This window comes from Crinia signifera, chromosome 6 (genome assembly GCF_055691185.1).
Source record: "Crinia signifera chromosome 6, ASM5569118v1, whole genome shotgun sequence".
Taxonomy (NCBI): Eukaryota; Metazoa; Chordata; class Amphibia; order Anura; family Myobatrachidae; genus Crinia; species Crinia signifera.
Window position 1 is genome coordinate 89432424 of NC_139222.1, and position 72089 is coordinate 89504512.

At 44.7% G+C, this 72089-nt stretch overlaps 2 protein-coding genes across 5 annotated transcripts in view; both read right to left on the reverse strand.

Moving 5' to 3' along the window:
• Positions 1 to 2121: 2121 nt before the first annotated feature.
• Positions 2122 to 41752, reverse strand: STAU1 (staufen double-stranded RNA binding protein 1). Of its 3 annotated transcripts, XM_083146415.1 has the most exons (17): positions 41579 to 41752; positions 33771 to 33941; positions 30952 to 31210; positions 30664 to 30788; positions 27251 to 27319; positions 26381 to 26537; positions 24067 to 24205; positions 20676 to 20841; positions 18940 to 19035; positions 17610 to 17822; positions 17366 to 17509; positions 17140 to 17283; positions 16310 to 16385; positions 15411 to 15724; positions 13686 to 13808; positions 13492 to 13580; positions 2122 to 3010 (listed from the first exon to the last, which is right to left on the reverse strand). In XM_083146415.1, the coding sequence occupies exons 3-17, from the start codon at positions 31151 to 31153 to the stop codon at positions 2923 to 2925; spliced, it is 2145 nt and encodes a 714-aa protein (XP_083002541.1). In that variant the 5' UTR covers positions 31154 to 31210; positions 33771 to 33941; positions 41579 to 41752; the 3' UTR covers positions 2122 to 2922. The 3 variants fall into 3 exon arrangements, with proteins under 3 accessions (XP_083002541.1, XP_083002542.1, XP_083002539.1); XM_083146416.1 differs by lacking the exon at positions 33771 to 33941 and having other exon boundaries at positions 26399 to 26537; XM_083146413.1 differs by lacking the exon at positions 33771 to 33941.
• Positions 41753 to 55749: 13997 nt separating this feature from the next.
• The window catches only part of CSE1L (chromosome segregation 1 like), a 32086-nt gene continuing 15746 nt past the window's right edge, over positions 55750 to 72089 (reverse strand). For both annotated transcript variants that reach the window (XM_083146418.1, XM_083146417.1), the window contains exons 13-26: positions 70272 to 70474; positions 69895 to 69979; positions 69127 to 69188; positions 68676 to 68815; positions 66617 to 66720; positions 66141 to 66238; positions 65917 to 66067; positions 65119 to 65327; positions 64188 to 64285; positions 63072 to 63157; positions 59351 to 59432; positions 58146 to 58292; positions 56655 to 56886; positions 55750 to 56366 (exon numbers count right to left, since the gene is read on the reverse strand). In XM_083146418.1, coding sequence (XP_083002544.1) covers positions 56277 to 56366; positions 56655 to 56886; positions 58146 to 58292; positions 59351 to 59432; positions 63072 to 63157; positions 64188 to 64285; positions 65119 to 65327; positions 65917 to 66067; positions 66141 to 66238; positions 66617 to 66720; positions 68676 to 68815; positions 69127 to 69188; positions 69895 to 69979; positions 70272 to 70474 — 1787 coding nt within the window. In that variant the 3' untranslated portion in view covers positions 55750 to 56276. The remainder of the gene's footprint in view (positions 56367 to 56654; positions 56887 to 58145; positions 58293 to 59350; positions 59433 to 63071; positions 63158 to 64187; positions 64286 to 65118; positions 65328 to 65916; positions 66068 to 66140; positions 66239 to 66616; positions 66721 to 68675; positions 68816 to 69126; positions 69189 to 69894; positions 69980 to 70271; positions 70475 to 72089) is intronic.

Sequence of the window (72089 nt, forward strand, 5' to 3'; positions counted from 1 at the left end):
ATACATAATCAGTATTGGGAGTATATATCAAGGGCCTAATGCAAATATTTTTCTTTGTTTTTACTTAAGAATTACATTGTTGCCTAATTTGATAATTTTTTCAATTAAATGTTTTATATCCCTTTAATCTTCATACATTCTGATAATTAGCGCAGTTTTCCTTTGTTATTTGTATTTATAGGATTAAGGGGGTATTCAATCTGTGGAAATTTCGGCACCCGCCTATTCAATGCGGTCGTTTCTTGCCAGGGGGCCATCAGCAGCGGTCGCTTTATCAGCACCGATACTGTAGCTGTTGCTGCAGAGTGCTGCCAGCCGCTGGAGGGAGCAGCGGGAGAGCCGACAGCCGCAGCAGGGCTCCCATCACGGACTGCTGCAGTAGCCGGACAAACTACCTGTGGGACCGCCTTTCTCTCTCTTTGGGTGTCAGCACTCTGCAGCAGCGGCCACAGCTACAGTATCAGCACAAGATGCCCATGGCCCCCCATAGCCGACATTTTTCTAGTCACAGAATTGTAGCAAATGGCTGCCAAATTGTCTAATTAGCTGTTTGTGACAAAAACACAAGGATTTGTGAGTAATTCACGATCCCTGTGTTTTTCAAACGGTCAAAAAAAATTCCGACAGTCGGACGATCGGCCCTGATATTAAATGTGCAAATGCAAATTCGACCTATTAATGTCGAAAACGGACTTTATTTCCGCCCATTGAAATATCGACCAACATTGAATACCCCATCTATTCCTTAAAGCCAACAATCTACTTCTTTGAATCAAACTTGAGTTTTGTCTAGTTTCAGAATGGAAATGAATGAAAAGAAAATGAACATCGCATGAGTATCATGCTGTAGCAGTTACTTTAAATCAAAATGATTAGATTTTGAAAAAGTTATATAAACCTATAAACAAATACTAGCTCTGGCCTGTTAAAAAATATTAAAAGGTAGAAGAAATAAAACAAAAAGTCCCTCCGCAGTGACTGTGGACTAAGTGACTAAGTACTAAATACATCAATTGTTTTGAACATTTTATTAACATGAAAAAGAACGCATGCTGCAGGGTCTCCGGTGGCTCTTTTATTCTCAGTATCCGGATAAGGTTGACACATGAAAATGTCAACATGAGTTTTCCAATTTTCAGGGGCTGGCAATTCTATCGCGGGCAGGGACCTGCAGCGCCACAGTCAAGAGACTGGGACGTGCGTGCAAGACGCACACAGTTCAGTGTAGCCTCCGCCGGCGTTTGCCAGAGGGGAGGGTATGGCGAGCCCCGGCCAAGGATGGCAGGGGCATCTGTAGTCATGCATTATGATCCACATAGACTGGGATTGGGAGTGTTAAAGTGTACCAACGACAGTGTTCGGTACACTAATTGGGGGCCATGTCAACAGGGACACAAAAAAAAAACCTCCTGTCCACCTTTTGTAAATATCGACCTAATGCATGTCAATCTTTTGGTATCAACAGAGAAACTATAGACCTTTCCATCCACACCTGTTGTTCTCCTATGGTATTGTCCCTTTCTTGCCTCCCACAGCTGTAGAGGACATCAGCAGCCAGAAACACTCTGGCTGCTGCAGAGGGTCTTTTTAAAATCGCCTGTATTTCACATCTGAGCCATACTGAATTGCAATCATAATTATTAAGTCTAAATCTATGGGATGGCTTGTATCTTTTTTGCACCTAGTTACACAATTTAAATTAGGGTGTCCGGGAAGGTGAAAACCTTTTAAAAAACTACTTGGCACATTCGATCTGTCTATCCTTAAATAACTATATTGTTTCTGACCCCACTATTGGGATCAACAAGAGTTATAAATAATAAAATAAAATGGTATCTTAATGAAGCATAAAGATTTTGAAAAGTAGGGAACCCAAAGCATCTAATGGGGGCACCACTGAATTGACTGAAACCTGGATGCAGAACATCTGGGTATTAGAACCTCCCCCACTTCTGGGCTTCTTAAAGCTTTATATACTGAACGGTATGGTCGTCAGATGAGACACACCCATTACACAGTAGGATGACATTGGAACTGCTGATATCACTTGGGAATTCCACACTTAAGTAGGTCAAGAATCTAAAGTAAATGTGCTCAACAAACACAAGACAAAAACACATATTTAACACGCCGGTAAATTTTATTATTTTTTTAATTTTTCTTTTACATTCCATGGGGTGAAAAAATTCCCGCGTAAACAATGAACTGAAGCGATACTAAACTGGCGACGCGTCGTGCTTTAAATAGACAATATGCGAAAATGTACCGCGTGTGCCAGGGCACGCAATTAAAGACATCTAAAGCAACACAGCTTATATAGAAACAGAGGCATTTTTTCAGCCCTACATGGAGATGTAATTAATTGGATTAAAGCACACAAAGAAAATCAAATCAAGCAATTGTTAAATATAGTAATTAGATCATATCCTGTAATGCAGTGATATAGTCTGTGCACCTTACAAATACTTCATGTAAACTAGTTTACACATAATAAGAAAAAACACTCAAATGATTGAACACTGTCTTATAACTAAAAAAAATAAAAATAATATTATATATAGATTTATTACTACAATGGTTAATTTTCTAATTGTCAGACAGAATTCAAATGTATTTATTTTAACAGGAGGGCACATTACAAAATTGAAAACAAACGTTAAAACAAATGTAAAAAAAAAATACATTATTTTTTATATGACCACACATAAGGATATGATCAATTAATGAAATATATTAAAGTTTCTAAGTAATGATTAAGAAACTAAAAAAAAAAAAGAATCTTCATTTGAAATTAGAGGAAAACTAAGATCCAGTCCCAAGCTGGGGACTGGGTTCTGCAGGAGAGCAGGACAGGTTGCAAGTTCATAAAAAGAGGACATTTGATTTTCCCTGGTGCTTTATAGGTCCAGTCAGAAACGGAGGTCAGGCCGTGCTGTTCAGTGTTTGTCCCAGCGTGTTTGAGTTAGCAGGTTTAATGAGAGGGTCACTTTCCATCTCTGGTTTAACACACCTGGAGATAAGGAAACAAAATATTATGTCAAATATAGCTTCTGTGTTTTCAATTTAGGTTTCCTGTATGTTCTCTGTAGCAGGCCAGGCTCGCTGTCCCTTACTCAGGGGTACCGCTCAATCCTGCCTGTGACATCATGTTTCAAGTCTGTGCTTTGATTTGTGAGAGGATACTGGTTAATTTGCCATTTATTGTGTGCGGCCTTACATTACACTTCACAGACTGTGTCAGACAGAGTGGTTAGTAATGAAGACGTTATACTCTTAATGAGCTACCAGCCCCTCCTTCTTTATTAGGTGGGATTCAATTTTCTGTAATGTGCATTCACATATCCATGATATCAAATCCCACCTTTTCCTGCACACCTCTATGTGGTGTGAGGAAAAGCAAGCACAAATGCCAGAGTGCCCTTACAGAAGCTGGCATATTTAGCACATTTTTTTCATCTCTCACAAGATGTTGGCACTCAAAGGGTTAAAATTGATAATATACACAGGCAGGGGTGTATTGGCCCACCGGGAAGCCGGGCCATTTTCCAGGGGGGCGGTCCAGATTTCCACGGGCTGCCGATCGTGCTACCAGGGCTGGTGCTATGAGCCCTGTGGTGCGGTGGCCATATTTGTTTTGGGCTATCCTGCCCTTCTTTATGACAGACTGCGGCCGCTGGTCACTGACGTCACCTGCTAGCCGACTTCAGCCTGGCGGCGCGGAGGGTGACTGGTAAGTAGTATCGTCCCCCCGGGCATTAGCAAGCGCACCCCCTGCCCCCGGGCAGTAGTGTGCGCGCACCCCCCCCTGCCCCCGGGCAGTAGTGTGCGCGCACCCCCTCCACCCCACCCGGGAAGTATAGTGCGCACCCCCCCTCGCAATTGTTCCCGGACCGGATTTCGCTGCCAATCCGCCCCTGTACAAAGGTCCTTTCCCAGCTACAAAGTCAGTAGTACAGCTGTGCGCAGCATATACAGAACAGCAGTGGTTACAATATGACAATCCCAGCAGCTGTCAATGCACAAGTGGTAAATGCTGCCAAATCAGTGCATGAGAGCCAAGGAGGGAAACCTCCCCCAGAAACCAGCCTCTTCCATCATTGTGCAATTTTAGAAACATTGTAATGGACCCTCACCACTGTAATCACTTTCTCAATCGCAGTGAATCTGACAGGGCTGTGCTGTAATTACCAGTGACCCCCAGTGTGCCATGGCATGCACTCTGGGGTGCTCAGTCCCTACTATATCAGGACCTAGAGCTCACAGAGACACAGTGGATGGGATGCAGAGAGCTTTCCCCCCCCCCCCCCCCCTTCTTAGATGGACATAACCATGTGCACTGCAGGTAAGGCAGATGTAAAATGTGCAGAGAGTGTTAGATTTGGGTGAGTTATTTTGTTTCTGTGCAGGGAAATTACTGGCTGCTTTATTTTTACACTGCAATATAGATCTCACTTTGAATTAAAACCCCACCCAAATCTAACTCTCTCTGCACAAATTATATATAAATTTCCTGGTTCCAAAACTTTGTAAAAGGAAACCAATTGTAACACTGTGATAAGGAGTACATCAAATCAACATAATATTCAGTGTATTAACCCCTTCCCGACATTTGACGTACATTTACGTCATGGTCGGGAAGTACTTCCCGACACATGGCGTAAATGTACGTCATGGCATTTAACTGTCACCGCGTCTATAGACGCGGTGACAGTTTCAACATGTCTGCTGTCCCTGACAGCAGACATGTCCGTGCATGCCCCGGGGGGGCTGCGATGCCGCCCCCCCGTCGGCGATCGCTGTGATTGGCTGTTCAGTGTGAACAGCCAATTACAGCGTTTTCCTGTGTCACCGGCGAATAACGTTCGCCGGTGACACGGGATCAGAGGTGATTGGTGCTGTAAAGTACAGCACCAATCACCGCGGGGTGTAAGGGTGACACTGGTGTCACCCCACCGCACTCCGCCCGCCCCCAAAGGCCGTGATTGGTTCGTCGGACCGACGGACCAATCACAGCCAAGGAGGGGGATTTAAACTAACGGTGACTGCACTGCAGACGCCATTCCGGTCTGGAATAGCGTGCAGTGCGGTCACCGTACCTCCCTGCCGCCATACTGACCAGAACCTTGCTCCATAGCTTGCTCCATACTTACCTGATCGCTGCTTCATCACTGCTTCCTGGATCCTGTTACTACTTGTGCCTTCCTGTGAAATTGTGCTGCTGCAGTGTACTAGCTAGATAGAGAGAGATAGATAGAGAGATAGAGAGAGATAGAGAGAGATAGAGAGAGATAGAGAGAGATAGAGAGAGATAGAGAGAGAGATAGTGTCAGAGAGTGCTATATTTTGTGCTGCTGCAGTGTGATCTAGTTATAGATAGAGAGAGAGAGATAGAGAGAGGGAGATAGATAGAGAGGCCTAGTGACAGAGTGCTATATTTTGTGCTGCTGCAGTGTGATAGTTATAGAGAGATAGAGAGAGATAGAGAGAGATAGAGAGAGAGATAGTGTCAGAGAGTGCTATATTTTGTGCTGCTGCAGTGTGATATAGTTATAGATAGAGAGAGAGAGATAGAGAGAGAGAGATAGATAGAGAGGCCTAGTGACAGAGTGCTATATTTTGTGCTGCTGCAGTGTGATAGTTATAGAGAGATAGAGAGAGATAGAGAGAGAGATAGAGAGAGATAGTGACAGATTGTGCTATATATTTTTGATATAACTGACTGCTGCCCCCTCCTTTTGTGCTGATCAGTATAAATTAACTGATCAGCAACTTTTTGGGGGCGCAGGTTTTTTTTTATATATAGATATACCTGTCAGTGCTGCTGCTGCAGTGTCATAGAGTGATAGATAGTGAGAGATAGAGAGATAGAGAGAGATAGTGACAGAGAGTGATAGAGAGTGCTAAATTTTTTGGCTGCTGCCCCCGCCTTTTGTGCTGATCACTATATCTGAGGTGATCAGCAACTTTTTTGGGGGTACAGAGGTTTTTTTTTTTTTATATATACCTGTCAGTTGCACCAAAGGTTGTGCACCTGCTGCACCTCACTGGTAATCAGTGTCGCATCACTGATCACCTTTTTTTTTTGTGTGTGTGCTGTGGGGTCTTTTTTTAATTTTTTTTTTACACACACTGTGATTTTGTGGGTGTCCTGTGGCCGCTGTGCGCTGATCAGTGACGTACATCACTGATCATCTTTTTCGGCACAGGGTTGATCTATATATTTTTTTTTTTGATCAAATTCCTGTTGCCTTTGAGCGCTGTTCAGTGACAGACGTTACTGACCAACATCTGTGCTCAATTTTTGGCGCAGGACTTTTTTTTTTTTTTTTTTTAACCCCTTCAATTTTTTTTTTTTAACCCCTTCAATTTTTTTTTTTTTTTAACCCCTCCATTTTTTTTTTTTGTATAAAGTATTTTTTTTTCCTGCACACTACATACACACTACAACCTACATACCCCCCGGGTTGAAATAAAGTTTGTACCCCCCCCTACACTATACACGTGTTGAAACATTTCACTACCTGTAACACAAAAATAAAAATGGCATCCCAAATGTCCTCCCAAATGTCCTCCCAAATGTCCTCCCAGTCATCCAGGAGAATGTATTCAGCGGAGGAGGCATATGCCCTGCTTGCTTCTGACTCTGACACAGCCAGTGATGCAAGCGGGGAATTTGAAGGATTCGCCTTAAGCTCCTCTTCCTCCTCTGGTGATGAGGGACCCCCTCAAAGACGCCCCCGTAGATCAGCTGAGACCCCCCCCCCAATAATTGATCTCGTATGGACCCCACCACCAGACAATTTTGAGCCCCAGGTTCCTGAGTTTTTGGCCATGCCAGGAATCCAATTTGATTCCACAGGTCTCAGAGAAATTGACTTTTTCAAATTATTTTTCTCTGATGATTTTATAAATTTAATGGTGGACCAAACTAATTTATATGCCCAGCAGTTTATTGCTCAAAACCCCACGTCATCATTTGCTAGGTGGACCCCTGTAGATGCAGTAGAGATGATGACGTTTTGGGGTCTGGTGTTTCATATGGGCATAGTAAAAAAGCCAGAAATTAGGCAATATTGGAGTACAGATGTTCTGTACAGTACTCCATTTTACCGTATGGCCATGCCCCGGACTCGATTTGAGACAATTCTTAAATTTATACATTACACCGATAATGCACAGTGCCCACCCAGAGATGATCCCACCTTTGACCGGCTATTCAAAGTCAGGCCGGTCATTGATCATTTCAGTGCCAAATTTGAAGAGGTGTACATCCCAGAAAAATTTATTTGTATCGACGAGTCCCTTATACATTTTAAAGGAAGGGTTAAATTCCGCCAGTACCTTCCCAGTAAGAGGGCAAGGTATGGCATAAAAATGTATAAACTGTGTGAAAGCACCTCAGGGTACACCCACAGGTTTAGGGTTTATGAAGGGAAGGATTCAAGAATTCAACCGCCAGAATGCCCCCCCTCCCTCGTAGGTGTTAGTGGGAAAATTGTCTGGGATTTAGTGCACCCCTTCCTGGATAAAGGTTATCACCTCTATGTGGATAACTTTTACACCAGCATCCCCCTGTTTAAGGCCCTTGGTTCAAGAGGTACAGCAGCTTGCGGTACTGTGCGCAAGAACCAAAGAGGCCTCCCAAAAACGCACATTGCCCAAGTAATGAGAAGGGGTGAAAGCAGGGGAATATGCACCGAAAATATGTTGTTGGTCAAATATAAGGACAAGAGGGATGTCCTTATACTGACAACAATTCACGGAGACAGTACCACCTCCGTCCCTGTACGAGGTACCAGTACCCACACCTCAAAACCTAATTGTATCCTGGATTACAATAGGTACATGGGCGGAGTGGATCTTTCAGATCAGGTACTGAAGCCGTACAGTGCCCTGCGGAAAACAAAAATCTGGTACAAGAAGGTGGCCGTGTATATCATCCAGATGGCACTGTATAACGCTTACGTGCTATTCCGTTCTACCGGCCAGAGGGGGACATTTATGCACTTTCAAGAGGAAGTCATAAAGGGCCTAATATTTGGGAACCAGCAGGCAGAGGGCCCCAGTACTTCTAGTACTGGCCCCCGTATTGTACCAGGGCAGCATTTTCCTGATGAAATCCCCTCCACTGGAAAAAAGGGCAGGACACAAAAAAGGTGCAAAGTTTGCTATAAAAAGGGAATAAGAAAGCAAACTATTTTCCAGTGTGACACTTGCCCCGACAAACCCGGCCTATGTATAAAGGAGTGTTTTAAAATATACCACACATCTATGGAATATTAGGTTCATAATTTCACCGTGCTTCGGGGGTCTTGCTAATGCCACATAGCACCCACCATTCATTCCACCAGAATCTGAGCCGCAAAATCCAAAAATCACTCCTTCCCTTCTGAGTCCTGCCATGCACCCAACTGGTATTTTTTGGTCACATGTGAGGCATTGCCGTACTCGGGAGAAATTGGGGCACAGATTTTGGGGTGCTCTGTCTCCTTCATTCCTTGTGAAAATGAAAAATTTTGAGCCAGAACTGCATTTTTGTGTAAAAAAATGTAATTTTTCATGTTCACTGCCCACTTGTATCAAAATTGGTGAAACCCCTGGGGGTTTGAAATGTACACTATACCCCTAGATGAATTCCCTGAGGGGTGTACTTTGCAAAATGGGGTCACTTGTGGGGGGGTTCCACTGTATTGGTGCTTTGGGGGTCTTGCTAATGCGACATAGCACCCACCATCATTCCACCAGAATTTGTGCTGCAAAATCCAAATATCACTCCTTCCCTTCTGAGTCCTGCCACTTTTTGGTCACACATGAGGCATTGCCGTACTCGGGAGAAATTGGGGCACAGATTTTGGGGTGCTTTGTCTCCTTCATTCCTTCTGAAAATGAAAAATTTTGAGCCAGAACTGCATTTTTGTGTAAAAAAATGTAATTTTTCATTTTCACTGCCCACTTGTATCAAAATTGGTGAAACCCCTGGGGGTTTGAAATGTACACTATACCCCTAGATGAATTCCCTGAGGGGTGTACTTTGCAAAATGGGGTGACTTGTGGGGGGGTTCCACTGTATTGGTGCAACATAGCACCCACCATTCATTCCACCAGAATCTGTGCTGCAAAATCCAAAAATCACTCCTTCCCTTCTGAGTCCTGCCATGCACCCAACTGGTATTTTTTGGTCACATGTGAGGCATTGCCGTACTCGGGAGAAATTGGGGCACAGATTTTGGGGTGCTTTTTCTCCTTCATACCTTCTGAAAATGAAAAATTTTGAGCCAGAACTGCATTTTTGTGTAAAAAATGTAATTTTTCTTTTTCACTGCCCACTTGTATCAAAATTGGTGAAACCCCTGGGGGTTTTAAATGTACACTATACCCCTAGATGAATTCCCTGAGGGGTGTAGTTTGCAAAATGGGGTGACTTGTGGGGGGGTTCCACTGTATTGGTGCAACATAGCACCCACCATTCATTCCACCAGAATCTGTGCTGCAAAATCCAAAAATCACTCCTTCCCTTCTGAGTCCTGCCATGCACCCAACTGGTATTTTTTGGTCACATGTGAGGCATTGCCGTACTCGGGAGAAATTGGGGCACAGATTTTGGGGTGCTTTTTCTCCTTCATACCTTCTGAAAATGAAAAATTTTGAGCCAGAACTGCATTTTTGTGTAAAAAATGTAATTTTTCTTTTTCACTGCCCACTTGTATCAAAATTGGTGAAACCCCTGGGGGTTTTAAATGTACACTATACCCCTAGATGAATTCCCTGAGGGGTGTAGTTTGCAAAATGGGGTCACTTGTGGGGGGGTTCCACTGTATTGGTGCTTGGGGGGTCTTGCTAATGCGACATAGCACCCACCAAAATTCCACCAGAATCTGAGCTGCAAAATCCAAAAATCACTCCTTCCCTTTTGAGTCCTGCCATGCACCCAACTGGTATTTTTTGGTCACATGTGAGGCATTGCCGTACTCGGGAGAAATTGGGGCACAGATTTTGGGGTGCTTTTTCTCCTTCATACCTTCTGAAAATGAAAAATTTTGAGCCAGAACTGCATTTTTGTGTAAAAAATGTAATTTTTCATGTTCACTGCCCACTTGTATCAAAATTGGTGAAACCCCTGGGGGTTTGAAATGTACACTATACCCCTAGATGAATTCCCTGAGGGGTGTAGTTTGCAAAATGGGGTCACTTGTGGGGGGGTTCCACTGTATTGGTGCTTGGGGGGTCTTGCTAATGCAACATAGCACCCACCAAAATTCCACCAGAATCTGAGCTGCAAAATCCAAAAATCACTCCTTCCCTTCTGAGTCCTGCCATGCACCCAACTGGTATTTTTTGGTCACATGTGAGGCATTGCCGTACTCGGGAGAAATTGGGGCACAGATTTTGGGGTGCTTTTTCTCCTTCATACCTTCTGAAAATGAAAAATTTTGAGCCAGAACTGCATTTTTGTGTAAAAAAATGTAATTTTTCATTTTCACTGCCCACTTGTATCAAAATTGGTGAAACCCCTGGGGGTTTGAAATGTACACTATACCCCTAGATGAATTCCCTGAGGGGTGTACTTTGCAAAATGGGGTGACTTGTGGGGGGGTTCCACTGTATTGGTGCAACATAGCACCCACCATTCATTCCACCAAAATCTGTGCTGCAAAATCCAAAAATCACTCCTTCCGTTCTGAGTCCTGCCATGCACCCAACTGGTATTTTTTGGTCACATGTGAGGCATTGCCGTACTCGGGAGAAATTGGGGCACAGATTTTGGGGTGCTTTTTCTCCTTCATACCTTCTGAAAATGAAAAATTTTGAGCCAGAACTGCATTTTTGTGTAAAAAAATGTAATTTTTCATTTTCACTGCCCACTTGTATCAAAATTGGTGAAACCCCTGGGGGTTTGAAATGTACACTACACCCCTAGATGAATTCCCTGAGGGGTGTAGTTTTCAAAATGGGGTGACTTGTGGGGGGGTTCCACTGTATTGGTGCTTGGGGGGTCTTGCTAATGCGACATAGCACCCACCAAAATTCCACCAGAATCTGAGCTGCAAAATCCAAAAATCACTCCTTCCGTTCTGAGTCCTGCCATGCACCCAACTGGTATTTTTTGGTCACATGTGAGGCATTGCCGTACTCGGGAGAAATTGGGGCACAGATTTTGGGGTGCTTTTTCTCCTTCATACCTTCTGAAAATGAAAAATTTCGAGCCAGAACTGCATTTTTGTGTAAAAAATGTAATTTTTCATTTTCACTGCCCACTTGTATCAAAATTGGTGAAACCCCTGGGGGTTTGAAATGTACACTATACCCCTAGATGAATTCCCTGAGGGGTGTAGTTTTCAAAATGGGGTGACTTGTGGGGGGGTTCCACTGTATTGGTGCTTGGGGGGTCTTGCTAATGCGACATAGCACCCACCAAAATTCCACCAGAATCTGAGCCGCAAAATCCAAAAATCACTCCTTCCGTTCTGAGTCCTGCCATGCACCCAACTGGTATTTTTTGGTCACACGTGAGGCATTTCCGTACTCGGGAGAAATTGGGGCACATATTTTGGGGTGCTTTTTCTCCTTCATACCTTCTGAAAATGAAAAATTTTGAGCCAGAACTGCATTTTTGTGTAAAAAAATGTAATTTTTCATTTTCACTGCCCACTTCTATCAAAATTGGTGAAACCCCTGGGGGTTTGAAATGTACACTATACCCCTAGATGAATTCCCTGAGGGGTGTAGTTTGCAAAATGGGGTCACTTGTGGGGGGGTTCCACTGTATTGGTGCTTGGGGGGTCTTGCTAATGCGACATAGCACCCACCAAAATTCCACCAGAATCTGAGCTGCAAAATCCAAAAATCACTCCTTCCCTTCTGAGTCCTGCCATGCACCCAACTGGTATTTTTTGGTCACATGTGAGGCATTGCCGTACTCGGGAGAAATTGGGGCACAGATTTTGGGGTGCTTTGTCTCCTTCATACCTTCTGAAAATGACAAATTTGGAGCCAGAACTGCATTTTTGTGTAAAAAAAATAATTTTTCATTTTCACTGCCCAGTTGTACCACAATTGGTGAAACCCCTGGGGGTTTGAAATGTACACTATACCCCTAGATGAATTCCCTGAGGGGTGTAGTTTGCAAAATGGGGTCACTTGTGGGGGGGTTCCTAACTTTTAGCATCTTATGGTGCCTTGAAACCTACATGGTGCCTAAAAAATAATCTCATAAAAAGGAGGCTCCAAAATCAAGTAGGTGCTCCCTCTATTATGAAGCCTGTGGTTTGGTCACCGTGCACACTAGGGCCACATATAGGATATTTATGAAAACAAAAGAATTGGGGGAATCAATTTTTAGTCACATTTCTCTAGTAAAATGTACTGTGTTCCTTATAAAAATGTATTAAAATTGCAAATCTGCAAAAAAAAAGAAATTTTGAAATTTCACCTACACTTTGTTTTAATTCCTGTGAAACACCTAAAGGGTTAACAAACTTCCAAAATGCTGTTTTGAATACTGTGAGGGGTGCAGTTTTTGAAATGGCATCATTTATGGGGGTGTCTCACATACAAGTCCCTCAAAGTCACATCAGAACTGAACTGGTCCCTAAAAAAATCAGTGTTTGAAATTTTCTTGAAAATTTGAGAATTTGCTATTCATATTGTAAGCCTCCTAGTGTCCCAAAAAATTAAAAGGAAGTTGAAATAATGATGTCAACATAAAGTAGACATATGGTCTATGTTAGTTATTCACTATTTTGAGTGGTAAGATTATTTGTCTCACAAGCAGAAAATTTAACATTTTGCAAATCGCTAAATTTTCCATTTTTTCACGATATTTTGGTATTTTTCACAAAAAAACACAGACTGTATCGACCCAAATTTACCACTAATTTGAAGTACAATGTGTCACGAAAAAACAATCTCAAAACCACTGGGATAAGTAAAAGCAAAAAAAAGTTATCCCCACTTAAGTGAGACATGTCAGATTTGAAAAAAAGGGCTCTGTCAGGAACGCAAAAACTGGCTCTGTCAGGAAGGGGTTAAGCTTCTTTTGTGTTAATAAATATACACACATTCAGGACCAAACCAACAGTGTCGTCAAGGCTGAGGGCAAAGTAACAGCAAAGGAATGAAGACAAAAGTGACTGGGCTGTGGACAAAGAGCGGAATCCAACACACGGAACAAAACATGGCTCAAATTGGGCTAAGAGAAATGCGAGGTGACAGAACCAGCCAGGCTATTGCCAAAGAGACAAGGAGTGGGGATAAAACAATTAAGGCCTTAGGAAAAGAGTGTGTGTAAGGTATGGGGTGGAAGCGACTGGGCTGAGAGCAAAGTGAGGCAAGGGGCATGGACCAACAAGTAGGGCCCAGGCTAATGCAAGATACAAGGGTCGACTGGGCTAAGAGCACTGTGATACAAGATGCAGGAACTGGGATGATGGCGATTGTGAGGAGAGATATTTGACATGGAGAAAATGCAAGTGATGCAAGCAAAGAACTTACATAGGCGACATTGGTCCATTCCCTGTTCTTGCCACCTCTGCACTCTGTTGGTCTATCTCGGACAGCAACTTCAAGATATTCAATGCAGCCTTAACAGGAAAAGAACACAACGTTATATTCACTGAATGGGGATAGGAGAACATTTATAGACCCCACAATTCTCCTTGATACCAAAGGTGGATCTACAGTCTTACCATGTCGTGACAGGATTCCACATCTTTTCCAACGCCGTGACTGATTAGTGGTGGCTGGAAGGAGCAATTAATTAGAGAGACAAACTCGTTTTTATTGTTCTTCGGGAAATCTTTGTACTCAACCTGAAAAATAAAAAACACAAATAATAATAATAATAATAATAATAATAATAATAATAATAATAATAATAATGTATACAGTTTTACGAACAGTTTATGTATGCTACAGTTTCTTTATATAACACAGCTCAAGGTATCTCGTGTGTATAATAATAGAGAGCAAGATATTTCTGAAAGCACTTATTCCTAGTGTCATAAGGGGATACTGTTGGTTGGTTGACCATAAGATGGTCAACAGCAGTGGTGTAACTATAGCCCCGCAGACCGCGCTGTGGTGGGGAGGCGCTAAGTAAGTGTGGGCACCTGTCTGCGGGGCTATGGTTACGCGTCTGTGTGTGCAGTCCCGGCTCTCTATCTCCTGCTCCGTCTGCTGACCAGCAGTGCTAATGAAAACTGCCCCACACAAAATGGCTGCCCCCATAAAGCAGACAGTTTTTCCAGGGATGCTAGAGGAGGCGGCGGCCTCCTCTAGCATCCTTAAAAACTGTCTGCTAGTAGGGGGCAGCCATTTTGTGATGGTCATTTCTCAATACCACTGCAGGAGGAGACGGAGCTAGGAGGAAATCTGCGCTTTGGGTCCCTGAATGCGGCGGGATGCGGAGGGGGTAAGGGTAAGTGTGTACCATTACTTGGGTGGGCGGCGCTGCCAAAATCGGCAGGGAGGCACATTTTTCCTAGTTATGCCACTGATCAACAGTCATTAGGTTGACACCGTGGGGTCGACATACAGGAAGGTTGACAGGGGTCTAGGTCGACATGGGAAAAGGTCGACACATGCGTTAGGTCGACATGAGGTTTTTCACTCTGTTTTTTGAGCCGACAGGTGGTATTTCATGCCCTACCATCCACTAGGGCATGGTGGGAGAATAAAATAGTGTGCCTAGCATAGCGAGGCACCGTGCCCGAAGCATGGATAGTGCAGTGAGCCATGCGAGGGGACGCGGTACACTTAAAACTGTGTCAATGTCGACATTTGGGTAAAAAAACTGAAAACCCACATGTCGACCTTTTGACTGTCGACCTAACCCATGTTGACCTTCCTGTATGTCGACCCAACAGTGCCGACCTAATGACTGTCGACCATCTTATGGTCAACCCAATGATCCCAACCCATCATAAGTGCCATGAAGCACTGGATGTATTGCCATTTGATTATGGTTGGATAACTGCCACGACCAACCAATCTGCATATTTAGTCAGCTAATGTGTTATATATATATATATATATATATATATATATATATATATATATATATATATATATATATATATATATATATATATGCGGTGCAATAATTGCATGCGTTTTTGGTCACATTGCATGTGATTTGCACATCCTTTTTGATCTGTGCGATGGGATGTGCACAAAAGCGCGCATTGCATCGCACCCACAAATCGCACCTTTAGATCGACCTATCAGCAGTGGTCCAAGCCCAAGGGATGACAGACAGTACTACTCTGGCTAAAGAGGACCCATTGAATACTAGACAGTACCACACCTAAACCATGTTTCTTGTACATGGAGAGATGGGACCGATGACTATGGGTTACATACAGATAGGTGTGCGATGAACAGTTCAGAGAATGCGGATCATCAGACATTACCTGTATTCCTTGCACGCTGGACAGATACTGTAATTGTTCGGAAGGCCTGGTGAGTGGAGGGTGCAGTGCATGAGTAGACGTATTGTTGTTGTTCTTTAGGATGGCATCTGCAGTGGGGGAGGTGCCTGCATACAGCAACTCTCTTGCAATCATGGCCGTTACTGTTGCTATTGCTGGGTTAGGGGCCACCCTGTTAAATTCTTTGGTGTGATTCGCCCCCACAGCCTGAGCCACTTCAGGTACCATGGGGAGGATTCCAGCTGGCAGCTGCTGATGGCTGTGATAAGGCATCCTGAACTCATCCTCTTTATTATCTGCAACAAACACCAGATATGATGCCAATACCTGCATCAACATTCAACCTCACTGAACATGAGCAAATTCCTTCTCAAAACTGTGTGCACTGCAGGGGGGGGCAGATGTAACATGCAGAGAGATTAAGATTTGGGTGAGTTGTTTTGTTTCTGTACAGGGAAAATACTGAATGCTTTATTTTTACACTGCAATATAGATCTCACTTTGAAGAAAAACCCCACCCAAATCTAATTCTCTCTGCGCATGTTACATCTGCCCTACCTGCAGTGCACATGGTTTTGTCCATTTGAGAAGGAATTTGCCTTTGCAAGTAAACCAGAATAAGGGCCATAGTAACATCTGAACAAAACAGTCACACTATGCGATATAACCATTACATAGATAAAATAAAACTTAATTTAGCAGCAAACACATTGTTGTATTATTTAGTATTTCTTATTCATAAGGCTGATTACGCCCCTTATACACAGGACTACCCTAAAAAAAAAAAAAAACCTAAAAAAACAACAACAACTGGGAGGGTGAGAGCAGAACGGAACACCTATATACACTCAATTGGGAGACCTCTGTATAAAGACACTTACTATTAACAGTATCCTCTGCAGATCCAGGCTCATAAAACGTCACTTTTCTTCCATCTCCTGGTTTCTTCACAGGGGCCTAAAATATATATAGATCTTTTCTTTATAAAAGCAATGGAAAATGTAACCTTCTCTATCCAAAATCCCTTTTTAGATGGTGGTGGTCGGGTCTTGTCCATATGTGCACACTAGGCGGAGCAGTATAGAAGGGACCTCATGCTTATGGTGGTGTTAAAAACTATATGAATGGACATCTCCCCACACAGTATTAACACAGCCGTCCTATATTACTTGCACATCGTTTCCCAGCCTGCCACTACCCTCATATAGCCATCCTGCAATACTGGCACATTGCTTCCCAGCTTGCCATTTCCCTCACACAGCTGTCCTGCATTACTTGCACATCGTTTCCCAGCATGCCATTTTTCTCACGCAGCCGTCCTGCATTACTTGCACATTGCTTCCCCACCTGCCACTGCCCGCACACAGCTGTCCTGCATTGCTGGCCCATCGCTTCCCAGCATGCCATTTCCCTCACACAGCTGCCCTGCATTGTTGATACATCACTTCCCAGCTTGCCATTTCCCTCACGCAGCCGTCCTGCAATACTGGCACATCGCTTCCCAGCATGCCATTTCCCTCACGCAGCCGTCCTGCATTACTTGCACATTTCCCAGCATGCCTCTGTCCTCACACAACAGTCCTCAGTGTTATGTTACCATCAGAAACTGAATTTTAACTAAACATATTAGTTTAGGGAAACAATGTGGATGTTAATGTGACTGTTAGAAAGTGGTGAGCTACAGACATGGCAATCAGAGGATATTACTTACTTTTTCATCAGTTTTCAAGGCTGGCTTTGGGGGAGGTAGAGGGATTTTAAAACCTAAAATTTCCAACATATTTTCGGCAGCATTTCTTTTGGCTACTTTCTTATTGGTGCCCATTCCCTCCGCAGTCAGGTTTCCAATCTTCACCTGTGGGGAGGAGACGAGATAGAACTCCATACACTACAAGTCAGGAATCAGAGCTCTAGAACGAGATCAGCCAGGGACCTACCTGCATGACAAACTCCCTGCGTCGGGGAAGACCTCTCTCTGTGATCAGAATGTACTCTGGCTCCTTATCCTTTTTAGCTTGTTGTATCTGAGCTAGTCTGCTGATGGGATTCATTCCCTGCCCATACTCCGGGCTGGTTGGAAGCTAGGAAACATGACCCTTGTTTATTCAATATGCCCACAAGAGAAACATCCTGAAGGCAATGGAAAGGACATTACACAACAATGGGAAGGTGCCATCTAACCTTAACGATTGATTTTGTTTTCTTTTTGATTCGTGGTTTCATTTTCTCAACCGTTGGCAGAGGCGGAAGTTTCTTCAGCTCCTCAAGTACGGCGGTCGCAGCATTTTTCTTTGCTACCTTTTTACTCTTCCCTTCTCCTTCTCCCAAAAACTCGCCAACAGACACTTTCGTTACAAAGCTCTTCATGTGCGGAGGCCCAGTTTCCTTGGTTACCTGGAGGAAATGTGCAAAGAACAAGGAAAGGTACTGTAACCAGTAGCAACTAGATTAGCTTTAAGGCATAAGAAAGCAACCTCTCAATTAGCTCTTCCAGTACGCCAACATTTTGGGTTCTGTGAGTACTTGAGTACTCAATTATGCGATCTACTCAAAATCTTTGCTTGTGCTCTATGGACGGAGCTAATTTCTTTGAGTAAATTTGTGGGACAGTGCTGACCAATGAGGTGTATTGAGGGTTAACATCCTTAAGCTACGTCTACACATTTCTATTTTGACAGGTCCCTTTTAAAAGAGGGGAAAGCAGGATGAAAATAAAGTAAAGCAAAAGTCTCACAAGTGAATGGTCAGCAGCATGTAATAATTAATAGACACAGTAATGAGCAATAAACTCCCAATTATCCAAGGAAGAAGAGTGACTTATTACAAGTGAGCAATTGATTATCACCTTCAAATCCTTTTTGAGCAATCATTTGCATTTGTTTTTTTATTGAGGCCTTAAAATTCATAAGACAGACTGCACTCAAAATATCACTATGGTATTTTGCAGAGGTCATTCCTCACCCTCTATGAGGAGAATTCAAGTGTTTTGCACGCTGGTGCCACGAGAAGGGCGCCAGATGGAGTGTTGCTCGACTCGGGCGTTCAAAGCCACCGTTGTGGACATTACAGTTACGCAGTACGGTCATTCTGACAGGCTGGTGACTAGTAACATTCTAAACACAAAGGGGCAGATGTATTAAGCCTTAACAAGAGAAAAATCCAAGGGTGATAAGGAGAGATAAATGCCCAACCAATCACCTGCTAACTGCCATGTTACAGGCTGTGTTTGAAAAAAGTCAGCAAGGAGCTGATTGGCTGGACGTTTATCTCTCCTTATCACCCTTGCATTTATCTCTTGTTAAGGCTTAATACATCTGCCCCTAAACCCCAAATGTACCTGATGAGAAGGGACTGGCACAACCACACAGAAATAAAAAAATCTTTAAATGAACAACAATTCACAAGCCAAAGGAACATTTGCATCTGGGAACCAGGGGTACATTTCCCTTCCCTTCAGCTACATGCGGGTGAGGGGTATGTATATTTATGTTACAGTGATGGAGCATCTTACCTCAAAGTTCACAGACATGTTCCTTTTAAGTGCAATTTCAAACACTTGGCTTATTTCAGATTTATTCAGGTTTTCTTCATCTGAATTTCCATTAACCTAAAAACAGAAAGATTGCTTCCTCACAAAACATATATTGCTACCAAATGTAAGCATGGAGACTAATGTGGGGTACACAACAGGCCGACCTGCTCATGATGCAAGATGTGAGCGTGTCGTCAGTGTTTCTTCCGACCCGCTCACGATGACGCGGGGGGCACGACCCGCTCACGATGTGCAGCGGGTTGATGGGATCGGACCCTTGTCGTCCTGGTGTGTACCCAGCATAAGGCAATTGTACGGGTATGGGCCATGGGGCCGACACTAATAAATCAATAGGTCAACCACTATTGGTCGACAGGCCATAGGTCGACACAACTATAGACATACCTGGTCAGAAGGTCGACACGAGCAAATAGTTTGACATGAAAAAGTTACACATCAATAAAGGTCAGCATGAAAAAGGTAAAAATGAGGTTTCTCAACACTCAGCACACTTTTATAATCTACGTCCACTTGGATGTAGGAAATTACAGCTTTTTCTGGGGGAAAAAAATAAATAAATGAAAAACTCATGTTGACCTTTTCCGTGTATCAACTTATAGCCTGTCGACCGCATACCCATTGCACCACATATACATACTGTCAGAATAGGATTACTTCATACAATACCTGTAATGTCTTTGCATTTAAATACATTTAGTAATAGCATGTAGCCAATATTCAATTCCTTTCGATAGGGGCTATTTAATTAGCCCCCAACCTGAATCTGTGTGTTTTCAGGAAAAAAAACTATTTATTTTTCAGGTGATCAAATTGATCAAATTGTATGGCCGAAAAAAGAAAAAAAAATTGGAGAAACATCAGAAAAAATCTACTGTGCCTTAATGTAATTGAATACCATCCTGTGCCAGCATTATACTTCCCTCATGAAAGAGAAGTCTTATTAGCTGGCAGCATAGTTGTTAGAATGTGGGAAACCTTATAGGAGAGAAGTCAGTCTATATAATGGGTCGCAGGGAGCAGTGCAGCCAGTACCTAGCGTTACTAAGGGTTGTCTGGTTGTAGTTTCTCGATGAAGAAAGTCCACTTTTTTGGCTGCTCTACCTCCCCTCAGCCCTTCTTCACCTGCCTCCTGGGTCCTCCCTGCATGTGTTTAGCTCCAACCCCTACAGTATAAGACTAGATACTGTGGACTGGCCACTTCACTGGGACCAACCTTGCATCCTGCTCACTTCATATGTTCCTTCCCCCCTCCCCCATTTTCAGGGGTATATTTCCTGGATTCCGATCCACCAATCTGTTGCAATCCAGAAATTCCTCATGACCTACAGTATGATGGCAGCCTTGTATCTCTCTGGGTGTGCAGCATAAAGTAAACGGATCACTTTACTTTATAATGTACATGTGAGAGAACGGCTCCTGTCGAGCAACTGTAGATGTGATTTTATAAATATCTGGGCAGAAATTAATGATTTCTTTATACATAGGGGCAACAAAATTAAATTATATATTGGCCCGCCCAATCTAAAAACATTCTAACATTCTAGACTAAATAAGCTTAAAAATCATTTTAAGCTTATTTATGCTACGGTTAAAGATAAACTACCTACCCACCTACCCACACACACCCACCTACACCATTTACAAATCTCACTGTACTCTTTATGGTGCAGGGGAATGGAACTGATTAACCATACCTCTTGTTTATTGGGGAGTGGCTCATGCTGTAAACTCTTCAAGGCTTTGGAAGCAGCATCATGTTTGGCTGCTTGCCGTGTCCGGCCTTTCCCATGAAATTGTTGGCCACCTATAGACAACTCAACTTGGTATAGGATGGGTGTGACAGGAAATGGATAAAAGTACCTAGAAGAATCAGAAAGATACATTAAAATACAAAAGTATCATACACTATAAGCAACCAATACCAGATTTTCACACACACAGGCAAATTCAATTAGCCACATGTTCTATAGCTATTAGGAAATCTGCAATACCGGGAGTTAACATGGGTTTAGTCTATAGCCAGCCCCCCCCGCCCCAGGAGTAAAACTGTCCAGGCTATAGAACCTATGGCACAGCTCTCCCAATGAATAACAAAGCGTTTGGTGGCGTTTAAATAGTATCATTTGGCCAATAATGAGGTTATTTTCTGTAAAAAGCTTTATTTAAAAAAAAAAAAAAAAAGGGAGTCAGAAGAGTTCCCCCCCCCCCCCCCCTCCAATAATTTTTTTAACTTGCGTGAAGATAATCACAATTTCCTATACCCCAAAATATTCTGTTCTATAGACTTTAGGTGAAAGAAACTGTTTTAGTACCATTTTCCACTGTTAATATCCCCCATTCACATCAACATCAAATGACCAGGTTAAAGCTTTTCAACCAGTGTTTTTCTTCGGTGTGAAAGGGTCAACCCGAGTCTTATTTTCTGGGTCGCCGACCCTGCTCTTTGCCAGGGTCAGGGACCTGGGATTTAAGACCCGTGTTGACCCTTTCACAGGATAACCAAGGTTATTAAGCAAATTATCGGGTTGAAAAGCTTTAAGCTGGTCATTTCCTGCTCGGTTTGAAGAGGGGCCAGAGTGCACCCTGCAAAATAACACGGCACTCAAAAATGAGGGTAATTGCCAGGACGCAGGTGTGAAAGGGGTATTACCGTTGAACCCATTTCTCTAAAGCAGGCTGTGAGACACTGGACCATGGGGTTGAAAGTTGTAACTGATGGAGATGGCACCAACAAGGAGTAGCAGTAACCGAATATTTACGGTCATCACACGCAATCCTGCGAGACTCGGTCACAATAACCCAATTCGGAGTGACCAAGAATCGGCCCTGGAGAGGTTGCATACCAGCCATAAAGAGAGAGACTGACTAGTATTGTTGGACAGAACCAGTCCTACAAGTACTAAAAAGAACTTGGTGTACTTAATAGTCTTGAAGGGGAGACCATTAAACCCAACAACTTCAGATTGACAGATGAGGCACAAAGTTACGTTGATCGGTAGGATCTGTGCTTTGGACTCCAGCTGGACAAATGTGTCAAAAACCACCATCAGAAACAGAAGGTGCTGAAAAGGTATTTGACTGAGAAAGGAGTGCAATATGGGGGGGGGGGGGGGGTAACCACCATAAGTGTACCCACTGTTATCCCCTTCCCAAGTGTCACTAGCGAGAGAGTTGGAGGTAATACAATACCTGCACACAGTTGTGTGCCCTCAGAGCTCCAAGCCCTAACCTTCTGAAACCTTCAACATAATACAGTGGAGAAACACGTAAAGGTGTCCCCACTACAGCGGTTCTGCCTCCCAACTGATGTGTTAACTTGAAGATTATTATTAAAACCAGACGCCCACGCCCTCCCCAGTGTTCAGTTTGACCAAACAAGCCAGCCTCATTTCATCTGCTGCATTCCGGTGTAGTTAAGCTTCAGGCTCGATCAGCTTTTCTATCTACAGTCAGCATTTGTACTGCCAATACCCTAAGGATACAACAAAGAGAACATGCGCACTAAAAGTACCTCTGTTGTTCACTCCGTTTTGTTGTGCTAAACTTCGGATGTCCTGATGCACAGCCATCATTTTTAAGGGCCACGCAGAGAGGCTATCTATATACCATTATTCTCATTGTTACTGCTGGCTGCCAGAATATAAATTTGACATTGGAGGTTGAGCATAGTACCTGGAGGGGTTAAACTCCCCTTAAAGATACCCTATTGGCTACACTGTTACTATTAAATCAGTATCTGGATTAAAGCTATTCTTTAATAACTGCATAATCATTCTCTAGGCAGGATTCGTATTATTGAGGTGTTCTTTTGGACTATACTGCGGCTTTTCATATTACTTATTAATTATTTTTTAAGGGGACATTCTACGCGATGCGCGGGTACGCCGGTTGAATGTCAGGTCTCAAGATCTTATGTGCTGCACATAATATCTATCGAATCGCAGGAGCGATCGCATGTGGTTTTTAACCACATGCGATCCGCAGGTGGGGGGCGGAGGGAACGCTTTTTCATCGACGTGGGGATGGGGAGAGGGGGCCAGAGGGACCGCTGGTGGCGTGGGAGACGGCGGGCAGAGGGCGGTGTTATGTAGCGCAAGAAGCGCTAGCGGGTGACGGGGGTCTGTCAGCGGTGGCGGCAGAAGTGTTTAAAACACTGGGCCGCCCTCTGCCAGCACCCGATGTGCCATCTCAAGATGGCATGCGACATCTGGTGCTGCAAAGGGGACACTTTAGCACCACAAGATGCAATTGGGTCAGATGGACATCGCGCTGCCCCATGCTAGAGTACAGGACTTTGCCCGTGCTGCACCCCTTCAGTGGAACGCACTCCCTCGCTCCATTAGACTCTCCCCGACCTTGCAAAGCTTCAAACGGGCACTGAAAACTCACCTATTCATCAAAGCGTACCCTTCCACTGCATAAACCAGCTGGTTCTCCGACCCCTTGCCTGTTTACATCCTGCTATCTAACCACCACCCACTTGCTTGCACCTCTTGTAATCTGTCTGTCTCCCCTTCCTACTAGATTGTAAGCTCCTCCGAGCAGGGCTCTCTTCCCTCCTGTTGTCAAAGCCCTCTTCTCTTCACATTTCACTCACAGCTCTCCTATACTCCAACACTCAGTGACCATCTTTGTCTGCATACTCCTCTCCATCATTGGCCTCAAGCCTCTAGTTGTATGTTGATTGAGTCCTCACTACTTACATTTAAGCTGTAATGTGTATTGAACTGTGGTGCTCTTTATTTGTACTGTATTTTTGTTATTTATTCAATGTTATGCCAAGTTTTGTCTCCCTGTATTGTTCCTTTGTACGGCGCTGCGAAACACTTGTGGCACCTTATAAATAAAATTATAATAATAATAATAATAATAATAATAATGTCGCATCGAATCCGATTGCACATATGTATGGGCAGCATTAAGCAGAGATTCAGTGTTTTATATTGGCAGAAACCCCATAGTCCAGTGTCCCACCAGTCTTGCTGAAAGAGAAACAGTCAGTGATGTGTGCATTAACTTTGTAGCGCAGTAAAATATCAGGTTACTGCACCTAATTGTATTGGCCCCACAGTCTGTAAAACGTACCTTGGAGGATAACCGCCTCCTCGCATGTTGTAATTGTAAGAAGAACGTATGCCTGTGTATGGGTCCAGGGGTTTATAGATAGGTTTTCTGCCCAGCTTCATACATAATGCATTAAGTTCTACTGTTGGTGTTATGCTCTCTGAAATACAGAAGCACAATTTGTAATTATAATGTGACAGCAAAAACCATTGTTAAAATTCAGCAATTCCCTAATAATAACAACCATGCAACTTCTCTCCCCTCCCACTCACCTCCAAATAAATAAAAATAAAAGATTGCAAAGCACATTAATAGGTTATTTGATTGACTGCTCAATGAGAGAAAAGTTTTCTAGAAAATGATAATTATATGCAAAATTAACTTAAAATTGGTGGACATTTTCCTGAAGCCATCAAAAAAGGATGGTTTTCCTCAGATTATTTCACAGAAGTCATCCATTAGCTAATAAATGATCTAGCATGTTTTCCTGACTTCAAAAAGGCAACCGTTAACGGTTATTGTGCCCACACTTGGATGGATGCATTTTGAACTTCAAAAAAGGGATCGCTTGTACAGTAGTTTAAATCGCACTGTATTTCTTTTGGCTTGCAATGCACACTCGTACACACGTAGTTCATATCGCAAGCCAAAAAGTAGGTGCAGGCAGTACTTCTTGTACTAGATTGCATTGCATTTAGTTCAAATTGCACACTGTTGTAGTGCATCGCATGTGATTTTAACTAGATGCAATAGAGTACAAAATGTATCTAGCACAATAGCGCACTGTGTGGGCACCTTTACTTCAGTAAGAGATTTCTCTGGTGTATATATAAAACGATGACAAGTTTGCAGGCAACTCAGTTACACCCAGCGGTCAGTTCAGGGTGACCCATGAAGAGACTCTGGGTGCCTGAAACAGTCAATCAAAGCATCTAGGCCCTTATTCTGGTTGGTGCGGCCAGAGCCGCACACGGGGCTCCGGCCGCACAAACCAATCCCCGCCCACCCTACGGATCGCCACGGCCGTCCGTACACGGACGGCTGGCGATCCGCATAAAAATGGTGGAGGCGTACGCCTCCACCATGGTGGGAGCTGCCCCCTGCATTCGATGGTCGTCGACCATCGAAGGCAGGTCCGCACGCCCCGGCAGCTCCCGCAAGCTGAGACCACACGGACAATCGTCCGTGTGGTAGCTTGTATGGGGGCTGAAAGCTGACATCCGGCGACGTCAGCTTTCCGCCCCCATGAGTTGCGTCATGCCCTCATTACCATGCGTACGCCCCGCGTTTGCATGGGAACGCCCATGAAACGCGGGGCGTATACATAGGGAAATGAGGGCATGAAGCCCCTCACTCCCCTATACGCCCCCTTTGCGGCGTACTAACGTTATGTGCGGCGAATTCGCCTGCACATGCGCAGATTGACCTCTGCGCATGTGCAGACGGAAAACATCGGCGGTACGGCCGCACGCGGGCCGTACCGCACGAATCTGAATAAGGGCCCTTGTGCTTGCAGAAATAGTAGAAGGACTAGGACAGAGCAGGAAGCCCCTTGGTCATGGATAGAGTTGTACATGTTTAGAGATTTGAAGTTCAATAGCCAAAACATGGATGATGGATAAACAATACATGCACCAAGAGAGCAAGCCCAACGGAGATGAGAAATGTTCATACACAATAAGTCAGATGATTCTGAGTCAGGGGTGAAGATGCTGTAGCTGTGGACAGTGACAAAAGCCAGACTTCCTACTTATATTAATGCGATATTCTGCTCAGCTAATGCGTCGCTCCCAGTGGCCTAAAAATAGCCCCGCAGCCCCCGCAGTAGCGGGGAGGCGCTGTGTAAGTGCGGGCGCCGGGGGGCTATTGTAACGCCGCCGCCACAGACCTGCAGATTTAATTGCATTCATCCCGGCTCCCCTCCGCTGCGTCCCGGCTTGGCCTGATGCTATGAAGACGGACCATCATAAAATGTCCGCCCCCATATAGCAGACTGTTCTCTGAAACGGTCTGCTGAATGGGGGAGGACATTTTGTGATGGTCCATTTTTCATTGCAGAAGCCAGGAGGGGAGCCGGGACTGAGAAGATGAAAAGTTCTGCTGGTCAATGCTGCGCGGAGAGGTAAGGCACTGACATGTGCAACAATGCATATATTGGCATCTAGCCATTTGTGTCCATGCACAGAGAACCGTCTGACTCAGAATCAGCTTTATCATACTGAAAAATAGCGACAGATGGACAAGCGCTCGCCAAGAGACGTTGCAAGACAAACTAGCAAGGCTGACAGAATGGATGGTACACGTTTACATGCCGTGAAAGGTTGTAAACCTGTACCTGGATTTTTTCCCTCACCACGAGAAGGGCGGGCTGTGGGTTTAGGGAATTTTGTCCCCTCCAAGGCTTTAGCGGCGGCTGCGTGCTGAGCTTTTTTAATACTTGTCCCTTCGGCCTCCCAGTACTGGTCCCCGAGAGTGAGCTGCACGGTGAACATCTGCAGAAAGAGAGCAGCAAAAGTCACCACAGGAGTAGGCAAGAGTGCAAGCATATCACGGACCCTTTACATATGGAAATATGGAGTCATGTGACTTTCCCGGTTACAGTTTAGAAGACTATGTCTATGTACACTCTGCTTATGTTACATTAGCAGGACACACCAGAAGAATTAAAATATGGTTACCAATGGCCAGATAAACCTGAAGGGCATGAATAACATAAACCTCACAGTTCAACATATCAAGTGTACCCACCCACAAACCTCTCACTAGTTTGTGTATGCATCTTGCCATGATATACGTGAGGCTATAATACTGAATCTACATGAATGCTGTTAAAGGAGTCTCAGCAGTCACAGAGACTTTGATAAAATGGGTTTCATTCAAAAGTATCTTTAAATAAAGAGTAAATATTTGATGCCAATAGTAATCATGCCTTAAATATAGACTTGAAAACATAGGTAACAGTCAAAATCATAGCAAAGCAAATATAAACATGTTCCAAGAGGGTGCTGCGTGGGTGAATGTTAGAATACAAGTCATGAGTTTGTTTTCTATCTTATTTAATTCCCAAATTCATCCCAAATGCACATCAGGGGAGCTTGGAACGAAGAGTAACATTCATTTGCAGATTCTTGAAAAGATGGGAGGGGACTTAAAGCCCAAAAGACCTTAAAATCACTTAAAACCAGTAGAACAAATAAATACCCACTTGTTTTGGGCGATCTTCTCCCACTCTCTCAAGAAGGCTGTAATCCTGCCAGCGTCCTAGTGGTATCACCTGGGAAGTGGGAGACAAAAGTTCTCCTTAAATATAAACCTTTGTGTATTTAGATTATACCTGTAGAAGAAAATCAAAGAACTTGTGTAGTTTCACGGCGGCAGTTACGCAGTCAGCATAGTGTCCCTGTCAGCATCGCAGTCAGCGTCCCTGTCAGCATTGTGTTCCTGCAACCAGCGTAGTCAGCTTGTGTTTGCAACTGTGTGTATGTTCGTGCCTAACCGGAGCTCAAGCAGTTAGCATAGTCAGTCAGCGTTCATACCCCCACTATCCACGTCACGGTGGAGTTGATCTTATAAAGTGTAGCGAGCGCCACCGAGCCCGAAGTGAGGCAAGCGCAGCGTGCTCTGCGAGGGGACGCGTAAAACTAGCCTGAAGCGTGGCGAGCGCAGCGAGCCCCGCAAGGGTACGCAGATTACTTGACGTGTATTCTACGTCCCCTCACAATGCTTTGGGCTTGTTTTACGCGTGCGCTCACCACACTTCGGGCTCGGTGGCTCGCCACACTTTATAAAATCAACTCCACGCCGTCATGGATAGTGGGGGTATGAACAGGTCAGGAGGACGCGTACCACATCCCCTCGTGAGGCTCGCCATTCTTCGGGCTGACGTGGATAGTGGGGGTTTGAAATGGCGGCATTTGCCAGTATGTAATATGGAGCACTGGCAAATGCGTCCTTTATTGTGCATGAGACGCACTTGCGCACCGCACCCCCCCCTTTGTGCACTAGACGCACGCGCTGCTGACCGTCTCCCTGAGGTGGACACGGGCAGGGTAACCGTACTCTGCCGTACGAATTACTGAGACTCACAAGTGTATGAGACATTCGTGCGTCTCAGGCAGATGGAGCGCCTCTCCGCTGGTGCCCGCATGATCGCCTCTCTGCTGGCGTCCGCCAGCGCAGGGGATCTGCCGGTTACCGGCACTGTGCGAGAGGCGCTCACTAGGCTTGCCAGGGACAGAGCTGCAGCTCGATGGGTCACTACGCTGACTATGCTGGGCTTCTGTAGGGACACTACGCTAACTATGCTAGGCTGCCGTTGGGCTACTTTGACAGCGTAGCGTGGTGTGCCACCGTGAAACTACACAAGTACCAAAATCAAGTCACTCCTCACCGTTACAATTTTATTCTCACTCACAGTATGACAGAGAGAAACAGATTAAATGTACAATTAGGAAATACTGTCATTTATAGTTGAAAAATAATTACAGGTATCTGAAACTTTACAACTCTGGAAATTCTACTACATATAATACTGAAACATGGGGGGGAGAAACTCATACCACTAATTGAGGAAGTTTGGAAAAGACACATCACCACCGATGTAGGCAATGGCTCTCGGGTGGCTGCACTGGCTTGTCCTAGCAGTTACCGTTTTTACCGATTGGGAGATCAGCCACGGTCTCCCTTCAAGAGCTTATAACATCAGAGTGTCTTTCCTGGCTCTGTTCTCTTAAATGTCTAGTCTCTCAGCTTACTTCAAATACAGAAAACACCACCAACTAATTATACTACCACTCGTGTTACTATACAAGTCATGTGCAGCAGTCAGCCTCACCTGGTGATATATCCTGTTCTGTAACTCAAACAACTATCAATATACAGATAAAAGGTAATGCACCAAATGTACAGTCATATGTTCATCTACATAAAAGAAGGGGCGACTCTAAACAGGACATATAGCTTTCTAGGTTATCCAAGATATAAGCTGAACATCTGTATGTCTATGGGGTTTACCGATGATCATGCTTAATGGGGAAAAGCTATTCAACTAGTCGCACTGCAATCACTGGGCAAATATGCGATAACCCTTTGATTTAGCATCTCTAATCAATGGTTAAAAAGGGGATATTAAATGATCACTGACCCTCCGGCGCTAATAAAAGTATAAGTAGCTTGACATGGACACCACATCAGTGCACCGCGTCCCCTGGCACAGCTCGCCATGTTTAGGGCACAGCACCTTGCTACACTAGGCACACTATTCTATTCTCCCTCCATGCCCAAGTGGATGGTAGGGCATGAAATACGGCCTGTCGGCACAGGATAAAACAGGGAAAAACCCATATCAACCTTTTGACCTAGCCATTTTCGACCTAATGCTTGTGTCAACCTACTTCAAGCGTCGTCCTTCAGTGGTCTACCCAACAGCCCTATATCCCAAACACAGAAACCACAAAAGCACAAGATTTGGTTGCTTTGCACAGTTATTTCCAGAAAGTACCATTGTCTGGGTGACCCTAGCAGCCAAGTGAGCAGGATTCAGCTTCCTCAACCCTGAATATGCTATTTTCATTGCCAACTAAATCAATTGGGCAAAAGCATTTTCTAAGTCTAAGAAAGACGTGAGGACTGCGCTCATTTTAGTTCCGAAAAGTGGAATCAAATATAAAATTAAATAATAATAAAGTTGAACAAAAAATAGACCTTAATGTATTGAATTGATACACACAGTCCTGCTGTAGCCCAACTTTAAACCGATCGTTAACAGTTTAAAACGGAATGGTGGGAAAAGCGGATATGAAACCATTCATCCTACAAACAAAGTCCAGACTAGATTCTTTAGACACTGGTAGGGAAAGAAATGGTGTTAAAAGGCAGGAGGGAGGAAGGGGGAGGGGAGAGAACAGTATAGGGTCCCGTGATTCAAAAAAGTTTACATGGCAAAATATCTGCCTAAAGGTTGTTAGCAGAGCAGTGTATAAGGGGTGTGGATTTTTAGATAAACAGTGTCTAGATAGAAAGTCAATAGGTTCAGCCCAAAAGGACAACATGAGGTTTTTATTTCTTCATTTTTTGGGTGTTCCTGTTTACATGGACCTCCAATTAGTGAACTGCGTATCCTTGCATGGCTCACCATGCTTCGGGCTGGGTGCCTCGCTACGCTTGGCACACTATTATATTCTAAATCTATGCAGCCATGGATTTAAAACTGTTATAAAAAAAAAAAAAACATGAAAAGCTCATGTCGACCTTTGACCCTGTTGACCTTTCAGGTTAGACCTATTGATGGTCTATCTTGACCAGGGTGGCCACACCTGTCCTCAAGATCTACCAACAGTTCATGTGTTTCAGGCAACCTGTGGATCTAGATTAGGAATAAATGCAGCATGTTTGAAAATGTGACAGTTAGTAATGACTACAGCTGTGCACCAACTAGGTGATATGGAAAACATGGACTGTAGATCTCGAGGATCGGTTTGGCCACCCCTGATCTAGACACTGTAGATCCATCAACCGGAACCAGGATAAAAGGATTGTGTTTGGGACTCATCGAGAAAGCATTTGGTTTTAATGGCTGAAGTACATCTATTCATGTAAGAGCCAAGAAACAAGTCAAACCTTTGAATGAGCAGGACCTTGTTCACTGAGCAGCTTGTACTCTGGCTGGACTTTATTGAAACGGGCTAACTCATTCACTAGACACATCGGGGTTTTCTCTTTGGGGTTTGCCATGTTAGAAGACACTGCAAAAAAAGAAAAACAGAAGTAGGCAATGTAACTGGAACCTATGGAAGCCAGACTACGTAACATCAGAGATGCAGAACGAAGGCCTCAGGTTTACAGTGTACATAAAGAGATATTTTCTATGTCTGCAGCATATATATATATATATAAATAAGGTAGTACCTGCGGCTGCACTGCCGGACGTCACAGATGGGGGCGGTAACGCAGAGTTCTGGTGCGGTCTTCCTGCATGTTCTGAGGGCAGCGAGTTGGCAGTGGGAGGTATACTCAGAGTCTGTGGGAGGGCAGAGTGCATCTTGTTCAGGAGTGGACTCTCTGAGAGAGCGGCAGGTGTATTCTGAAGTTGAGCCATATTAGTTTCCATCAGAGCTATATGCTTTGCAGGTAACAGTTTTCAGTGCAGACTGGGGTTAGTAAAGATCTGCAGAGACAAAAACAAAAATATTTCATTAAATTACAAATCTCCAGTGACCCAAGTAGCACAAGCATATATTCCCAGTCCAGCTGGCCTGGCCAAACTGCAGCTGTAGCAGCATATGTTGCGGTATCAGAACAGATTAATACTGTATTTACAATTCACACTCGGTTATATGCTACTCAGGTTATGTAGCTCTCCAACAAGAAGACCTGTTTTCAGCTACTATCAGGGCTAGCTACAACTAATTGTGTTAATGCACAGGATTATTTATTGGAATGGTGGAACGTTAAGTACTAATATTACTGCAATCAGGCAATCTAATTGGCCATATTCAGGCCACATGACCAGGCTGCAATCACAATAAAACCACCCACATTGGTAGCCATAAAGAGTCACTGCTTCATACTTATTACAGAGCAGAAACACGTTTCCAATGCATGAGAAATGTGTGACAGCTAGAAGACAGTAACACAACGCCAATGCAGTTTCAATCAGGTCCACCAATTGGGTTATCTAGCATTGCACCAACTACTTCACAATTTGATTCAAAAAGTAAAATAAAAATGTCACCCTAATAGAATTGTGAGCCGGGCACAAGCATCAGAAGCAATATTGGATAATTGGTTTGTATTGTACGGAAATTCCGGAGCTGACCGCAAGTACACCAAAGCAGTAGGTATAATTGGTATAGATTAAAAAAGCCACAATTGAATATATGTAAAATGATGCAGCTATCACAAGTCATGTGCAGCTTCATACAGTATAGCATTTGTTTTACAAGCAAAATCCTGCTACTTAATTTCTCACATAATCAGACACAAATCTCTATATCCAAATCTGCCCGCATAAAGTATCATGCACACTACAATCCTCAAACGGCACTCAAGAGGCAATTTTATGTGAAGAAGAAACGTATATTGGATCAAAGTTTCGGGGAGTTTAAATAAGGCTACAAGGCTGTAGGTGTGTCTTGAGAAAGGGGTTCAACGCCCCAAAACATTGATACAACACACGTTGCTTGTGGATTGGAATAGATATACATACCCAAGAATGCCAAGATTTCTTGAACTGCTTGACTTTTTTCTTTCAGACATTGCCACATCTAAGTTTACCATTCACAATCCATGTAGATTAGAGGTCAACCATGACATTCTACAGTAAAAGCCCCCAACCATTAGTATGAGGTATCGCATGAAATACCCCACCAACTTACCCAACATTAAACCCAATTGGGTAGGTACCCCTCATGTCCCCAAAACAGCTCTGACCCATTCAGGCATGCACTCTGAAATCCTGCAAGTTCTGAGGTGGGGGTCTCCATGGCTGTTTTTCCCCAGCACATCCTAAAGATGCTTGATCATATGGGGACTTTAGAAGCCGAGTCAGCAGTTTCTTGAACAATTTTTGCAGTGTGGCAGAGCACAAAATTCTGCTGAGAAAGGTCACTGCCATCATCATCATCATCATGTGCAGCTTTGTACCAGTATAGACATTTGTTTTACAAGCAAAATACCATCCAGTATGAATAGCAGGATCCAAGTTTTCCAAGCAGAGCATTGCCCATCGTGACACACCGCCTCCGCCGACATGCCTTCTTACCATAGTGTACCTTGGTGTCATCTCTTCTCAAGGGAAATAGCTCATGTAAAAGAAAACGGGATTCATTGGACCAGGCCACCAGCTTCCATTACTCTATGGCAGGCATTCCCAACCACGGTCCTCAAGGCACACCAACAGTACAGGTTTTAGTGATAGCCAGCCTTCAGCACAGATGGTTTAATCAGAATCCCTCAGATACTAATTAAATCACCTGTGCTGAAGCCTGGATATCTACAAAACCTGCACTGTTGGTGTGCCTTGAGGACCGTGGTTGGGAATGCCTGCTCTATGGTGAAGTTCTGACACTCACATGCCCATTGTAGGTATTTTCGGTGGTGGAAAGGGATCAGCACAGACACTCTGACTAGTCTGGTTACGTAGGCCTGTATGCAGCAAGCTGCGATATACCATGTGTCCTACAACTTTTCTATCACAGCCACCATTAACTATTTCTGCAAATTAGACTACAGTAGCTCTTCTGTTAGACAGAGCTAGCCATCTCTCCTCACAAGCATCAATGAATGTTGGGTGTCCACGACCCTGTAGCAGCTCCACCAGTTACCCCTCCTTGGACCACGTGTTCTAGGTACTAACCACTGCATACCAGGATTACCCCAGACACAAGCCCATTTTAGCTGCTTACAACACATCAACGGAAAGAACTGATTGTTCACATTCTTGCCCATATATCCCACCCCTTGATGGGTGCCGTTGTGACAATATAAATGTTCTTCACTTCATCTATCAGTGGTTTGAATATTATTTATGATGGGAGTACATTTGTGTCAGGTCTATATGTGCTCTCGGCCTACGGAACGATTGTGAAAACGGAGCGACGTGTTTTTTTAACTGCGCAACAACATGTCAGCTTCAACAAGACATAAAGCAATAAAAAAAAATGAAATGAGATGCTGTTTGGCGATGATGTTGCAGCTCTTTTCAGATGGCTGGAAAGCCTTCTTACCCTGAATGTGCCCTGTCAACTTCCCTCCAATTCTTCTCTAGTTGCCGGCAGTCTCTTCCCCCTGCTGAGGTCTCCGGTCTCTCTGCTCCACGCTTGACGGGAGCCAGGGGAGGTCGGATGATGTCAGTATTGAGGGGAGTATTCAGTCTGCAGCGCTGAGGACCGCCGGTGCTATAGAGCAACCGGAGGAAAGTGACACAAGCTAACATGTTATTGCTACAGTTAAAACACACAGCGCTCATTTTATTTTTTTTAAACAGTTCCATTTACAAACTAACTTGAACTGCTCCAGCACAAGTCATGAATACAGTTTATATGCACTCATCCTATGCTAGAAAAACTCTTCCCTGTCCCACCTCTACAGACGGGGTGCCGGATGACGCTCTGACAGTGGGGATCTCAACAGTCAGTAGACCGGCTGCCGGTGCTCCGACAGGGGGATCCCAACTCACAGGGACTAATTCTCCCTTGTGGGGGTCCACAACCCCCATAGTGGGGGAAAAGAACCTGTGGCGAGCACAGTACATTATACACCTCAAAGTAAAATAACTGATTGCACAGATGTATTTGTGTTGCTTTGGTGAACTCACTCTGGGATTAAACAGTGTGTTACTATTAATAGAAGGCTGAAGACAGACAAGTTCCCAAGTCAACAAATACTATTATTTATATCGCAAAGTATTGCCATACACTGGTTTCAGCAGATCAGCAAAAGAGCTTGGAGTGTCTCCATACAGTTATGCTGGACACACAATAAAATTATCTAACCTAGCTTTGGTGTCCGAACAACGTGTAGATAGCTAAAAGGTCGACATGCAAGAAGGACAACATGGGTTTAGGTCAACATGACATTAGGTTGTCATGTCATTAGGTCGAAGTGGGGTTTTTCACTTTTTATGGAGCTGACAGGCGGTATTTCATGCCCTACCATCCACTAGGGCGTGGTGGGAGAATAAAATAGTGTGCCGAGTGTAGCAAGGCACGAGCCCAAAGCATGGCGAGTGTAGCGAGCCATGCAAGTGGAAGCGGTGCTACGTTTTAGTGTCCATGTCGACTGTGTTGACATTTGGAACAAAAAATGAGAAAAACCCCATGTCGACCTTTTTGCTGTTTACCCGTTGTCCCACAATCTTAATGGTTTGAGAGAAAAATCTGGTAATGTATGGGAGGAAATGACAATTGACCATTTATTTCAAATCACTGGAAAAAAGACAAAAATGATGTTCGAAGTAATTGGATTAAAAAAAAAAAAAAAATTTTATACATAAAAGAGTAAATTTCTACCCATTTTCCTGCTTTTGAGAGCACATGGTTGATTGTCCTTTGCTCCCATACATTGCCAGATTTTTGTCCCAACCAGACTGGGCAGTTAATCTTACAGTGTGTGCCCAGATTGAGGAGCATATTAATCACAACCAACATCTCAGATGCAGTTGTGATGCAATAAGTTCTCTTACATTCATTTTGCGATATTTGAAGATATTGCACATATTCCATCCCCGCAGTTCTCATGGTATTTTTTCTCAAATTTGGAACTCACCCTGGTGAAGGCAACCGAAATAGTCAATTAAGGATTCCTGGAAATTGGCCAGGGTGTACACACGGGAAGATTTTGACTAATGGACAATTTTGACTAAGCAATTTTGGGAGAGATTTTGGCTAGATGCACTGGAGATTTTGTCTAAGCGATTTTGTTTAAGTAATGATAGTCTATGATCTAGTCAAAATTGTCTTGCCTGCACAGTCAATCTATGCTAAGCAATCTATGCTAGACAATAATGACTAAGCAGGAGAAACATAGCGAGATTTTCGCTAACCTTCTAGGAGATTTTGACTATCTAGTAGTCAAAATCTCCTGTTAAAAGTTCTCCGTGTGTACACCCCTTCGACCGTGGGAAGGTCGACAGTCAAAAGGTCGACATGAGTTTTTCACATTTTGGTACTTGTGTAGTTTCACGGCGCTCGATATATCGGATGCGATATCGGCCTATATATCGGATGCGTTCCAAAGTGATTTTTTACCGGTTCATAACCCCACTATCCACTACGCATGGAGTTGATTTTATATAGTGTGGCGAACGCAGTAATCTGCGGGGCTCAGTGGCTCGCTGCGCTCGCCACACTATATAAAATCAACTCCATGCGTAGTGGATAGTGGGGTTATCAACAGGTAAAAAAAAAAAAAAAAAAAAAATCGCATAGGATCGCATCGATATATCGGCCAATATATCGGACGCCATGAAACTACACAAGTACCCATATTTTTGTCCCAGATGTCGACATGGACACCGACTATGTGTACCGCGTACACTCCCCATGCTTCGGGCACAGTACCTTGCAACGCTCGGTACAATATTTAATTTGCCCACCACACCCTAGTAGATGGTTGGGCACGAAATACTGCATGTCGGCAAAAAAAAAAAAGAAAAAAAAAAAGGAGGTAAAAATTAGTGTTGACCTTTTAGGACTGTCGAACTTCTCTTGGTCGCCCTAATGTGTGTGTGTGTCGACCTTTTTGACCAGGTCGACCATGGGTGTGTCGACCATGCATAGGTGTCAACATACTCACTCATTGGGTGTCGACCGAGACATGGTTGACCATTGGGTCTGGATATCCTGGCAAGTGTACATTTGTGAGCTGAAGGAATATGAGCAACCAACAGTTTCCTGACACACCTGCCCATGGTGCCCAGCAAGTGTGGAAGGGCAGAGTGACCGTTATATTAGTAGCCCTCCTTCCATGGCAGCTCCTGTGTGTCTACAGCATCTATGTTGTTAGCGTCCACAGTTCTGGGGTTTAATTCCACTGCCAGCAGGATGCCACTGTGTGCAATAGGGAAGGCTGAGGGAATGTGCCATATGTCCTTTATCTTGCTAACTGGCATGCTGTGCACTCTCAGTGCAGGGTTCACCGATACTGCTGTGATGCCCTGTGTCCTGTAACCCGCAGGCTCTATTCACCGGCAGCTTAAAGGTGCCTTGGTTGGTCAATGCAGGGTTGCTGGCGCTGCTGCTGTTGGTCCCAGGTTGTGTTCAAAGTTCTGTGTGTTACTTGCTGGCAGGTCAATAATCTCATGTCAACACTGCATCGCGCAGTGCAGGACCCATGAAACAGAGTGCCTCTAATGGGGATGGGTCCTCATTTGCATGATGAAACCTTATTCTTATCACTGACAGACGAGGGTCTCTGCAAAACTGGTCACTAGGTGTACAGTTTTAGTCACCATGGCAACATGGCACGTGAATTGCTGGGCCCTAATGTAGAGGCAGTTTTAAATCTATTGTGGTTACACACCTGACCGATCTGAGAAACTTTACACATTTCTTTCTTCTTGTTCTGAAGAGTAACAGTTTCACATTACTCAATTATCATTCCTATATGAATGATGAAAGTCCCTAAAGGTCATTGTGGCTATGCTTTCAAATGAACTACAGTATTAGAAACCAAACTCTGCACTAAAGCTGGGCACACACTAGACAACGTGTGTACCAGCGAGATTGCAACGATAGGAACCAGCGGGGGGAGCATACACACTTGTCAATGCTGGCAGAAAAGGAGCGATCATTCCACAGCATTGCCTTCACTATGTCATCCTGCATGTACAGATAGCGTTGTATGTCGTGGGAGATGTGTGGGAACTCACTTAGTCAGTGACAGTATGTACACACTGGATGATTTGAATGAAATCGCCCAAATCGTTCCCAATATTGTACCCAGTTTAAATCTGCAGCACGAAAATAGCTGAGATCAGTCAACTACTCACCACTTGATAATTGAACCCGGGTCCTGTGTACACACTGTGCAGTAATCCGAAAAGGGCAGATATTCTGTCTGCTTATTGGACAATATGTACCCAAGTATAGGCAACGGTAATCTCTGGGTTTTTTTTTTTTTTTTCAAAGACCACTCATTTATGTTTGTCTATTCGTTCCAGCATCACGCAAAAACTACTGGCTGAATATGGAACACGTTTTCAAAAATATATAGCTTCGTGACCTGGAAAGAAACTGAGGTTTGTACATTTGTATTATCTAAATGTGATGTGACATAAGGGAAGGGAATAATAAAGCAAGAAAACAAATACTTAACACACGGTGCGAGCAGTGTGTAGGCTCATTGTGATCAAAATTACTATGTACATATCTAATTTTTTGGGTTAGCTAAATATTTCTAGGGAAAGTTTATAAACTAAGGAGACATCGGCGTGGGCAAATGCTAGTATACACACATGTACAAGACGTGCTCCCATCATATTTCTCCCAGTGCCCCACTCCATCTCTGTTTTATATTCCACTTAAATACTTACATCTGGCTGTGACAAGCTTCTGGATGCTGTCAGCATAACCTGGCGCTAATTAGACAGCATCCAGTTAGATTAGACCAGTGCATTTTAAAATATAACAGTAGAGGAAGACATTTTGTAGCTAAGGAGTCACTTAGGGCCTTATTCTAGTTCACTCTAGAGCTGTGTACACACGGGGGCGATAGGGGCTATAATCGCTGGGAATATGGTCGCAGGCGACCATATTGCCAGTGATGGAAGTGTGCCCCGGTGATAAATCGGCAGGTGCGCTCTCCCGTTTTAAGCCCCATTGTAATCGCTGGTCCCAGCAGAGGTTCCTTTTCATCAGCGACCATCTCTGGTCGCTGATGAAAAGGAGACACTGAGCAATATATTGCCCAGCAATATATCTCCCCCCCCCCCCCCCCCCCCGTGTGTACGCACCTTTAGAGGCATATTCCTTCTCAGATGGACAAAACCATGTGCACTGCAGGGGGGTAGATGTAACAGGTGCAGATAGAATTAGATTTGGGTGAGTTATTTTGTTTCTGTGCAGGGGAAATACTGACTGCTTTATTTTTACGCTGCAATATAGAGCTCACTTTGAAGAAAAACCCCAGCCAAATCTAACTCTCTCTGCACATGTTTTATCTCCCCCACCTGCAGTGCACATGGTTTTGTCCATTTCAGAAGGAATTTGCCTCTAAGAGTGAACTAGAATAAGGCCCATAGTGAGGTCAATTGGGCTTCAAATTTCACTTTTAGCATCTCCCAAAAAAATATATATATTTTTTTGTGACATCTCAAAAACTCTTGAATGACCTTCATCCATAACAGGCAACATATTTTCCTTCATCTGTGCAGAACTTCAAATCTAAAGATATGCATTTTCAGTCTAACTGGCAGGTAATAGAAATAGATTATATTCTGACGGTATCTGGTCCCGGAGTCAAAAATGTCTAGGTCAAAGGTCACAAGGTCGACAACTAAGAATGATAAACAGACCCAAGGTCGACACATGCTTTAGGTCCCTGCCGCCGTCGGTCCTGACTCCTGCCGCTGGAGAGGCTGCATGCGCAGTAGCTTCTTCGGTACTGCACATGCGCTATCCCTTAGCTTCTATGGGCTGCTTCGATAGCAGCTAAGTCACAGTCCTGGTACACTTCAGATGACAGGCACCAGAACAGGCGCATGCGCAGTTTCAGCCTTGGTACTGCACATGCGCAGACCCCAGATTCTATGGGCTGCAGACGTAGCAGCCCATAAATGCTTCCCAAAAGGTGAGAACACCTCTAAATGGGACTGCCTTGGGTGACTGGCAGGTCGGACTTCCAATAGAAAGTCACTGCCAGTCACAGTGAAGCTAGTACGGTTTCATATACCCCTTTTACACCGCCGCAAAAATCCGGGTCAGAGGCGGTGTAAATGTGTCATCCCGTGTCCCTTTACACGGGACTTCTACCCAGGTCCTGATCTGGGTAGAACATGGCTAGGACCTGGGTAGAAGGCAGTGTAAATGGGTACGCCGGGTCATCCAACCCGGCTCCCGTTTACATCAATGGAAGTCATCTCCAAGCGCTTCCTCAGTCTACACTGCGGGTAGGCACCGCAGTGTAAATGGGGTAAATCCCCAATCCGACCGGCTTGGATCCCTGTTCCAAATGCCCGGGATTTTTGGTGTAAAAAGAGTAATAGACTGCACAGAGTATGTCTTTGATATCTGCACTGTCTGAGGCTGCCAGATTAAAGGCCTTCTGGTCTCATTTTAACTGTACATGTATGCCCGGCAATAAAGTAAAAATTAATTTTTCTGAATTTCATAATAAGAAACTTTTGGCCTAGGAGTACATGTCAAAATTATGATACTACTGTATACAGCACCTTGATTCAAGGAAGTCTGGGAACCACCCAGAGATATTCATAAACAACTAATAACGGTGGGAAGATTACCATGAACAGTACTGCAATATAATGCTGGGTACACACTGGGCGATTTCCATGGCCACCCATATAGATACTTATCAGCTGTCCCATGCGAAAACAATACTGACCGATATCGGTCAGTGACATCACCAGCTCCTCACTCCATAAACGCAGTCACTGACAAAATTGTCATATTAAGCTGCATGCACAGACGACAGGGGGGGTCATTACCGACGCGTGACAACGATATTTACAGCACACACTGGACAATATATATGCAATATTGTCAACGATATCGACCAGTGTGTACCCAGCTTGAGACTTGGGGGGCTATGTACTAAGCCTTGGAGAGAGAATGTACCCGCCAATCAGCTCCTGACATTTTTTCACACATATCCTGTAACATGGCAGCAGCTGATTGGCTGGTACTTTATTTCTTTCCAAGGCTTACCCATTAATAAGACATGGCTGGGACACCAGTGACAGCTCCTGCGGGTGCCTGGTGGGTAGGATAATAACAGATTGGGAATGGCAAGAGGGATTGGAGTACAAACCAAAAGAACAGTCTGGACCACAGACCAGGTCCCTGCAACTGTCACTGGGGAGGGAGAGATATCACCACCCCTGAATGGTTCGGGGATGGATTAATAACCAAAATGGTCCAGACCATACAGGGAGACTAATCTCTTCTAGCCCCTCTATGGTGACAGCTGTCAGAAATACACCCCCAGGACACCCTCTGGACGGGGAGGAGCAGAGCACTACAAGCTCCAGAATGGCACAGTTTGCTGGGTATGGGTAAAATCCGGAATCGGATAAGACACCGGAATGCCGGACTGGACATCAAACTCTGCATTCCGGAGCTTGTAGTATCCGGTCCGGGGGTGTCCTGTCCGGGGGTGCTCCATCTGATGAGGCTGCTCTCGCACCTGTCACCTGGGAGAGGAGAGGGGGGAGAATACAGCCTCACTGCATGGTCCGGGGGTGTAATAAAAACTGGAACGGTCCAGACCACACGGGGAGGCTGTAATCTCCCCTTCCCCATGTCCCTGGTGTGAGCAATCACAGGCATCCCCCCGGACAAGACACCCCCCGCATGGGACACCCCTCGGACCAGACACTATAAGCTCCGGAATGCAGAGTTTGATGTCTGGTCCGGCGTTCCGGTGTCTTATCCGGGTCCGGTTTTTACTTAGTCCCCAGTTTGCTGCAGTGATACAGTCTGTTCCTGCTTTTACCTAATCCCCTGTCAAAAAGCCCCCAGAACACACAGCCCTGCCAGTGGGGTTTTTATAGCACAAGCTCCTGGTGGTGGATGTTATAGACACAGGTGGGTCAGGGCTGGGCCCTCGGTACAGTAAAACTCAGGGGCCCCAGGCAGGAAAAAAACAGACTATGGTTGGGGGAATTAGAGTGCCAGCTTCTCGGGTCAGTGAGTGGATGCGATGACAGATTGGGGGTGAGGCGGGCCGCTCGCAGGACATAAGGTGCAGCTGGGGGAGCCCTGTATGCTATCCCGGCCTGGGGGGCAGCGCGCCGCCTCGGTGTCTCCAGCAGTGTACTGCCAGCCGGCCTCTGAGTCTGACCGGCTCCCTCTCTCACCTTCACTCGCTGATCGTCCCTCTGTGTCCAGGCCCTGCGTTGATTCAGCTTTCTAATCCATTCAGGGCGGGGGTCGGTACCGGGAGACCGGGGGATGACAGGGACACGGCAAACACTAAAGAGAATGGAGAGCCGGAGCTTCCGGAAGTGACGTCAGCCGGCACTGCTGCGGGGGGCGGGGCCTGTCCTCTGCCCTGATGTCACACGGGGTAACCTTCCCATCCCGACTGCGGGCCGGGGAGGCGAGCTATATTAGGGGTGGCAGCAATGCAACCTCGGCTGCCTCTTCTCCCCCCCCCCAGAGCTTGTGATCTAATTGTACTACAGTACCTCTGTGCATGCTATTCCCCCAAGAGCTTGCACTCTAATAGTGATATACAGTGTGCAGCAGTACAGCCAGAGGGGATACATGCGGATGACCGGCGTTTGGGATGCTTGCGTTCAGAATGCCGACGCCAACATTCCAATGGAGGCAAGCCCGACAGGGGTCAGGTAAGTATACTTCCCCTCCCAACTAGTGCCTAACCCAGTGGCGTATTTATAATGGGTGCACAAACCCATTTATGCCCCTTTCCCACTGTAGGCTTTACACGGTAAAATGCCATTTTTTTAGCCTTTTTAAACGGCTAGAGCTGCAGTGGGAAAGCTCCAGGTTGCTTTACACGGGTAACAAATACCGGTTTTTGTTACCCGTGTAAAAAGCAGTGTTTTTAACGTGTAAGAGCCGTTTTTTCGGCAGTGGGAAAGGGGTAGCCCTTTACCCGTTAAAAAAAAAAACGGCATGGGGTCCCCCCCCACTGCCGTAACCAGCACCAGGCTGAAGGAGCCGGGGCTGGTATTAAAAAAATCAGGAAACCCGACAAATAGGGGTTCCCTGATTTTTTACAACCAGCCCCAGGCTCCAGGTCCGGGGCTGGTTCCCAAAATACGGGGGACAAAATGACTAGGGGTCCCCCGTATTTTAAGAACCAGCCCCAGGCACAACCAGCCAGCAGGGTAATGTCACAGCCGGGGGACACTTATTATATAAGTTCCCGCGGCCAAAGCATTAACCCTACCGACCAGTCAGCCTGAACACCCGAACCAAGCGGACAGCTGAGACGCACGGTGTTTGTTTACATCGTGCGGCTCCGCCTCCCGAATGCCGCTATTGGCCGCCTTGCGGCCAAGGCGGCCAATAGCGGCATTCGGGAGGTGGAGCCGCACGATGTAAACACCGTGCGGCTCTCAGCTGTCCGCTTGGTTCGGGTGTTCGGTTTGTTTTTTTTGCAAAGAACTTACCTGGACTACGTCGCGCTGGGACAGGTGAATATGGTTTCCTTCCACAGCTTCCCAAATGGATTTCTTCGGACTCCGGACCGCCGACGCCGTCGCCGACAGGGATGCCGACATGGATACAGACGCCGACACGGACCAGGACATCAGGACCAGGGCTACCTACGGGCTCAAGATAGGTAAGTATCAGTATGTATGTGTTATGTATGTATTAAACTTTTATTTTTCACGTGTGTCAGTGTGTTTATTTAACTCTTTCTTTTACTGTGGAACTACAAGACCCAGCGGGCCCTTTAATGCCCCGCAGGCTGGGACTTGTGGTTCTCCAAGTCCCAGCTTGCGGGGGAGGCTTGCTGGGACTCATAGTTCACCAGTAAAAGACAATGGTTTTTATTCTATTTTTTACACCATACCATCAGCTCGATGCCCACCGCCCAGGGGCATCGAGGACAGCACCAGGCTTCAGCCTGGTCAGGTAAGTCCTGGAGGGGGGGGACCCCTTTATTGGGGGGGTCCCCACTCCCCCAGGGCCCCTGGCCAGGCTGACTGGTCCAGAGCCGGCCAAAGCCTAAATGACTCCCTAGGCAAGATTTTGGCTGGTGCCCCCTAGCACCGCCACTAGTTCCGCCTCTGACCCTGCTCCCCTTTCCCAGCACCATCAACCCTCATCATAGCAGTCATCATTTTGGTGCTCCTACCCGCAATATTTTAAATAGAAACAGTGCACACATTCGGTGCGCAGCCCATACAGGGGTGTGTTCTTGCTGGGAAGGGGCATGGCCACCCAATAGTATACCCATTTCAAATTATGCCACACAGTAGTGCAACTTTATTCACATTATATCATGCGATGGTCTCCCTTATTCACGTTACATCACACAGTAGTACCACTTTACCTTATGTACATTACTCCTCACATTATTCACATTATACCCTTAGAAAAAAATCCTGAGAAAATATTGGGTACTTGTGAGTTATCTGGGCGTCCGATTTTGGTACTAGATCGCATGCGATTTCGCATGCGATATCGCATGCGATTTAGCATGCGATTTGCATAAGATTTGCTATTCATTTCATTACCCCACTATCCCCAAAGTGTGTCTATCAACGTGAACCCGAAGCGTGGCGAGCGCAGCGAGCCCGCGAGGGGCGGCGGTACGCGTCCTCCGACCTTTTCATGCCCTACTATCCACTAGGGCGTGGAGTGAGAATAGAATAGTGTGGCGAGCGCAGCGAGCCACCGAGCCCGAAGCGTGGCGAGCGCAGCGAGCCCCGCGAGGGGACGCGGACACCTTCACAGGTATCCGCGTGCCCTTGCGGGCTTCACAGGTGTCCGCGTCCCCTCGCGGGGCTCGCTGCGCTCGCCACGCTTCGGGCTCGGTGGCTCGCTGCGCTCGCCACACTATTCTATTCTCACTCCACGCCCTAGTGGATAGTAGGGCATGAAAAGGTCGGAGGACGCGTACCGCCGCCCCTCGCGGGCTCGCTGCGCTCGCCACGCTTCGGGTTCACGTTGATAGACACACTTTGGGGATAGTGGGGTAATGAAATGAATAGCAAATCTTATGCAAATCGCATGCTAAATCGCATGCAAATCGTAAGTACCCAAAATCGGGAGCCCGGATAACTCACAAGTACCCTATATTGTGTTTTAAGCACCTTCATGGCCACACTGCAACCCAACACAAAGCAGTGCGTGCTGGGCAGAGGAGAAGAGCTGCAGCTGCTGCTGTCACTTACGGAGGAGGGGCCCGGGGCCCCCACTGGGCCCTTCCATCAGACTTTGGCCTGGGTAATTTGTACCCCCTACCCCTTTCTCTCGGCACCCCTGATAATACCACACAGTAATGCCCCTTACACATGACACACATTATTAATGTCCTTATAACCATAATGCCCCTTACACATTATGCCAACCTTTATTAATGCCCTTCATACACATAATGACACACATAATGCCCCTTACACATATGTTGCACATTATTAATGCCCTTATACACATGACACACATAATGCCTGTTACACATGTCGCACATTATTAATGCATTTATACATGACACACATAATGCCCCTTACACATATGCCGAACAATATTGCACAACCAACCCACCCGCAGACAGCACTCGCACAGCCGCTAACTCTGTGACCTCTGCTTGGATACAGATGTTTCCTCATACATCTTGCCTCAATAGACCATGCAGCTCCTGGCCAGTTCTGTTAACGTTGGGTGCCTTTTTTCCTGAAAATTCGTCTTATTTTCATTGTTGTGACCAGCACACACAAGGAGCTTCCGATGATTAAAATGATATGTGGCATGAATATATTCTGTGTGCGACTGTGGCTGTACCTGCATACGGAATGCTATGTTACAGTGATTTCCATGAATACACTATTTCATATGCAGATACAGCCTCACTCACACAGAGTGGCATTACCCTGCTGGCTGGTTGTGCCTGGGGCTGGTTCTTAAAATACGGGGGACCCCTAGTCATTTTGTCCCCCGTATTTTGGGAACCAGCCCCGGACCTGGAGCCTGGGGCTGGTTGTAAAAAATCAGGGAACCCCTATTTGTCGGGTTTCCTGATTTTTTATTACCAGCCCCGGCTCTTTCAGCCTGGTGCTGGTTACGGCAGTGGGGGGGACCCCACGCCGTTTTTTTTTTTTTTAATTCCCCCCCCCCCCCCCCCCCCCCCCCTATCTTTACACTGCTTAAACGGGTTTTTAAACGGGTAAGTGTGAATGTGACAAAAACAGCTGTTAAACGGTAATACCGTTTAAAAGCTGCAGTGGGAAAGAGTCTTTATGGCTCTTACCCGTTTAAAGACCCGTTTAAAAAAAACGGGTCATTACCCGTGTAGGCAGTGGGAAAGCAGCATTACTTACATTCAGCATCCTGACAGTCGGGTAACATGCACCAGAATCCTCATTGATGTTGGTAAGGGAATCATGCTAGCATAGGTATCATGAACGCTAGTATGCCAACCACTGGAATGCTGAACACATAGACCACCTCCTATGATTATTTCTTGCACCTATCATGGGGCTGGTCAAGTGCAGACAACTAGTGGCGGTTGCTGAAGACGGCGTAAAATAAATTGGTAGTATCAGTTTTCATTTGCACACGCACAAATAGCTGAATTGATGCTGGTATTAGTATAAGCAGGGCCGGACTGGGACCAGAACTTGGCCCTGGCATTTTGAGCACACAGGCCCATCTGCAGCAGCTGGGACCCTTGCGCTGCCTCATGGAAAGGAGGCATTACACTGCCCATTACACATTATGGAACACACCATTATGCTCATTACACATGACGCCACATACCCTACTGCCCACTACACATTACGCCACACACCGTGCTACCTACACATGATGCTACACACCATATTGCCCAATTACACATCAACACAAATGCATGTATCTCGTGTGTAAGTTTATCTATAGGGGAGTTGGCTGGGAGTCTATCCTGTTAGGTTTTCCTGGAGGGGAGCAAGGTAGGGCCACACTGGCCAACTCACATGCCCTTGTAGGGACCAGAAGTGTCCTGGGCCTCTGGGGTGCTTCTTCTCTGACGCTGGGGATGGGACCTTCTCACCGCCATCCACGGGGTACTGCTACCGGATGCTGTGCAGTGGTCATTGATAACTGGGCCCCTTAGGAAGAGCACAAAAGGGTATGGGTAAAAACCGGACCCGGACAAGACCCCGGAATGCCAGACCGGACATCAAACTCTGCAATCTGGAGGTTTAGTGTCCGGCCCGCTATTCCGGGGTGAATGGGTCCGGTCTTTACCCATACCCCTGTGTGCTCTTCCTATGGGGCCCATTTATCAATGACCACATTTGCAATGCAACTTGGGCGCAATATTACCACCCAGAATCATATTGCAGAATGTGATCATATCGGGTGTATGTATCACCCAGCACAGGCAGGGACATGGGCCCTGCGATGCACAAGTTTAGTGACGGAACGGCAAAGGGTTCCTGGCAAACCCTACTAGAACTAATGTACATCCTGCAAAGGGCTACTGCAATGGAAAAATATTGGATATTGGCGCATTCCCCATATTTTTAAATCAGCCAGCATCGTATTCTGCATAAAAACAAATGGGAGTTGCAGCAGAAGTGTTTCAAGCAGGGCTGGGCAATTGCGGCCCTCCAGATGTTGATGAACTACACATCCCAGGATGCTTTGCATTAGTTTTGCTATGTGGCCATACTGAAACTGATGCAAGGCATGCTGGGATGTGTAGTTCATCAACATCTGGAGGGCCGCAATTGCCCAGCCCTGGAAGAGAGAAGGATGCCTGTGTGCAGCAAATACATAATACTTGTGGCTAGCCGCCGAAAATGTGTGGTTTCAGGGACGTTGCCTTAAATATTGTTTGATTATTGGGCCCATACAATCTTACACTCTTAACAGTGTCAGAGAAAGCCAAATGTACTAAATTGTGGCTTAAGCATAAAAGAATAAAGGTGCCCACACACAGTAAGATTTTTCAAACGATATAGCCGTTTCCAACCGATCAGAATGACCACTCGTTTAAAAACTTACCGTGTGTGGGCTTGATGACAATCCGATGTGGGTGCCTGACAGACATTCATTGAGCCTACTGATCCCTTCAGCAGACGGAAAGATGAACAACCCATCGTGCAGTATCATGACCACATTGTGTCCTGGCACCACCACCCCCTAGGCAGCACCTCTGGACACCTTTACTCTAACTTGGGTGGACAAATAATTCTAAATCCTGCAAACATGAGCTGCTTACCGGACTGTAGTAAAGAAAACTACTAGTCCATATACCAGTGGTATACCATCTTTCACACGGCTGTGGGACTACATATCCCAGTATGCCCTGCCATAGTTTTGCTATTAGGGCATGGTAAACCCGTGACAAGGCATGCTGGGAGCTGTAGATCCATAGCATTTGGAAGGCTGCATGTGGAATACTTCTTCTATCTACTTATTTTTCATGGTGATCTTGAATATTAAAATTTATGCACACCGATTTCCAAACCTTCACGTACGTTTTCCCATTATTCAGTGGTTCCTTCAGTCACCAGAACAAAGTCAAGAGTTATATTATCTGTACCACTGGAAAAGAGAAGCATTAACCCAGTGATACTGTTGTAAAAAGAAGGAACCAGTTGTAAACAGAAAAAAATAACGGTCAAAACGGTCAAAAAACACTGCACATCTGTAGGTGAGGGGAGGAAAGCAGTGTCCCCCAGTATGTTTCAGAGAAAAGATTCAACTTTGTTGACCAAAAAAATCCACTCTTTGCTTAAATCATGTCTGATAGACACTGGACCATGGGACATTCACTAGCCTCACTAATGGGAGGAAATGCGCAGACTGTCTGACCGGAGAACTGTATGCCACAAGTGTTCGGCACTGGAGGCGAAAACATGCAAAAGGTAAAAATTAACAAACTTGTAAAGACAATATTTTGCTGTAAGTGCAAAGCCAAAACAACCTTCGGCTGGAACGTAGGAACTATCCTATCGTCACGGAATATGAAGACTGGTGGCTTGCAAACCAAAACCCCAACTCGGCAATATGCCAAGCTGAGGCAATGGTATAAATCATGGGTCTTCAAACTGTGGCCATCCAGATGTTGTAAAACTACATGTTCCAACATGCATTGCCACATTTTTTCCTATAAGAGCATGCCAAAACTGTCAGGGCATGCTGGGACATGTAGTTCCACAACATCTGGAGGGCCACAGTTTGAAGACCCATGGTATAAATGCAAGAAACCCTGGTGAAACGCTACAAACCTTGTCTGAACCTCTGGAAGATGCCACTGGATATAAATTGACAGGACTGAAATCTGCTCTTCCAAAAACCGAAGCGGGAAACTAGCCTTCAAACCCCACCGCAAGAAAGGCAATAAATGACAGGCAAAACTTGGAGATATGAACCATCCACTGTTCATGGCGCAAAAAATAGATTTTCCAAGGCCTGTGGTAATATTGCAAGTGAACCAGTTTCTGGGTCTGCAACATAGTATGGACCACTAAAAGAAAAAACTTTAGCCTTAAAAATATAAAAGGAAGGTATAACTGCCCAAAAAAAGTGTAACAACGTTATTGATTAAGAATCACAATTAAATTGATATATTTGATAAAGCTGCTATGGCAGCGAAAAGCATCTGTGTTTTGGTGTTTTCCAAAGTGACATTCTAGAAGGCCCATCCAGAGACACGTATCACCCTACAAAGCTACTGGACCAGCCTCTGAAATAACTGCTTTCAACCCCCATTTCTCCACTTGGTACAAGTACCCCATATCCTCTTCAGTGGACTATTCAAACACTGCAGGCTAGAAAAAAGCACAGGAGGATTTCCATCTCCATAAAGCCGCATAAAAGGTAGTCGTCCCACTGCTCCCAGGGCACTGTTCAACAAGTGAGGCACCATAGGAACAGACACAAACCACGAACAAGTCATACTGACCCATGGGTGTATGTAATACGTTGTGATGGATTATGATTTATTGTCACCTTTATTATAATTTTCTTTTCTTTGAAACTAATTTTAGAAATTATAATCTTAATATACTATTAAAATTGAGATTCTTAATCGATAACGTTGTTACACTTTTTTAGCTCAATTATACCTTCTTTTTATATGTTATTCTGTATTCTGGAGTGACACCCTGTTAATTGTTACTGCAGCTTGGCAAAGCAGCTCAGAACAAAGCTCTCTATCAGATACTTTTTATCTTCTTCTATTGCCTATACATTTATACCCCTTTTACACCAAAAATCCCAGATCCGACCTGGCATTTGGAAGAAGGATCCAAGCCGGGTCGGACCCGGGATTTACTCCATTTACACTGCCGTGCCCACCCACAGTGTAGACGGAGGCGGCGCGTGGAGGTGACATCATCTCCAAGTGCCGGGACCGCGGTGATCCCCACCGAATACACCGATCGCCATGCTGGGGGCAGCCCAGCACCAAGGTAAACTGCTGGGCTACCCTCAGCCCCCCCCGTCGTCCAGGAGGTGAATGGATGCTGCACACAGGCATCCATTCACCGCCGCTGCTGTCTGCAGAGTATAGCAGACAGCAGCGCAGGCTGTGTGTGCCCCCCCCCCCCCCGTCGAACCTGTGGACGCTGCGGTCCGCAGGTCGTACGTCCCCCCCATTGATGTAAATGGGAGCCGGGACATCCGACCCGGCGTACCCATTTACACCGCCCTCTACCCAGGTCCTAGCCGTGTTCTTCCCACGGGACTTCTACCCAGGTCTGGACCTGGGTAGAAGTCCCGTGTAAAGGGACACGGCGTGTCACATTTACACCGCCTCTGACTCAGGTCTGACCTGCCGAAGACCCGGGGTTTTGAGGCGGTGTAAAAGGGGTAGCCTTAAAAAGCTTGATCTCAAAAGCATGACCATTAAAGCCAACAGAGGAAGAGCCATGGAATCAGGAAGCATGGCAAATATGAGGTGGCTCTCTTAAACTAGATTATGAGGAGCCCCATTTAGATCCTGATACCACCAAGTTGTCCGGGCTATTGTTTGAGGGACTCAGGTGCGCCTGGGATGGGGATTTAGGGCCTTATTCTAGTTCACTCTTTCTGACAAAAATCCTTCTTAGATGGACAAAACCATGTGCACTGCAGGGGGGCAGATGTAAAATGTGCAGAGAGAATTAGATTTTGATGAGTTATTGTGTTTCTGTGCAGGGTAAATACTGGCTGCTTTATTTTTACACTGCAATATAGATCTCACTTTGAAGTAAAACCCCACCTAAATGTAATTATATCTGCACTTGTTACATCTGCCCCACCTGCAGTGCACATGGTTTTGTCCATCTAAGAAGGATTTTGTCAGAAAGAGTGAACTAGAATAAGGCCATTAGTTAGTTCACACAGTTTGTTGTATGTATTTCTGCGAAACAATTTTTTTTTTTTTTTGTATTTTAAACTGCTCCATATATTCATACTGTGTATAATGGATGATAATGTCATGTTAGTAGGGAACATCATTGTTTGTTGTGGCCATTATTTGTTCTTTCATTTATCTAAAGATTACTTGGTTTTATTTTTCAAAATAGATCATATTTTGCTGAGCTTACTGTACTATATATCCAAAACATTTAGAGCTCCATAGTGTAATTAGTATTAAAAAAAACATGGGTTTGTGAAAAATCGTTCGTTCCAAACTAATTTATTAAGCTTTTAAGAGGAAGTCAGCAACAACCTAGACCAGCGGTTCCCAACCTTTCTTCATTCCCATACCCCTGTATACTGTCTTCGGGGTTCCCGCTAACACCTGTAAGATTAATGCCACTGCTTCCTCCATCCATGTGAGCGGGGCAGATAATCGCTGATATCTGAGAGCAGTGCAGGTAGCTCCCAGAGGATAACCGGTCGTGCAAAATGACAAGGTGATGCTGCACACAGAACTGGAAGTGACACAATGTGATTGTTCTCCATCGCAATGGAAGACTTCTTCCGCCATCGGGAGACTACTTCCTCTTCCGCCATCACCAATATTATTTTCAAGTACCTCCAACTGGTCTGCAGAGTACCCCAGGTTGGGAACCGCTGATCTAGACAATGGATATGCTGTAGACGTGGTCTTCTTGGATTTTGCTAAGGCTTTTGATACCTTGCCACATAAATAAAATGAAATGGAGGATTTGTAGATGGGTAGGAAACTGGTTGCGGAATAGAGAACAGAGGGGGAGATGTATGAAGCAGTGATAAGGGAGAAGTGATAAAGTGCCTGGTACTTCATCACCGGCCAATCAGTTCCTAGCTGTTCCTTTTTAAACTCAGCCTGTAACTTAACAGTCAGGAGCTGATTGGCTGATGATAAAGTACCAAGCACTTTTATCACTTCTCCTTCCTTATCACTGCTTCATACATCTGCCCCACAGACAGTGCAGTGTCAAGTATGATACCAGCTCCAACTGGAGTGCCACAGGGGTCGGTGCTAGGGCCCCTTTTATTTAACATACTTATTAACGATATTTGGGTGGGCATACTTAGCAAAGTTTCCATCTTTGCCGATGACACAAAACTCAGCAGAGTAATTAGAACAATCAATGATGTCTCCACGCTTCAGAGATTCAATGTGGATAAATACAAGGTTATGCACCTTGGGAGACATAACCAGTGTGCTAGTTATAACCTAAGCGGGGTTGCTTTGGGTATTTCAGAACCGGAAAAGGATCAAGGAGACCAAATTGATAACAAACTGGGGTGTAGTGCTCAGTGTCATGTAGCAACAAATAAGTCCAACAGGATACTAGGTGCCTGCCACCATGTGACTGCACGGATGGTCCACCTCTGACTTTGCTGCCGATGTGCCAGCTCCCCCTCAGGGCCAGCCCTACGTATAAAAATTGTTTCTTTAATATGGTTTAGCAAAGGTACGTACAAGTTAACTACACGTAGAAACAGAGAATTTGACAGCAGATAACAAGCATTTTTTTCCCTAGAAGAGGTCGACCTGTTGAACAAAGTCTAGAATGTCCAAACTAATTCACTATAATGTAATTTTGCACTGTATTCCTTGTGGTATATGTATGTTGTGTTTGTTTCCATCTTTAATGTGAATACTTGGCTAATGCAATGTAAACCACAATCAAATTCCTAGTATACGTCAGTACACCTGGCCAATAAAGTGGATTCTGAGTTTTTAAGTTCCGTGCATAGTGGTGTTACCTCGCCCTGTTTCCACGTGGAAGGTATGTATTTTTCTTGCTGCAATTCTTCCATGACTGCTGACCAGACTTCTCCAAACAGATGGGTATACCTGGCTCCCACTGGTTTCTGCCAGTTCTTTGCACTGCTTGACATCTTCCTATTTTGAAGGGAAGTAAGCATCTGTTGCACTCATTTCCTTGGCCGGCCACTGCGTTTACGGTTCTCAACTTTCTTTGTGCTTCTTCAAAAGAGCTTGAACAGCGCATCTTGAAACCCCTGTCCTCTTTGAATTCTTTGCCTGGGATACACCTTATACCCCGTTCTCACGGCAGGCAAATTCCCGGGTCTAGCATGTCGACCTGGAAATTTGCCTTTTCACACGGGTTTTTTTGCAGTGTGAACGGGTCGCATAACCGGATCTCATACACGTGTAAAACCCTTCTTTTTACCAGTGTTTCAGATTCAGGTATGCAGACACGGGTTGACCCGTTCTCCCTGCATAAAAACCTGTGTAAGAAGGCAAATTACCAGGTAGAACTTCACCAGGGAATTTGCCTTGCAGTTAGAATGGGGGTCCATCCCTGCAGTCCCCGGCATTTTAATGCTGGGTAAAAGCCATGTATTTCTCACTCGCAGTGAGAACAAGGTTTAACTGATGCAGTATAACTACCTAGTGTCTTGTTGCTATGCAGTCTTGCCATGGTGTATGACATGTAACATGAATTGGTCTTCCACAACCTCACCTTTGTAGCAGTTTGGCTATTCCTCGTCTATTTTAAGCCTCCTACACAGCCGCTTGTGTCAGTTAACAACTGTGTTTTAACCTGCAATTGAAAACTATGATGAACATTATCCCTTGGTTTGGTATGACTGGTTAATCATACACCAGACTAATCCGAACATATTCCTGAACTTCTTGTGCAAGTGTACCTAGAAGCATTTATGCCGTTTTGAAAGCAAGAGAGTGGTCAAACCCAATATTAATCAGGTTTACTTCGCATTTTAATTGAGATGTTAAAAAAAAAAAAAAAAAGTATCTTTTTGTGATTACAGTATTGTATATTTTTATACAATCATTTTGGACTTGAGGAGCCTACACCAAGTTCTCCTTTATTCCTCCTCTACCCAATGTCACAGTGAAATACAGTTTCTGTCTAGGTCAAGAATTTAAACAATAGTGAAGACATGGACCAAATTCATCCAGTTGATTTTGCAGGACATTGGAACAAAACAGACAAAAATATGGATCTTGTTTTTCCAATCTCCATAGATCATGACACAATACTTTTTATTGTATGTATAAATTATTGCTTAAACATTACTAATTTGCAACACATTTTGTTAACCAGAAATAAGGTGGTGCCTCTTCAAAATAAAAAAATCAATGTTGTGGGGGAGCTTGGACAGCATGCAGGGCTGTCTGCTCGCGGTCACAGCAAGCAGGGTCAATATTCAACTGACCCCCTGCATATGCCGATTCTACCTTGCTCCATTTTTGGAGCGAGGGGGAATCAGCGTATGCGGCCTCTGAAACAGCAAGACTCGCGGCTAAATGCAGCGGGCTCCCTGCATTAGCCGTGAGCCTTGCTGTTTGGGGGAATCCGCTCTGTCACAGGATATAGCAATTAACACAGCCCCTCCTGGATGACATCCTGCAGCACAAGCCTTGCAAGACAAGAGCTTGGGAGACTGTCTGAGCGTGCCCCCGTTTTGGACATAATGAAATAACCCAAAGGAGAAACAAACAGTATACAATAGGTATAACCTGAGAGTAAATCCTAGAGTGATACACCAAATGTATGTGACCGGAGATTAAACCTCTAAATCTTCCTCAGAAGATATTGAGAAAAGACCGGGACAGCAACAAGTTACTGACAGAAATAGGAGAGAAAAAGACTTTACAGTCACATACACAATCACTACAAAGTAGCTGGCTGAAGCAAATAAATGCTATAGCACCCTATTCAACCACTGTACCCTATGGAGTAAGTGTGATGAGGGTGTCTGTGAAAGTGTAACAGTGTGTGGACAGTTTCACAAGGGAGACTGTACCTGCACTCTAGAAGACTCTAGCCACTTACTAGAAGATGGCTGCTGGTCTGCTGGGTACACACCAGGACGACTAGGGCCCAATCCCCTCAATCTAGATCCAATTCCGACCAATTGGATGTAGATTGGGCCCTTTTCTGTCCTGGTGTGGACCGATCCGATGCGCGGTCCCGCAGGTCGGTCGTTATTGAGATCCTACCTGCTGCAGGTAGGATCTCAATGACGACCATACAGCCGGGTGCGGGTCGCCATCGGATCGGACCCGCTCACGGTGCACATCGTGAGCGGGTCGTGCCCCCCCGCGTCACCGTGAGCGGGTCGGACGAGACACTGACGACCCGCTCACGATGTGCATCGTGAGCGGGTCGTCCTGGTGTGTTACCCTACATTAGGCAGGAACAGAGAAAGATCAGCTTCCTGGGCGGCAGACCTGCGGGAGATTGGCGCCCAAAGCTAGGGAGGCTAGGTGCCGAACCCCCCCCCCCCCCCCTGTGCTAGAATTCCCCCACCGGCATATAATGAGCCCTAATTAAAATAGATTCCTTAGAGATCCAGCCTGCGCTCAAGCCCCGGTGGTCTAGTGGAGACCCTGCCACAAGCAGCAGTGTCCACCCCAGCTGCTGCGGCCTGGCTCCCTCAGCTTGCAGCATGGCAGCGGTTTGTGCTCTTAGAGAGAGCCTTACCTGCTCCTGTTCTCCGGCCACGCTGTCTGGGGGTGATGTCAGTCAGTGCTAGGCACTGGGTCTCTACCCTGCCGAGTACCCCTCTGACCAAGGTCGTAGGGGAGTTCTAGCAGGAGCGAAGGGGCTGCCGCGCTGCTGTCAGTATGACTGACAGCGGAGGCAGCCCAGCCGCATCATGCGGCTCAGTGTAAAATAAAACAAAAAATAAAAGCTTCTTCTGCAGGGGTGTGTATCACCGTTGCTGGGGGGGTATACACATGGAGTAATACATGCTTAATTTCTAAGCCATCTAGTCCGGTCACTTAGAAATAGCCCCTGAACCGCCCCATATGTATAGGCCTTTAGAAATGGTCAGCCATCACCTCTTTGCAGTGCATCGTACATGTGCCTTGTTCCTCTGAGCATTGCTAGAACCGTGTGGGTATACCATGAAGTCTATCCTGGTATCTATGAATAGATTATGTGCTAGCTTGTGCAAGATAAAGTACAGTTAGGCATAATGACTTCAACAGAAGACCTTTATTAAAGTTACTCTGTCAAGAAACAGAACAGATTTTCTGAGTGGAATGAGTTAACCAAGTATACACACCGGGCACCAAACCAAGCATCTGAATGCATAATAATGGCACATTACTAGACAGCTTTAAGCAAATGCATCTTATTTATTCACAGTTCAGAAGAAGAAAAAAAACAAACACATCTGAGAATGAATATAGAAAAAAGGCAAAGTTTCGTATGCAACTACAAGTGCTTTTTTTCTTGATAGACACAGCATATGAGGAAGTTTGATTAAACTGTACAATAAATTAATTGCATGGAAACAATCAAGACAAATATCCACCCTAAATACTTGCTGTATGGATCCTTGCCCATTAGTACAGAGACTGGATGCAGTTTGGAGAACAAGTGTAAAAAGGCCGGGGCTGTGCTTTATAGTCCAAGACTCAATACACTCTGACCATGCAGATACTCCTTACACAAGCCCCCTAGTGCTTTGTAACTGTTAGTGCTCCAATGTCGTCCACATTTACACCAATGTTACATTAGCAAGCTGGAGATATCCTTTGAGAAACTGGAGGGCATCTGCATTCAGACTTGCGCTGATCATAGATGGGACCTGAAGAAACCGAAAGAGTTATACTTGTTATAGCCTGTATCTTACAGGAACATAATTAATAAAACAGTCCAATATTATAGTTTAGAAATTGAATGAAACAAAAGTATGTATATCCATGTTCATTTAACAACTTGCATTTCAGAAAAATATACGAGACACATTACACTTTCTAATATGTTACAAACTGAGGTTCTATTACTAGCGGCACAAATATGTATTTAGTGTAATTTCCACCATACTCCTAACTAAGTGCTCAGTGTATTAGGTCACAGTTGTACAAAGTCTTACCCGGCCTGGACAGGAAGTAGACAGCTTGTGTAGAGACTGTGCCAGGAGGATTTTAGGATTATTAACCATTTCGCCAATAGGATCGTGCTCTTTCTTGCCTGCAAATGCCAGCTGGGAAAATGCTGTCTGGTAACCGGGAGTATCTTCAATGTCAATGAAATGTTCGTCATCGGGAATAGTGTCATCTTCAGGCAGCTCAAACAGACCAATCAGAGCCTGCAACAGAGGGGTCCTGAGGGAAACAAATATGGAGAAATGAATAGTTGACAAAAACAGATATTATACACAGTATATATCGAAGCATGTATATACTTGCATGATGTCATAATGTTTACATTTAGATGACAATTGTGGATTAGTAATTATATTAATGTAGTGAGCTTCAATGCTTTAAATCAGTGGTTCTCAACCTCGGTCCTCAAGGACCCCCAACAGTGCACGTTTTCCAGGTCACCCAGCAGGTGCACAGGTGCACTCATCAGTCACTGACACATTTTAAAAGATCACAAGTGGAGCTAATTACTTCACCTATGATTCTGTGTGGAGACCTTGAAAATGTGCACTGTTGGGGGTCCTTGAGGACAGAGGTTGGGAGCCACTGCTTTAAATGACCCAGATAAGGCACCATAGAGTGCATGTTCATTACTAGAGACAGGATTATATGCAACATAAAAAGCTTGAAATATGCTAAAATATGCTACATTACCGTAATTAAAAAAAGTAATTTTTAACTTATTTATTTAAAAATCATCATGCAATTAGTTGCAAATAAACCTCAAAAATAGGCCCACAGCATCTGTAGATATCTAGTGCTGTACACAGGAATTTTTTTCTTCCTGGCTGCTACAGCAGACTGCAGCGTCCAAAGCTCTTCTTGCATCAACTACACGGACCCTCATCTCCAGCGCCGATGGATCAAATGTCAGCATAGCGTGTGAGGGTGGCGCAGTGGAAGGCTTCTTCCCTGCGCCGCATACTCACTGTGACAGGGCATTTCCTCTGCGCCGTGTGATGTACAACCCTTCCGCCCGCCTCCTCTGCTGCAGAAGTCTGTCTCTTGGTGTAAAGTCCCAGGCCTGGGGCAGGCAAAGGTTCAGGAGCTTCGTAATGGTATCCGCCCCGACTGACTTTTATCAACATGGATTGGCAGCCTAAAGCAGTGTCAAACATAGCGTACATCCAAGGTTCCCCACACATATTGCCCCAGCCTGCACACTCTACCACTTCCTGGCCAGCAGCAGCAGGGCAAGGCAGTGCTGTGACTCGCGGGTGGAAAGGAGGCGGGGTCTATAATATGCACCATCACTAGATTTTAGGTAAAATATGCAATAACCAGTGAGCATGGGCAAAATATGCAAATATATATAATCCTGTCTCTATTCATTACGCTTTGTAATTTTCTCAGTTCTACTGTTAAATAAATTAAAACGAGTACTTGTTAGTGGTTCTATGCCTCTGAAGAGGCCTCTAGTCAGCATAATATGTCCTTACCACAGCTTTGTGTAATCAGGGTCCATCATTTGGGGACACTCCGTTAAAACTTTTGTAATGCCAACTGCACAGATTTTCTTCTCAACTGGCCCAGATACTTTCTGGATTTCAGGTATAATTATCTTCTCTACAACCATCCCAAACATCCTGTGAAAAGAGAAAGGTGTGCTCCAAGTCATTATGTATGGCATATAGAAAACAGAACAGTGGCCTGCCTACAAATCGGAACACACTGTCTGTGCACTGATGCACCCCGAGAGATCAGATTTTCTACAAATTCAGAGCCGTAAATAAATAATTCCTGGTGAAATAACTAAAGTCATTAAAAAAAGTAAACACATTCTCACCTGTCAAGCTGCAGAAGACAAATAACTCATTGGAAAACATTAATGGTGTTTTCCATTCTGTGGTTAAATCCAAAGGAGTATTTACAGCCTTCTTTGGCAAATTATTCAGACTATGGCCACTTACTCAATCCCAGGCAAAAAAATGCCAAAAATTCAACTCCGTATTCAATCACAGGCATTTTCTCCTGTTTTTTAGTACATTTACGCCCATGTCATTTCACTTTTTTTTGGGCAAAAACAAATTAGCTATATGTTTAGTGTCCGGGAGTCTCTGAAACACTACCATCTGCTGGCAGAGAGTGAAACTACATCTTTCTCACACATGCATGCACAAAGACGGTAGCAGACTAGCTTTCAAAGCTTTTGCTTCGAGGGGGCTTACTAGTTGGGATAGAATTACCGTGTATCCATTCACTTATTTTCAGTGGTAGGAAGAAAATCAATAGAAACATGGCAAATAAGAACCACTTCCAATCTACTCTGCCACTTTGTTATGCTTCTGATAACATGATGAAACCCTTTTTGATCCTTAGTTCTTTGTAAGATATCCTCCAGTCTATCCCATGCATGCTTAAAATTACTGTATTAGCCTGTACCACCCCTGATGGGAGGTTATTTAACTTACCCACTACTTTCTGTGAACAGTTTCCCAAAACTTCTCCTAAAGCGACCTCCCTCCAGTTTCATTTCATATCTTTGTTTTGTAATACTTATCTTACTTTAAGAATGTTTGCCTCCTGTAACTTAAAACCCTTGATATATTTGAAAGGATGTCATGCCCCCCACTTTCCTTACTCTGCTTTAAACTATACATATTAAGATCTTTTAGTCTTTCCAGGTAAAGTTACATCTACTCACTTGGGCTGGATGCTGTCTACCATTTCTTGCAAGGCAATGGCTCCATATTTAACACAATAAAGGTTTAAGAACACCAAATAACCTGGTAAAAAGAAAAAAAATGTAAATACGTTTATTGGCCGATACTAGCAACTGCTCATACTGGTAACATAAGAAGAAAATCATTTGGGGTTACTTGTGCCATTGTGGATACTAATTGAACACTTGACAATGACCAGACAGCAGTGATCCTCCCAGCGCTACTTAATGGGGAAGAAGAGTCTACTACAGCCACTGCTACCTAAGCATAAATAGCTACTGCATGAATTCAATAGGCAGTTAAGTATCTCCTGATAAATACTATTCTTCTAATACATAGGGGACTGAGGCTGGGAAACTTGAGCCTGAGCACCAAATGGTTAACATTTTTGGTAGTTTCACGGCGGCACTTCCCTGCGGATCGCATCGTATGCAAATATTGCATGCAATTTGATTCGCAATGCGATTTAGCACACCCTCACTATCTACATCATCCCAAAGCATGGCGAGTCCAGTGATCCCCACGAGGGGATGCGGTACATGTCCTTGCGACCTGTTCTTACCCCCACTATCCACTTTGGCGTGGAGTTGATTTTATAAAGTGTGGCGAGCGCAACGAGCCACCGAACCCTGCGGAAATTGAGCCCGAAGCGTGGCGAGCGCAGTGAGCCCCACGAGAAGACACTGATTACTTGACGTGTATTCCGCGTCCACTCCCCACGCTTTGGGCTCGGTGGCTTGCCACACTTCATATAATCAACTCCACGCCGACGTAGATAGTGGGGATATGAACAGGTCGGGATGACGCGTACCACGCTTTGGGCTGACGTGGATAGTGGGGGTGTGCTAAATCGCATCACAGATCGAATCGTATGCAAATATTGCCAATATTTTTCCCCAGCAGCTCAGACTCCCTTCGCCCCTATACCCCACCCCCAGTCATAGAGTTAAGTAAATTCAAGGCAAGCAGAGAGGAGAAGGGTGTCCGTCACACACACTCTCCAAACACAGTGGATGTAACCAGAAGGATGTGGTAGCAGTACAAAACCCCTCAAACCAGGTTTATTAAGGTGGATGCATTGTGTCCTCTACTAATTAGCAGACCAGGATTAAAACATGGAAGAAAAAATAAAAATGTTCTTACAGGGATAACTCAGGGATGTCCTAAAGCTATCCTTCTAAGGAAGGGAACAGGAAACACTCCTGAGCTGAGCTCTACAAAGCAGCTCCGCAGAGGCACCATGAAAATGGAGCTTCACAGCCAGTCTGCTTAGTAGCCGGTCACTTAAGCATACAAAAAGCAAATCAATATTATGGAAATCCTTAGTGATGTCCACATAAATCTTGAGGCCCCCACAATATCTAAAGCCGCCTCCTCCGGTAAATAGTCTGGTACTTAGAAAGAACTATGTTGTAGTTGATGTGAAATGGAGAAACAATCTTAGTAAGGTGTCTCACTCGTGTGGAAAATCAGAAAATGGGAACAGAAAAACCATGCACTCAAGTCCGACACTCTCCGGACTGATGCCAATAGCAAGAAGGAAGTCAGCAGACAGATGTCAACAGTGTCCAAACGTGGTACTTATATGTTAGTTGGGCGCCCACTATAGTAAGTATGCTCAAACCCCCACTATCCATGTCGGCATGGAGTTGATCTTATATAGTGTGGCGAGCGCAGCGAGCCCGAAGCATTGGGAGCGCAGCGAGCCCCGCGAGGGGCCGCGTAAAACTAAGCAAATAGCTTAGTGGGCGCCCAACTAACATAAGTACCCCAAACGCTCAAGGGAGGGAGAGAATTGGAGCCCTAAGAACCAAATACAAGTCCCATGGAGCTACCAGAGGTACAAACAGTGGTTGTACATGAAAGACACTGCAAGAAAGTCCATACATTGGATATCCGTCCAACCTGCAGCTGGAAGAAACCCAGCGAGAGCTGAAATCCTTCAATTAATATGAAATATGAAGGGCCAAATTCAGACCTTCATGCAAGGGGGAGACAGGACTCATGAAAGGCAGGAATTATCTGTGGTTGTAGCCCAACACCGGGTATAGTAGCTCCTCCAAATCCAGGAATAAAAAGATGGCAGACGGTGGCTTCTGGTAATTAACAACTGTGCCAATGACTGACCAAGTGAATCTTTTAGCTTTAAGGATAGAGCTCTGAAGAGCCACCCAGGATAATAGCATGGGTACGAAGATGCAGCAGAGGGTCAATGTAGGGGTCTAGAATATCCGGGTACCGAGCATGTCATGGTCAAACTGAGGGCCTGATTCTGAACTAAGTACAAATTTGTTTGGAAAATGGGCAAAACCATGTGCACTACAGGTGGGGCAGATGTAACATGTATAGAGAGAGTTAGATTTGTGTGAGTTATTTTGTTTCTGTACAGGGTAAATACTAGCTGCATTATTTTTACACTGCAATTTAGATTTCAGTTTCAACACACCCCAGCCAAATTGAACTCTCTATACACATGTTACATCTGCCCCACCTGCAGTGCACATGGTTTTGCCCATTTTCCAAACAAATTTGTAATGAGCTCAGATCTGAATAAGGGCCTGAGTCCAGAACTGCGCCTCCCTCCAGCATGAGTTTGCGGAGGACCCATGGAATCAGTGTGATTGGAGGACAGATGAACAAAATGGGGGAAGGTCCATAAAACAGCTAGGGCATCCACAAGTAGAGAATAGATCCCTAGTGCGCTAGAAGTACCTTTGTAACTTTAGGCTGAGCTGAGACTGGCAAGCCCCAGTGGCAGACCATGAGAGGACGGCAGTCCTGGTATAGGACCCACTCAGTGAATGTCCTTGCAGCAAGCACGGAGGCACTCTTAAACCCAGATGCATCTGGCGGTGGCTCCCCTGGCTGAGGATAATCTGCCAACATTGCTTGGGGTAGGCAGAAAGGTTGTAAGTGTTGTCCTTTAGGATGACCACTTACGGATACTCCATAAAAATAAGTAACAATTAATAAAGAAGTCAATATGAAGCTACTAAAAAGCAGTCTCACAAGCAGTGCTAGTTCCTGCAAGCAACAAACTAACAGGGATGCCTGTGGCTAATGCAGCCCACACACGCACCGATTCCAGCGTGCGTTGTGGGCTTAACTAGCACACACAGCATCGCATCGTATGCCTTGTGCATACGATGTGCATGCGATGCGATGCTGTGCTAGAAAAAGCTAGTACAAAAAGTATGTGCAGCACATACTTTTTGTACTGTACGATGAGGTGCCGCGGGAGCGTGCACCCCATCGTACAGCATCGCACCGCCGGCATCGGCGCGTGTGTGGGCTGCATAAGGGTAGTATAAGGGAGAGAAAGCCTTGGCTGATGGGAAAGAAATCTTAACTGTTTGGTGTCCAGTCTATACATAGAGTTAAGCTTTGTGTTCCCAATGTAAGGCAGACTAAAACGATGCCCACTAGCACCCACATATTCATTAGGTGTAGATTGCATTTTTCTCCCCTCACAGCTGCATAGGCACCTGACTGACAAGAAATGTACGAAAGGCTGGTTTAGATAGATTTGTTGGATCTAAAAAGGTGTGCAATAGGTGTGATAATTAATGGCTGACAAAAACAATGACATTGCAAAGTAGGACACCCGGTATTTATAGAGTGGGCATTGCCTACCAAAAACAATTTTCCCTTCTCCATGAAAGCATAGGTAAGAGGACAACAGGCACATCCCAAGCAACTTACTTTTCACAAACTTTGTGGTTTTGGAGTTTTGTAGCCTCTGGAAAAGCACAATGAAGATCTGTCGCTTGTACTGATCCACACATTCTCTGCAGAACAAAGGTTGTACATGAAGCTACAGAATCATTATGACTTTTCATTCCGTTTATAGATCAAAAAGTGAAAAGTAGTCCAGCAACTGTGTAATACAGAGTTTTTATTTTCTAGCTGTCTGTTGTCTATTTTTCTAAGGACAGTGGTGAACATCGCCTTTATCACTAAACAATATGCAAATTGTGCGAATACATCTGGCAAATCATAACAGCATCTACCTTACAAAAGGACTGCTACATTACGCACACTGGTTAGGAAGCTGTCAGACCTATTTTATTGTGGCAAGTGAAGCATACACAGCACATTAACAATGACGAGTTATTTGTATATTATTTCTCCTTAAAGGCTTTTTTTTTTTTTTTTTAAATGCCCTTGTTCCGGTATAATTTTATTAATCTGCATATTTGCTAATAAAATCACACCGAATTTGTTTTAAAAAGCATTTTTTTAATAGAACAGAATAAAAAAAAAATATACACAATTTTGGTGAAATGTTTGGAAGAAACATACTAGTGAAGTGGTTCAAAGGGAGTGGGTTTAAATTATATCCTGCTACCAAGCTACAAATATCACCCAAAAACAAACTGATCCAAGTGGAAAAGGCCTGGTGGAGACACGGACTATTCTCCAAACTATGGTCAGACCATCAGTGTGCAGATGACTCAGGGGCAGATTTATTAAGCTCGGTGAAGTGATAAAGTGTCTGGCGTATATCACCGGCCAATCAGCTCCTAACTGTGAAGTTACAGGCTTGATTTGAAAAATGACAGGTAGGAGCCGATTGGTCGGTGATAAAAACCAGACACTATCACTTCCCCGAGCTTAATAAATCTACCCCACAGTGAGCACCTGGTGCCAGAGGGGGTGTGGACTAAAAAGGAAGTCATTTCAAAATGTGTTTTCATTATAATGACATTCTTGAGAAACAAATTAGCACAATCTATAATTAATGAAGATACTAAGCCAGAAACAAGAAATATTATCTATCTATATCACAAATCCCATGAGGTGGGAACTGATACTTACATCGGTAAGTGCTCAATAATGCTGTTCAGCAGATAAAAGCCTTGATGGTCATTTGCTTTAGATGCGATGAGTTTCTGAAAGACCCCTAGAAGGCCAGGCTAGAACACAGGAAACCAGATTAATCACACCACAGCACTGTGTATATCATTCATGCAAGGATTTACATTCTAAGGTACAAATCAGGTTGCGGCCAGGGTTTTCTACCACCTCCATCGCAGTTATGTAAGCTTGGATACAAACTGAAGCGATGGGGATTCGTTCCAACATCACAACGAATACCCATCAGCCCATACACACTGGATAAATGTCAATGAAAGATCGAGCGATCACAGTTATACCCTTCATTAAGATGCATGGTGTTGCTAGATTTGATATGCAGCACGTCAAACCTGGCACCATCGCAAGCACACACATATATATAGCTGGACCAATACGCCCGATATATCGCTCAGTGTGTACCCAGTTTTACAAATGCCTCTTCATCACTTGTGGCAGAACAATGTTATCAGCTTTGGTGAAGCAGAACACAGCTATATTGGCTGTTACACGCATCCAGTTATAAATCGTTGTAACACGAGTCAGAAATGAAGATTTGAGACTACTCTTAAGGACCATAGATATTAGATAACACCCCCATGGATCACTTTAATGTCTCAATCACAAAGGAAACTGAACTTACACAAATCATATGGATTGGGAAATGTGTACTGTTTACAAATAACAAAAGAGCATACGCTGCACTCGGCATATGGAAGATGCATATACTCGGGACCCATGTGGCAAGACTCAGTATATAGAGAATTTCAATCTTACTCTACATCCTAATTGATTAAACATTCACCACTAAACACATTTTTTAATATGGTAAAACATCACAGCTTCTCATAGCAATCCCTCTGCTGTCAGGGTAACAGAACTGACATCAACTTACAATTTTATCTGCAGCGCTGGTCGCTATTGTCCTGGCTCCTCTCTCCAGGTAGGCTTGTAACAGTCTCACTAGAGGAGGAATGTTTCCCGTTCTCTCCCACAGAACCGGTTGAAGGAGGTGGGGGAACAGGACCATGTAGGACGTGGGAATATCATCTTTGTGCATTTCCAGGAGCAAAGACATAACTTGAAACACGTACGGCATGAACTCTACAAAGAGAAACAAGGCACACTAAAACACTGAGACACGTGATGTAGAGGACAGGAAAACAAATGTTATGTCCATTATGATGCTGAAATTAAGTATACAGAGTACACATCTGGCAGATGGATATGTTTCTGGACCCGTCCTGCAGACCTATGTCCTGCAACTGGCCAAATAAAATGTTTCACATGAAAATAAATGCTGCAAAACCTCTGTTCTAATATTAAAGTCTGGATAGGGTATTATCTATGTACAGGGTCACCAAGCAGAGATTTCAAGATGCTATTTGTGGTGTTCCATCTTTTCACTGTTCTAGCAGTGAACAGTGGTTAGCATGTGTATTATGCCTCAGTGTGTGTGTGTGTGTGTGTGTGTGTGTGTGTGTGTGTGTTGGCTGTCATAAAACCAATACAATTAGGAAATACCTCTTGAGGGCTACGTATATGTTTAGTGGTCCCTGCATAATACTTTATAGTATAAAGCCATGGACCCAGTGTAATGTCATGGCTGAATAAAAGGTAAGGAGCTAATGGATTACCACATTACTAAAGCAGGTTTAGTAGAGTCCGGCTGCAGAGCTCTCTCATCACCCACCTTGCACATCATTTTGTAGAATCTCTGTAAACACCAGGAACAATGCCTCTTCAAAGCTACTAACAGCAGCTGGGTTAGCCCTGCATGTGATACGTATTGACAGGCAAATGGACTCAAACAAATAATGATTGAAATGAGGTTTGCTGGGATTCTGCAAAACAAAAACATGATCAGATACAAAATACTGTCTGAGTTACTGTAAAATAAAGAGAGGAGACACTGACCTTACTAACGGCAAGGAGCTTTTGAGTCAGTTGAGTGATTACTGAAGGGATATATGGGATGATTGCTTCCTGGAGCAGTGAGAAGCTCCTCATGATTGCTGTTTTAAAAATAAAAGAAGACTCATTCAAGGAATATACTGTGTTTTGCTGTGGTCCAGGAGAGACTAATCACTAGGTCTGGTACACAAGAGAAAATCAAGACTGAAAAGTGGAATGATGTTGGAAATCACCAAGCATACAGATGTGTCATTTATATCTTTGCAGTGGCCTGCAGCATGTATGCCTTGAAAAAGATCGAGGCACCTTGCAATATTATGGAATCATGGGTGCGAATCCCATGAACTCTCCCGCCGGCAAGCCCCTGTGTCAAGGCATACTTATTCTGCAGCGCACTGCAAAAGATATAAAAGGACACATCTGTATGAAATAAATCAACAGAATTGTGCCAAGCGTGGAATTCTAATACCCCTACCTACCTTTCATGATATATTCATTTTCTGAAGAGCCAGGTAACGACAGTGCTTTAAACAAACTAGACAGGAGCCCTTCCACATACGGTAACATATCGGCTACAGTGATGCTGGTGATAGAACCAAAAATGTAACAAAGTTACTAGAATCACATTATAAACTAGACAAAGTTAGTCTCCAATAACTAGATCATAAGATGCCAAGTATAGCAAACCTTTATACACAACTCATACATTAGACTGAACCCTAGATTTGAGGCCAAAATTAACTCTGATAAAAGGAAAATACCATGCAGTGAAGGTACGGACGAAAACATTCTGAACAGATTGGGAAATCAAGGAGGGGGAGAATAGCTGACACTTGTCAATGCTGACAGTGCCTAGGAGAGTCTGGAAGCCCATCATGATTGCGGTAGAGCAGGCATGTCCAAACGATGGCCCTCCAGCTGTGAAAGTACCAGTCCCAGCATTCCTTGCCACAGTTTTGCTAATAGGGAATGCTAAAACTGAGGCAAGGCATACTGGGATGTGTAGTTTCACAACAGCTGAAGAGCCACAGGATGGCCGGCCTGTACTAGGGCACCGCTGTGGCATGAGGAGAGATATTAGGAAAGTACAGGCAAGCCACAGGTTGTTGTTTTTTTGACAGAGGTGAAACTAAACTCCCTATTTGTCAGTACAAAAAAAAAGGATATACACATTATGGCAAAATGACAATCACAATTATGCAAGTTGTGCTGGCGATAGAGTTGTGACTAGGGTGGCCAATCCTGGGATCAGGCTCAGCAGGATCCCGGGATTTAGTCTCAAAACATCTGGGATTAAACTGCGCATGCGACTGAGCTTTCAGAAGTGGAAAACCAGACACCATCCTCAGGCTGCTGAAAATGGATGTCAGTCATCTCTATGGAAGGAGACTCGGGAGAGACCATGGTGGACTGCCTGCTGGAGATCGGGCACGAAAAGCGCAGGAAAGGGAGAACAGGGTTAAGTCCCTTCCCTCATCGTGACCTTACTACCCTACCCCCTGCCTGCGAGCCCCACACATAGGAGCACTAGCAAAAATGGCAGAAGTGGGGTTCCAGTGTCCATCAGCTCCTGAAAGTCGAGTTAGGCACTTTTATTACATCCCAAAAAAGTCCTTGTGCCTAAATAGTGATGGTCTGGAAGTTATCTCATGTTTGTTTAGGGCATGAAATGAAGATAGGGGGCAGCTGTAATACTAGGGTACCAGGGAATACACTCCCAACTGTCATTTTCAAACCCAGCATGTAATCACTCTCCACTTCAATTTTCAAGGCTTAGTACTTCTCACCCTATATATGCAAAGGAAACAAAGGTGCATACTGTCCCATGAATCACTTCCTGTATGGTAAAAACAAGCAGTGGACAATCCATCAGCTGCAGTGCATTAAGGCCCCCATACATTTGGCCAACGCTGCTGGACGGGACGCGCAGTGGCAGGTATTAGATTTTAAAATACCTGTCAAATGACTGGCCGTTCTCTGATTGGCTGGCTGAGAGCTCAGCCAATCAGAGAACAGCTAGTCATTTGACAGGAATTTTAAAATCTAATACCCGCTGCGTGCTGTGCTGATATCTATGATCATCACCGCCCGGCCAGGTCAGCACTCCCCGGCGCCGCCAGCTTAGCACTCAGGGATCCGCTGCCTGCCCCACTGCTTCCCCGGTGTCTGCATGCCTATGCCTGTCAGGTGGGCAGGCATATGCATACAGGGAGGTCAGACGTGATCGTATGTACTGACCGTCCGACCTCCCTGATCCGGTCCGATGCGCACGGGACTGTGCATCGGATCAGATATCACACACCTGCGATTTTGGGCAGATTTCACCCGATTATCGGCACAAAGTGCCGAAATCAGATGAAATCGTCCCAAAATCGCATAGTGTATGGGGGCCTTTAGACACAGTTGCTTAACCGAACACATACTGCAGAAACAATGTCCTCACAGCTATTATCCCCTTCAACAACAACCGAACTAGAGAAACAGGCAGATCCCATACAGATTTATTCAGCTCTCACGAGAGAGCAGACAGACACTTACAGGGTGGCATTGGATGCTCCCCCTCGCATAGTGAATAACCTCTCAAGTGCATGTGCTGCGTATGTGTGAACCACAATACTTTCCGCCTGCAAATGAGTGATCAGGAGAGGAATCGTCGCTAGAAGTTGCTCTTTAGGAACCTAATAAAAGGAAAACAATGTAACCGTAGGAATAAAACACAATAAGGATTTTCAGAACAGTATAAAGCACAGACTGACGTCACTTTTTTAGGAAAATGAAACCAAAACTTGGAAATCTTTGTAATATATAACAAAAAGTCAAAAAAACATGTGAGGACATGTGATATATAAGCTCTAGTGACACAACAGGCCACACTGTACACAGTCTGTACTGACAATAGCAAGCACACAGGATAGAAGACCCCTCATGTTCAACTGTAGCAGTATTCCATTAGTCGGTACACATACACAAGTCACACAATGCCAGTTACCTGATTCCTGAAAAACATAATATACTTGATTCCATCTGCTTTAAGCACGGGGTACTCATTAACTGCAGGAGAAAATAAAAACCAACATGTACAACGGCAATTATGTATATAGGAGAACCAGATTAGTCATTTGTGCATTGCAGTCCTACAAGCATCTAAATTGTATGGGTGTATGAGGACACAACAGGGCAATTTCTCTGTGGTTGTGAATGTGTAAGAAAGGCAATGCTTAGCCAATATGTTATGCAGGATTTGTAAATCCACTGAAATATAGGGCACTATTCAGACCTGCTCGCTTGGCTGCAAGTGTTCGGAGCTCAGCGAGCAGGTAAACGCAGCTGCACACAGAGGGAGGAAATCATTCACCATTCAATTATGTTCCCCATACTCGCAGCACCTAAGTTTAGACTCGGTGCTGCGAAGGCTGCGGGGAGAAGGTGGCCGATGACTAAGTCAGAGGTCAACCCTCCCAACTGCCGGGGAATGCCTGCGCTCCCAAAAAATAACGGCGTCATGCCACAAAATGCCAGCAGGGTGTGACTCTATGGAGCGACGGCTCGCGCACTGTGTACCTTGCGCATGCGTTCCATAAATAGCTCTGGGTATGAATTCGTAGCCCAGCAAGCGGGTCTGAACCAGGTTTTCTTCCATCCCACCACATACAATAAGCACACACAAAACCCAGAAATAGCTGTATTAACAAGTGAAATCCCTAATCAATAAGTTCCAATCTTTTGATCACTTCTTAAACTCAGATTTGACACTCACTATTTGAAGACTTTAGGTCAGGAAGAATTTGATTGACAAAGAATTCAGTTAAGTTGACAAGTTCATTGGCTTGCGTTATCCCATGCTGTAAGGGAAGAAAAAATTCCAACCATTATTTGCAAAATAACAGCAAAGATAAGTAAGATTTAACACTGCTGGCTTAATGTTGAAACTTGTACACTTTTTAACCTATCGTACTTCCATTCTAATATGATCAGTGAGCACACAGCACCACAGTCACTGACACTGCAATAATTGCAATCTAGATTCTATGCAATCAGTGACCGTAAAGCAGACAGATTCTGGCATCTAAGCTACAACCAACCTAATCTTAGTAGCCACACATGATTGCTAAACTACAGTTGACCTAAACCAACCTTTTGTGTTTGGGCCTTGGATGCCAGCGATGTTACCAGGTAGATAGCTGCATCTTTATGCTTCCAGTTAACAGAAGGATTCTTCGCATACTCCTGGAGCATTGAGTTAACGTAACAGGAGAAGATATTCGTGACGGGCCCCTCAAAAAACTTGCACAAACCACGAACCAAATCGCAAGCTGCTCGCCGTCTGGTGTCAATGTCTAAGGCAAAGAAACAAAAGAATAAGCTGGTTTTCTATTTTTTTATTATTTTTATTAAGTGCAGATATTGATATACAGGCATACAGTGTTCATTACAGCATGATCAATAAGCATATAATAGAGTTAACAAATGATACATAGTTTTTATCATCATAAGCTGGTTTTCTAATGATCAAGTACACATATAAATGGAACACATTTCTAAGCAGGTAAAAATGTCCTATATATAGAATATCCTGGCCTTCTTCTAGGATAGGTGTCTCTCCCATGAAGAGAGCAATGCTTTAGATCTACCAAAAGCAGCTAGTAATGCTGGACTGAAAATAATTGGATTTTTGTTCTTAAATAAATCCTTATTTCTGAGTCCATGGTAGACACTTAGAAAATAAGGGGTGATCAAAGCCAACAGTTAAAACTTCTAGAGTGCAGCCCAGGCTGCTCCTCTCCCAAACATCGCCTCCAGGTCACCAGTTGTTACTTAGCAAGCCTCAAGGAGTATAGGAAGAGAAGGGAAGTAACAGTAAAATAAACCACACAAGCTAGAGCAAACACATACCGGAATAGGTATTGCTGAAAATCACTAAGGGGCATTAGAGCTGACGTCCCAAAGCTGTACCTTCACAGGAGAGAATGCTCCTGAGCTGCAGAGATGGCAGCTCGTCCAAAGACGGAATCCATCTTGGCAAAAGTGTCAAAACGAATGAACATATGTAAAGAGGACCACGTAGCCACTCGGCACAGCTGCCGGAACGTGTAGAGTGGGCCATGATCACAGAAGGCACCGGCCTTTGCGCAACACATAAGCCTGGCGAATCATCAGTTGCAACCAGCAGCATTGTAGAGGACAAATAAGGAATCGTCTGATGGAGATCCTTCCTTCTTTATGCGTAAATACTGAGGGCCCTGACAAAATCCAGGGTAGTCAGGTCTGGAGAATCAGCCACTGGAGGGAAAGACAGCACTATTATTTCAAATGGAAAACTACCGTCGGTAAGTAGGCGATGAGAGTTCGAAGGACCGCCCTATCTGGATAAAGAATAAGGAAGGGGGGAGCTTGTGAGCTGACAGATTAGAAACTCGGCGTGCCAAGGCTATAGCTAACAAGAAAAGAGTCTTCCAGGAAAACCACCGTAGCGCCACTGTCTAGAGGCACACATTTATTTTTATTTTTTTTAAGTGCTAGCAGCACCAAGGGAATATCCAATGGGTGTACTAGCGGACGCACCGGCAGTAGTAAATGAAGGACTCCCTGAAGAAAAGTGCGAACTGTGGATCGCGTGGCCAAACGCCTTTGGAACAAAATAGAAAGAGCCGATACCTGGACCTTAAGGGTCGCTAAGCGAAGGCCAAAATCCAGTCCAGATTATAAGAAGGATAATATCTTGGGCAGAGAAAAAAAAAAAAAAACGGGTTATTGCGATGAACCCTGCACCAACGAAAAATCCGCACCAGACCCTTTAATAAATACGGTAGGGGTTTACGGGAAGAAATCATAGTCTGTACAAACGCGTCTGAGAAACCCCTCGCTCTTGGGATCTCCCTTTTAAAAGCCAGCCCATTAAATTAAGGAGAGCTAGATCTGGATGGAGGCACGGTCTTTCTGACCGAAGATCCG

Coding starts and splice junctions, on each gene's coding strand:
- STAU1 (XM_083146413.1), bottom strand. CDS start 31,153: ATGGAAACTAATATGGCTCAACTTCAGAATACACCTGCCGCTCTCTCA. Junction 30,789..30,951: donor GTCCGGCAGTGCAGCCGCAG/GTACTACCTTAT, acceptor CTTTTTTTGCAG/TGTCTTCTAACATGGCAAAC. Junction 15,725..16,309: donor TGCAGAGGATACTGTTAATA/GTAAGTGTCTTT, acceptor TGTTTGTTGCAG/ATAATAAAGAGGATGAGTTC.